Source organism: Pollicipes pollicipes, unplaced genomic scaffold (assembly GCF_011947565.3).
Source record: "Pollicipes pollicipes isolate AB1234 unplaced genomic scaffold, Ppol_2.1 Scaffold_4219;HRSCAF=4965_pilon_pilon_pilon, whole genome shotgun sequence".
NCBI lineage: Eukaryota > Metazoa > Arthropoda > Thecostraca > Pollicipedomorpha > Pollicipedidae > Pollicipes > Pollicipes pollicipes.
Window position 1 is genome coordinate 17,979,055 of NW_023596448.1, and position 71,492 is coordinate 18,050,546.

The 71,492-nt window shown below is 51.3% G+C and overlaps 2 protein-coding genes and 1 long non-coding RNA gene across 4 annotated transcripts in view; 2 read left to right on the plus strand and 1 right to left on the minus strand.

Annotated features, from left to right (window-relative positions):
* The first annotated feature begins 2,890 nt into the window (after positions 1-2,890).
* LOC119095791 (putative MFS-type transporter YhjX) lies at positions 2,891-36,470 on the plus strand. The gene is made up of 10 exons (XM_037218646.1): positions 2,891-3,077; positions 8,532-8,718; positions 11,005-11,131; positions 11,980-12,107; positions 14,914-15,079; positions 21,535-21,724; positions 32,237-32,337; positions 33,064-33,210; positions 33,904-34,066; positions 34,225-36,470. Exons 1-10 carry the CDS (start codon positions 2,960-2,962, stop codon positions 34,299-34,301), a joined length of 1,404 nt encoding a protein of 467 aa, XP_037074541.1. The 5' UTR covers positions 2,891-2,959; the 3' UTR covers positions 34,302-36,470.
* Positions 36,471-39,621: 3,151 nt separating this feature from the next.
* On the minus strand, positions 39,622-54,448 carry LOC119096055 (uncharacterized). 2 transcript variants are annotated; one of them, XR_005093988.1, is made up of 3 exons: positions 54,281-54,448; positions 41,502-41,529; positions 39,622-39,972 (listed from the first exon to the last, which is right to left on the minus strand). It is a non-coding gene; the product is annotated as an uncharacterized LOC119096055 (long non-coding RNA). The 2 variants fall into 2 exon arrangements; XR_005093989.1 differs by lacking the exons at positions 39,622-39,972; positions 41,502-41,529 and adding exons at positions 49,468-49,507; positions 50,084-50,217.
* A 15,029-nt stretch (positions 54,449-69,477) lies between these two features.
* Positions 69,478-71,492, plus strand: part of LOC119096039 (uncharacterized) — a 2,251-nt gene continuing 236 nt past the window's right edge. The window contains exons 1-3 of the mRNA XM_037218900.1: positions 69,478-69,601; positions 70,203-70,287; positions 71,207-71,492. The exon at positions 71,207-71,492 is cut by the window's right edge and continues 236 nt beyond it. Of these exons, the coding sequence (XP_037074795.1) occupies positions 69,515-69,601; positions 70,203-70,287; positions 71,207-71,492 (458 nt within the window). The 5' untranslated portion in view covers positions 69,478-69,514. The remainder of the gene's footprint in view (positions 69,602-70,202; positions 70,288-71,206) is intronic.

Below are 71,492 nucleotides of genomic sequence, written 5' to 3' on the forward strand. Positions count from 1 at the left end.
ATGATCAAATAAGCTCACTTGTAATAATCGGTTTGCTTCAAATGTAAAATACTGCTCTGGACAGCATAATTTCTTTAGTTCATAAATATGTTCCTCAATACGTCATCTTTGATTGCATCATGGAACGTCTAGAAGGCGTAGATTCTTTAGTTCATAAATATGTTCCTCAATACGTCATCTTTGATTACGCCATGGAACGTCTAGAAGGCGTAGATTTGCAGCCAACTGGCCAGGTCAGAATTGCCAGTGTGGTAGACGGGCTGACACACTTGTAGTACTTCAACTTGTCGAGAGGTGGGGGTGGCTGCCGGCGCCTGTTTACTGAATTCGAATACCGTAATGTGCCCTTGTTTTGGCTCTTTGTCGTGGTCTTGTGGCATATTTGTCCGTGACTTTTTATTGCTTCCCTGCATTCACAAACTTAGTAATTGTGCTATTCCCAAGTTATAAAATGTTTTGTCTTATTTCAGTTATAACTAGTGCCACTGCCTACATTTCTGTATCATGCAGCAGAAAAAGTAATTCGTGTTCAAAGCTTGCGTTCCACGCACATTGGCTTGACTGGTTCAAGGCCAGCTGGTGTCCGTCGATGACATCAAGTGGGCTGCCATAGCCAGACAAGAATAATTCGTCGGAGTTTTTTTCTTGCGCTACATGACCATTGAGGTGGCGGTATTTGCGTGACGTTTATATGGCATTATGGCTGTCTCGGCGGCTTTGAAATAGGCTGCACGAAATAGCCTGCGCAAGTTTTCGGGAGTGAAGCTCAGAAAGAAGAGGCCTTTGGTCTTAAAAAGGGCATGGCTCCGAGCTGCACTGAAAAACCTTCACAGTGTTTCCATCTGTTCAAAAACCCATGCAAATGTGAAACACACCGTTCAATGGCAACGTCTCAAACTGTAACGAATTTTGGTCCCTAATTTAGCTAGAGGTACGACGCAAATAACGGTCGTCTTCACGCATAAGAGGAAGCCAACGAAATCCTGCTGAAAGGTTTAATTCATTTTAACTCTTAAGCGCGATTTTGAACCACACCTGAGTGTAAAGTCATACTGTCCAAAACCTCCCCTCCCTCCGTTGTCACGCTGTCGTTAATCTCGGCAAAGACCCCTCTCCCCCTCCGTGCGTGACGTAATTTGTGGACGACCCCTCATCCAGTCCTACCGGAAAGCACCATGCAACATTACACAAGTCGTGAGAATGGTATTTAATAGTGTATGCGCCACCTGAACAGCCCTCCGGGTAATGTAGTGGTAATTGCAGATCAGCTAACTTCGGGCTGTGCATTTTTCAGTAGCTCACTAGCCACGGTTCCATTTTGAATGTTCAAAAAGCACTGCTCCTGCAATTAAGCTAACTGCTTTCATTTTGACTTCTGTGAGTGGCTCTAACATTTGTGCATTAAAAACGATGAAAACCCCATTTGAGTGAACGCGTATTTGCGATCCGTGGAAAGGGTCGCTCTAACCTCAGGGTTAGGATCACCTTCACGTTCCTGCATCGACACCCCTCATTTGCCACCACCTGGTAGCAAATGCGCCAGTTTCGTCCCCATCCGATGATTGTGAGACTTTTCTTTCATTGTTTTCACATAGCCGGTAGTATTAGAGACTGGGGCTTTTTAATTTATGCCGCCACGTGTAGAGCTCAGCCCCGCTTGACGAATGCATAGCGTGGCGATCTGATAAGGCAGCATGGCTGTTCTGGCAACACGAGTTTCATGAGAAGGTGTGATGTGATGATGAGATAAGGGCTGCAAGCCCATATAATTATAATATTAAGTTGTGATACCGTTCACAAAAGGGAGAACATGCAGCTAGCTCACCAGCTGACAAAAACCTAAGGGGACCTAACCAACTTTACACAACAGGGCTGTAGGCTCCTATTCAGTTGGAGAACCTCTGGTCCCTCATTCCAACTTTGGCTGGAGCCCCACACCCAGCTTTGAGAAAAAGTGGATGAAATCCGTGGGGAAATCTGTCGGCCAAATTTGAGGTAAATTTGTCATTGTTCAGGCCACCCTCCAAATCATTTTGTGAAACCACACACCTACTATCCAGACTTAATAATGCCCATAGCACTCCATGAAGCAATCGCTACTCAAAATAAAATAAACAGCAGGCTACTAAGTCATCAGAATTACGTATTAGTTTGTGTGTTGGATATACATGCGTTTTAGTTTGACGTACTGTTTTGTTCGATGTGCATGCGTTTATGTTTAATGTACATGTTCTTTGTTTGGGGCTCATATATATATATATATATATATATATATATATATATATATATATATATGCATTTTCATCACACTTGTACTATGCCTAATCATTATTATTTATTCATGTTTTATCCCTGATGACTTGATAACGCACAGACCTTGATGCACGACAAACGAATCAACCCCACAGATCAGTGTAATGGCTTAACAGACCTTGCTTAAATGTACTCCGAAACAGAGACGTCAGAAATGATAGCAGTGTCCGGCAGAGACGTCAGAAATGATAGCAGCGTCCGGCTCAGGCTCAGGCTCTCGCGGAACACTCAAAGTCGGGTCGTGGCTCGTCGTGAGTTGCTCATGGTGCAACTGTTGGCAGCTCACTGGTCTGACAACGCAACTCATGTAGCTCGTCACGAGTTGCCCTGTCAGACCCTTCGCAATGTCTCTCCGTTTCTGCCGTGCGCCAGCTTCGCCCGTCCTTCACACAGAGAGCGTCGCAGCATCTCGCTCTGATCAATACGGCCTCTCCGCGCCGCCGGAGCCCGCGCTGCCAGCCAGCTGCGCGCGCCGCCGCCGCGTACTCGCGTACTACGGCCGCGCCGAGCGCGCGGGCAGTGTCGCCCGGGGCCTGCGGCGGTGTGGGACCGCGGCACGCACCCGCGGAGCGTCAGTGTCTGTCGACCGCTGGCGGGGGAGGGCGGCGGGGAGAGCGCGGGGTAACGCGGGGCCGGCCAAGGCGACATGATGCTGGTTAAGTGGTTGAAGGAGGTGCGGGCCCACCCGCCGCCCTGGCAGGGTGTGGTGGTGTGCGTGTGCGGCTTCCTGCTTGAGCTCTCGCTCGGGGCCATCTTCTCTTACGGTGAGACCTGTTGGTGGGCGGGCGTGTGTTGTGTGTCGTGGCGAAGTCCCTGGTGCAAGGGGGGGGGGGGGCAGTCACGACAGCAGCCGCTCGGGTGGTGTTCAGCCGCGCACCCGGCCCTCCGGCCGCCCCAGGCCAGGTGCCACCTTGACGGCGAGCAAGGACGGCCGGGCCTGAACGGACCGGCTGGCTGTTGCCACTGCAGCTACAATGCACGGTTTGCAAGGCCACTGCAGCGTAGCTTGCAAAATGGGCTTGGAGTATCACACGGCGTCGGTTATTCCCAGTACGTTTTGATCGGCAGTCCCGGACGTTCTCATGTCCGAGGACGTTTTGATGCGCAGTTCGCTAGTGCGGTAACTGCATTGCGCGCAGTTTTGTCCCATATTGAGATCTTGGGCGTGTCGTTCGCGCTTAAGGTGCGACGCTTTCAAAGCGTTTTCATGGGTAATACTGTGCAGAACAGGTGTTAACGCAACTACACGCATTCATGATCGTATCGCACACCTCATAATCAGGAAGCCCTGTCAGAACCGAGCACCGTCTCAGTCGTGGATGCCTGCAGCATACGCTTGCATCGTTATGCCGCCACGTGGCACCTACAAACACGTGGATCCCGTGTGTCAATCGCGCCGGAGCACGCCAGCCGGCGGAGTAATCTTGTGACGACCTCCATCACGGAACGACTCCAAAACAAGCGCAACAAAGAAATGCTTCGTTCTCACTCAGCGACGGTGCTGACTTTGAACACAGCCCGAATGTGAGGTTACCGATATGTGGACGCCGTTTATCGGAGGCGATCGGGAAACGTAGCCAACACGACACGCCGGACATGACAGACGAGTGCTCAGCGGTTGCAAGCATGCATTTCGCCTGAAGGTTGGTCGAAAGTCTTTTTTATTGCTACGTCATCGTCCCAAGCTCGGACGTGTCTCACTCTTAGTCCCTCTCCCTCGTTGCATCGTTCTCATTGCTCATTTCATTCCCATGCTTGGTGACGCTAAACCGCTTAGAAAGCGCAGCGACACCATCTGGCATAAATATATTAAGACATAAAGATACTAGCCGGCAAAAACCCCCGAGGGACCAGGGAGGCTGGTCTACCTCAGGTTCCGCACACATCCTCAAAACTAGTCTTACGGCCTGACCGGTCTGAATTTAGCTAAAAATGATATCTTTAGACCGATAGAACCTGCCCAAAGATTTTTAAACGCTGCTAGGGAGGGACTTCCTGCAACTTCGTTTAACAATCAATTCCAAGGATTCGCTGTTTTTTGACTTAATAACATCTGCCTTTTTACAGTTTTACTCCTACTTTTTGCTTAATGAAACCGATTTCCCCAAAGTCTCGGCCGAATTTCCAGTGTTCCATGTAGATCCACCTTATCTATTCCTTTCATAATATTGAATACTTCTTTCAGAATCCCTCTAAATCTACGGTATTTCAGTGAATGCAAATCCAAGGCACTAAGCCTATCCATATATTCTAAATCGCCAATCCCATTTATCATCCTGGGTGTTCTTGTTATACTCTTTCTAGCCTACCTACATCTTTTTGGAATAATGGGGACCAAAACTGTTCACAATACTCTAGGTGCGGTCGGACATAAGTGAAGTACATCTTTTTGACGGCATTTCTACTCTTGTAATCGACATTCCTTCTGATAAGTACCAGCATCTGAAGTGCCTTGCTCCTTCCTAGCAGCCCCACATTTTTACAACCTTAAACTCCCTGGGAATGGTAACTACTAAGTCCTTTTCTTCCTCGATCTGGTCTAACTCCCGGCCTCCCATTCTAAGCCTGATGCCCTTGCTGCCAAAACTACCCAAATGCATCACCTTATACTTGTCATAATTGAATGACGTCTATCGCAGGGAAGTACAGCTCACTTGTTTCCCTTAGTCAGGTTGAATTTGGTCCACTTGGTCGGTATTTTTTATACCCATACCAATTTGGTATCTTCAGCAACTTTTTGCGCCTTAATCCCATCCCAAGATTATTCACAAAAGCAATAAAAAGTAATCGGTCCAGCACCGACCGCTGTGAAACCCCACTCTCTACTGGCTCCCACCGACATTTTGTTTCGTTGAGCACTGCTCTTTGTTTTCTGTCTAGCGGCCAAGCCCTTACCCTGCCAAGAATGTTTCCTTCAACGTCATACCATTGTAATTGATGTAGCAGATGTTTGCATGACACCTTATCAAATGCCTTACTAAAACTAGATAGACATTATGGAAATGTTCGCCTTCATCTGTCGAACTAGAAGCATGCTCTGTGAACTCCTGAAAATTTTTTAGATAGGACCTACGAAAAAGAAAACCATGCTGACTGCCATGCGTCAAGCGATGCCCATTTAAGTGGGACTGAATGTTGGCCTCAATTAATATATCTGAGATCATACATACTGGTGAGGTTAGACTGACAGGCCCGTAGGTGCTGACACTTTTTTGGTCCTCTTCTCAAAAAGCTGCACTACATTCACGCTGCGCCGGTACTCGGGTACTTCTGAGAAACGCAATGACCTATAAGATGTTAAAATAAGAGGACAAGCTTAAGTACTAGCGCCTTCATTCAGCACTCTACCTTATATCAGGTCAGGTCCGGCCGCCCTATAAACCTTGATTTATTTCGAGCCATCCCTTACCCCACCCTTACTCACCGTCAAATCTACAGGACCGCCTTCATCCAGATTTTTCCTATTACCAGGAAGATCAAACATAGTCTCCTTTGTAAAAGCCAAAGAAACTGCTCACTAAGGGTATCTGAAATCAAATCAGATCTCTGTCCTCCGCCAGTGACTTTCCATCTTCCTTCAGCGGGCCGACGGAGGATCCCTTAGATCTAAATTTGTAGTAGCCAAAAAATTATAAGCGTCGTCAGCACAAGTGTCTGCCAGCCTTATTTCTGGTAAGCTTCTGACTACCATGCCCTCCTTCTTAAAGCTTTTTTTGTAACAATCCTATACGCTTCCGTGTTTCTTGCTGCACCCCGCACTTTTTTACATATCATGTGGCTATATCATGTCGCATGGGGGCTTCATAGAACTAAATATGTTATTTGAAAATAGCGTGGTCATGTTGGAACAAGTGAAGTGAAGTGTGAACACATCTATTTCCAATTTTCCGTAACAATCACCTCAATTCGGGACTGCCGCCTCACTTGGCGGCGATAAGCTGCGGAGTCGGAATTCGCTGTCCTCTCTCGTGCTCGAGGGCAATGCATTTCCCGTATAGCTGCTGAGAGGCAAGCCGCCATCAATTGTCAGGAATCGTAGCCTGGTTTTAGAGGAGTACACCGCTATCCAAAGAGATTGTTTAGTATCCCGGAATGCACTTCTTTGACATCAGTTTCTGAGGCATTCGTGGTTGCGTGAATCGTCATTTCAGCCTTTGATCAGGGCTTATGAAAACATTATTTGGTGCGAGACTGTGCGTGACTTCACCAGTCGCAACCGGGCGTTTACACACGCTTGAGTCACGTGCGACTAAGGAATGCAGCCAGGTACATTCCTCGGTCGTTGCGCAAATCGATGAAAGCTTTCTAAGTGCAGTAAATGCTTCGAAAAACCAATGGCTTCTACTTATCCTGTCATGCCATGATCTTTCAGAGACTGAGTTTCTTCGTAAATGTATCGTCCCTGGATCTAAGAAGATGATACGCTCCGCTCCGATGTGGCGGTACGGCCGGGTGCGTTGATGCTAGGGATTCATTTATAATCTTACGGTAGGGCAGGATTAGCACGAATGATCTAAGCTTAACCTCGCTCTTTGCAACACGTACGGGCTACTTTTAAATAGCGTATGGTGCTGCACAAGATCTCAGACATTAACCGATATGAGATATGGCGATCAAAGACGCAACGCATCGCCGCAAAGATGGATCAAGCAAATCAAAGTTCAAGCAAACCAACGGAACGCCGGAGCTGTCCACGCAAACACGAAAGCTGAGAAAAAACACGACAGGTCTTCAAATGAAATGTCTATTTGGGATCACCGAGTGTTCAGCTTTTGCATGGTGTGTTTCGTAGTTTGTTTACATTCCGTCTAGTTCCGCCGAACCGTCTATGCCTGGCCGGCCAGTCTGCGCCAATGGCCGGAATTTCAGACGCCCATTTCCGGCAGGATCTGTCACTGAATGGGATGATTGGTCAGTGATTGGATTGGAGGGGAGGGGGGGGGGGGGAGGTCGGCTGATCCGTTAGCTGAGCCAACACTGTGCTTTTGGTGCGATTCTCTTCGCGCAGCGTATGTATTTTAACGATACGTGAATCTTCTTAGGGGTGATCTGTCTGCGGTTCATTGCAGCGATAGCGCAGCGGTTAAGCTGCGTGTCCAGGAAGCCAGAGGTTCGGAGTTCGATTCCACGCGGCGTCCGCCATTCCAAACGGGACGAGAGACAGGCGACGCCATGTGGCCTCACCTGCTGAGTGCGTCGTGAAGCCCCAGTGACGGCGACCATTTGGAAGTCTGTCCGTGTCTGCTCCTGTACTTCTTGTGCTGCCAACGCTGGACGACTTTTGAAAAATCTTAGATGCCGAAGACACGTTTTTTATCGAGACGACCCCTTCGGATGTATTCAAGCAGTTACACTGGGATGAATCTGGAGAATGCTGGCTTCGGCAAAACAAAGCTTTTGAAATGTGCTGTGTTGACCCAGGCTAAGCGCTACAGTGTGTTTTGAGCAACATTTTCTGAACGTGATTCCGAAGTCCGCACCGAATCGAGCAGTACTGCAATAAATTTAACGTGCCAGCAAGATCACACTGTGACTTTCCGTGGTGGTGGCCTCCATTCGCCTCTAAAGTGACACGCCACCGGCGGTGCTCGGGCCCGAGAGGTCCTTCGCTGCGAGCTGCGATGTCTGCCTCCCTCTGGTGAGGTTTGCATCTCCCGAACCGGGACCGGGACATTAGGATCTGGGGGACCGGGATGGCCGGCCTGACCGGCGATCGATGTCAACAGCCCTCTATTGTGTCCGTTTTCAGTATTCGCACCCTGTTATTACCCTCCTGGCCGGAGGTCACTGGCTGCCGTTAAAAGCAGTGCGTGTTTGGTCATTGATCGTGCCAAACAAATTATTGGAAGTCGGTTGTTGGCGTAATGACAGGTCCCGGATGCTGTTTCCACGGATTTTTTTTTTTTGTCGGCTGCATTTGCTGTTCCGAGCGCGCCCAATGGGTCACCCTGAAAACTTTGTGTTTCCGAAAGACTCTTCCAGCTCCAGTTGAAGAGACTTAGCAACTGATGACGCTCATGGGCGTCTCTCTCCGCTTCTCGCTCGGGTCGGTCCGGTAACCCTCTGCGTGCTAAAAACGGAATTTGCCACTAGACCAAGGATTCCTAACAGATCTGAAGCGCTGGCAAGATCAACAGCTATCGAGCCTCTTCGCGCCCCGCCTTCACCAGTCTGCCGTCTACCGCCAGTTGTGACCCAGTTGACGACTTCTTCCTCAGGCAACCTGACCACCTACATGACGTCTTACATGCGGGACCGGGTGGACCCGACCATCGACTACCCGCAGCTGATGTGGGTAGCGGCCAGTCTCTCCTTCTTCGAGGGGCTCACTCTCTCGCTCGGCAGCTGGATGACGAACAGAATCGGCGCTCGGTGGACGGCTTTCATCGGCTGCAGCCTGGTCACGTGAGTGCCAGTCTACTCCCTCTGTGAAGAGCTTCAGTGCTGTTGAGTCCTTCCGGCCAGGCCACCCAAACAACGTGCACACGCTCTCGCGATCCGAGCCGTTCCGAAGGCTGTATTTGTAAGATATGGCTGCGGCTTATCCCCGTAATTATTAAATTACTTTAGCTGGGAAAATATATTCAAGTAAAATAACAAGAAGTTAAAAATAAAACATTAAAAATAAAGAAAAATTATTTAAAGATTAAATTACTTTAGCTGAGAAATATTGAGGCTTTCTTCCCGGTATGTTTGAAAAAAACGGCATGTGAAATAGCTAGTCTTTAATAAGATATGATATAATTTGTGCAAGATGTGGCTAATGCAGCTGGTCATAGCTGCAAATGATGTTGAGCGTCTACAGGGTCGCCCTTGGCTCTGCTGGCCGCGGAAGATGCGGCTTATGCAGCTGGTCATAGCTGCAAATGATGTTGAGCGTCGACAAGGTCGCCCTTGGCTCTGCTAGCCGTGCGCGGTAGCAGGAACCGTGCACCTGACATGGCTGTACAAGTTATCTGTAAAAAGGCTCACGTGAACGGTGCAAACCGACGGAAACCACACACCCGTGACATACCATCTCGATGGCAAGAGCACGTGACAGAGCCTTGCAGTCAATTTTTTATAAAAGGCTGGTACTTTTGACCTAGGAGCACGGGCACAATCGCTGAGATAAATTTGGTCGGATTCGGCGCGAAGGACAAATCCTGTCATAGCAACTGCGCTGGTTACAGGCCACAAATACCTAGTCACGGGTTAGCTGTGATAAAACACTACATATACGTCTCTTGCTAGTCGGTTTCTCCTTTGACTTGCGGCCATCGGTGAAAAGGACGAGTCGTAAGAATTCATTGATTTATTTTACAATGGAATACTAGCATCAAATGCCAACACCAAACTGCGCCCCGAAATCCTGTCATTGTAGATGCGGCATTTCGGCGGCCTTAAACGTACCAATCACATGCTTACATCAGTGAGATACATTTTTGCGGGATGAAGTGCGTGATTAGATATGCACGAGAGACCAGATGTAAACAACCCAGTTCTTAACGTGAGTTCTTGTGTTGATCTACTTTTTCCTGCTTGCACTATCAAATATTTCACGATTAAGGCACCTCGAGCGGCGTGGGCAAATGAGATGGTAGCGGCTGTGATAGTTATGAGTTGTCACCATGAGGATAGTGCTAAAGCTAAAGCGAAGAGGCTTGCCACCGTTGGTAGCCGACGCCATTGGGCTCCATTAAAGCGTCGGAAAGTCCACTGATCAAAAAGTTAAAAAGGCGAAGACATGATAAAGATTCGCGCGCGGGACCTGACGAACCACGACCGGGAAACTAACTCGCGCCCTGGCCGGGTTTGGCAACTTCACCCGAAGAAATCAGTCAAGTTAAGAACATGTACATGGTCGGAAGCTGTAACCAAAGCATTGTGGAAAACGCACATGTCATGGCTGGATGTCGGTCGCAAGGGACAAAGCTATGCGACAATACAGCTATCATGGCCTAATCTCTCTCGGCTCAGCCCACAGAGTCTTATATCTAGGACTGGGAGAGGGAAGGTGTTGGTTTGGACTGACGACATTGGCGAATTTTTCAGTCGTTTGCTGCACACCTTGCGCTTGGACGGTTTTGACTCCTGTTCACAAACTGCTGTCAGTGCATTCATTTGCGCTGTGCGAACGATTTCAAGCCTCCGTCTGCTCTGGTGACCAATGTCCGACATCGGTCTTCAAAACATGCCAAAATGGGCGAAGTCGTGGTGTCCGCCCGAGAGCGGGCGGCCGTCTGTCCTCATCGACTCACGCTTTTGCCAATATGACTCCGTTTTCCTTTACATCGGAATCTGCTTTTTCCGTATCCTTGCGACTCGTGACTGTTGATATCTGCGTCGGGTTCCGGTTGATGTTGTTGAGCCTTTTCTGGCCATGTGAGCTTTTTACGCTTTTTCGAATGGGAGCGAGGAAATTGGGATCATTTCACAGTATTGAAGGAAAAATGTGCCTGACAGGCAAATGACTGGCAGTTGTGCCACACATGCCAGAAAACATACGTAATCATATATATATATATATATATATATATATATATATATATATATATATATATAAATGTATTCATATTAAACATTTGTTAGACCAGACTTTCCCCAACATTATTATTCGTTTTCTCCTCCGTCTGAATCTGCCTGTCTCATGGCCATGACCTGATCAATGTCCTGACCTGACCTTGAGCTGACCCTGGCTGTGACCCCCAGGTCGGGCGTCTCGCTCTGCTACTTCGGCGTGCAGCATTCTGTGTGGCTGGTGGCGCTCCTTTTCGGCGTCATCAACGGCCTGGGCGTCGGCATTGCCTACGTGGTTCCCCTCATCTGCGGCATGTCGGTACGTCCATGTGCTTTTCAGCGCAACAGTACACTCAACGGCAAGTTAGGATATCAGCGGACGGGGATGGACGTTGGCACCTCGTTTATAGAGATGCCTTGACTCATTCCCCCCATTTCTGTTGCCAGCCATCTCCGTATTTGACAAAATCGTCCCCAAAGTCTCACAAACCTCTAAAAACGGTACAAACCTGCCTGTTTTGGTGTAAATCTGGTCTTCATGATGTATGATCCTCGAAACTCGGTCATCATAGCTCTAGGAAAAAGTCCTACTGGTTTTTGTGCGCTTCAAAAGAATCATACGAAGATTGCAAACATCGATCAGATGTTCGCAAACAAAGAATGTCGATGCGAACAGCCCCGCATGCTCGACTGTTGCGCTAAACGCGGGTGTCGTGGCGACTTCTGGCAAACCCAGCAACATCCGGCGACCCGGCAACATCCGGTCAGGTCCCCTCTCAAGCTTGTCCGTGTGGCGCCTGTGTTTTGCACCCTGTCTCGTGCGTTATGGTGGGCCGCGCGGTTGTTTTTAACTAGCGTTAGGTATCTCGTGTTTATACACTGTCTCTCTTCGCTTGTGATGACTGAAGCTAGACAGGCGGAGCGTAAAAAACACGATGTGCTTGCTGTTGCAGTCATTTTGGCTTTAGGAGGATGCAAATATATCATTTGTGAATATTTATCACGTGGTCTAATGGAGCCTGACTGGGTGAGGTATTTCAGTGTAGTTTGTTTACATTTGGGGGAGCTTTTTGCTGTCCGATATAGCCGTGCCTGCCTTATACCCTGTATTTACGCTTGTCCGTGCCCCACTGGTGCGGTCACACGTGCTTCCGTGGCTGGTTTCAGTGGTTTCCCACCTCGAAGGGGACATCGAACGGGTTCATCGTGGGCGGGTTCGGGCTCGGTGCTCTGGTGTTCAACTCGATACAGACGGCCTTTCTGAACCCGGACAACGTATCACCGGGGAAAGATAAGTACGTGAGGCCCGGGAACACCGGAGCACGGTCTGCCGAGTGCAGAGCACGGGAACACGGGACGTGGGAACACGGGACGCCGGGGCATATGATGCGGGAGCACATGATATGGTGTCTCGGGACGGACATTGGCGCACAGACAGTGAGAGCGCAGACAACCGGATAACAGACCACGGGAGCACAGAATGCGGGATCACAGGCTATACGGGCTACGGGAATACGGGATCCCGAGAACTCAGGACAGGTTTTTTTGACGGGCGTCGTACAGTGTGTGCTGGCTGGGAACAGCTGTATGTGGTGGTGGACTAGATTGATGTGGACAAGCTATGCGCAAAGTTTCGAAAAACATGCAGGTTTATATGTAGATATAGATATATATATATATATATATATATATATATATATATATATATATGCTTGTTTATTTTTAGCCCTAACCTCTCATCTGTTTCTAAATTATTATTTATTTCTATTTATCATCTTTTGTATTTGGGGAAGCGTTCTGTTTGGAACCATTTTACTTATCGGCTGGAGTCGTGTGTGACCCCTTGTTGCATGATTTTTTAATCGCGATCGTAACGTCTTGGAAGCCAATGCGGGAAGCGAAATCCGTGGTGTAGCTGTCGTGACCTAAGAGAAGACTGAATGAGAGAATGAGGCAAAGCTGTCATGTTACATTGATATATTCCCCATGTAGGTCCCTATGGGGCCCACAGACAGCGACCTATCTCGGAAACTGGTGCCACCAGGTTCCACTTCACTGGAATCGCCCCGGAGCTTAGTGTTTGAAATAGTATTTAGAATCGTAACCGGCCCAAAGCCGTCACGTGTTCCTCGGATTCGAATTCGAAATAAACCCTGTGCGCTGGGTCCACCACATGCGAAACCTATTCGCGCTCGCATGGGGTAACTCACTGCAGTCAGCTGCGCTGGCGCGAAATGAGGCACACATCTGGCGCGTGACCTGCGCACTCACGCCCCACTTTGTGCACCATTGTGTGGCACCGACCATCTGCGTGGATGTTGCGTAACACAGGCTCAATGAGTATCAGCTATGTTTGTGCAGGCGCCGAGGGTGCATTGTTAGTCTCTGCGGAACGATAACGCAATGTTGCACGTGTTATGCCACCACACCAGACTCCCGCTGCGTGGCAAGTCCTCCGCATTGGGAGTACCTTAGGGTGCCCCTAGCACTGCGGCAGTAGATGTCTGAATCGAAAAGCCCAAAGCTCTTTTTCAAATTGATGAAAAGCTGCCCACTCGGCTGCGTCACTCAATGCGGCAGTCAGCCGAGACCGACATCTGTGTTGGGATTTCGAGCTGGCCTGCCGCGGCACCAGGGCACGCTGACAACGGAATGTGGGGAGGGGAAGTCACGCTGTTTGGCAGCGATCACCAAAGCAGCGGACTTCATCCGTCATTAGGTGTGCAATTCGTAGGTGATAAACAGAGAAAGCAGACTGAATCAAACCAAGCTGTAGGCACGCATCCGCACAGGGTGACGATCAAACAGAGATGGCAGAACGATCCAAAACCTGGATGAGGGACACTTAAGGTCAACTCTTTTCACGAATTACACAAGGGTTAAGGCCGTTAGTCATAAAAAGTGGCGACAACACCCCTTCACCTCCCCTCCTGCTTCCACGGCCACAAGAGCAGAGTGGCTCGCACCATCCCTACGTGCAGCGTAGCTCGCACCATCCCTATGTGCAGCGTAGCTCGCATCATCCCTACGTGCAGCATAGCTCGCACCATCCGTACGTGCAGCGTATCTCGCATCATCCCTACGTGCAGCGTAGCTCGCACCATCCCTACGTGCAGCGTAGTTCACATCATCCCCACGGGTAGCGTAGCTTGCATCATCCCCAAGGGTAGCGTAGCTCGCATCATCCCCACGGCAGCGTAGCTCGCATCATCCCCACGGCAGCGTAGCTCGCATCATCCCCGGGTAGCGTAGCTTGCATCATCCCCATGAGTAGCGTAGCTCGCATCATCCCCACGGCAGCGTAGCTCGCATCATCCCCGGGTAGCGTAGCTTGCATCATCCCCAAGAGTAGCGTAGCTCGCATCATCCCCGGGCAGCGTAGCTCGCATCATCCCCACGGCAGCGTAGCTCGCATCATCCCCGGGTAGCGTAGCTTGCATCATCCCCAAGAGTAGCGTAGCTCGCATCATCCCCACGGCAGCGTAGCTCGCATCATCCCCGGGTAGCGTAGCTTGCATCATCCCCAAGAGTAGCGTAGCTCGCATCATCCCCACGGCAGCGTAGCTCGCATCATCCCCGGGCAGCGGGTTGCCGTCGCGGGACCAGGGGTGACCGCCGTGAGGCGTCGTCACGCGCTATGCATGCAGTATGCATGCTCACGTCTCCAAGTCACCTAATTTACATCTATTGCGTCTCAACGCGGTCCGTCTGCAGCCCCATGAGCTAGCGTTTTCTTTTGAGCAGTCATCTTACCCGCATTTAGTTGGAGGCGTGCACAGCAGGTGCAAACGGCGTGTTGTAGTGGGTTGAAAGACTGTTGAGCAAAACGCTGTACCTGTCGCCACCTGGTCCTGCGCTCACGCACACTCTACCTATGCCTCCGGCAGCTGGCGCCTGCTTCCAGTACGGTCGCTGCTTGACAATGCGCAGTCCACGCCCCCGTCCCCCCCCCTCCCCCCGAGTTTTGTCGGTCGAGTTTTGCAGCGACGCCAAGGGCAATATGCCGTTAAAAGGGTGCTTTAAAAACGTAAAGGGTGCCCTGCGCGCCGCAAGATCTCGAACGCCGCGGCCCCATCTGACATCGGCCGCGCCGTGCCGCAGCTACTTCACGGACCAGGCGCTGCTGGACAAGGTGCCGTACGTGTTCCTGCTGACAGGCGGCATCTACGTCGGCCTGCAGACGGTGGCCATCGCTGGCATGCTCCGACGCCGGGTGACGCAGACGGACGCGGACGGCATCGACGTACCCGCGGCCGTGGAGATGCAGGTGGGCAGACACCGCCAGTGCGGCGGGCTGATCGAGTGACCTGCTCCCATAGTTCCCCGTGGGAGAACAGCGCACACCGTGAGCAGGGAAGGAAAGCGGAGGGAAGGGGAGAAGAGCATCAATCAGCCCGACGCGGTACTCTATTGGCTGGGCGTTGTCGGTGCCCGTTCGTCCGCCCATTCGCTCCCCTCCAGGCGCTCCCCTCCGCTCCCCCTTCTCCCGTTCTCTTCCCCGGTCCGTCCTCCTCCTCCCCCGTGACCGCTTGCCAGCAGAGCACGGCGCGCGGCCACGTTACGCTGGCGCGCCGTCGGTCGGGCGGATCCATCTCCGCTGTCCCGGGCGAGTCGGGGCCGCGCTCTGACCCGGATAGGCCACGCGCTGTCAGCAGTCACGTGATCAGACTCGCCCTCTCCGGAGGGACATATGGTCCAGACGCGCCCGCGCCTCCCTCGCACGAGCATGACCTTTATTAACAAACCATAGATTTTCAGAGAGAGCAGAGGATATTTGAATGACGTCAACTTTCTCTTTTGTTATATTTACGTTACCTGCGGCAGATTACCTGAACTTTCTAATCGCTCCTGATTGGCCAAGAGATAAGCGTGAGCGACCGGTCACGTGATCAGACCAACGCCGTAAGCCGTGTGTTCCGACACGCACACGCATGACACGCCACGTGTAGCTGCTTTCCTCTGACATCGAGGAGTGCCTCCTTGATTTCACTCACCAACACTTCGCTGCCAGGAGGAACCAATACTGCGCTGTCATGAGGGCTAACATGCTTTTGCTATAAGATCCAACGCTCGTTTGTCACAAGGAGCCAATACGCCTTTGTCATAAGGGCCAACACTCATTTGTCGTAAGAGCCAACACTCCATGAGAAGCCAACGCTCCGCCGTCATAAGATCCGACGCTCATTTGTCGTAAGGAGCCAACACTCCTTTTTCTTAAGAGCCAACACTCCTTTATTGTAAGAGCTGACACTCTTTGCGATAAGGAGCCAACACTCCTTTGTCACAAGGAGTGCTGTTACCCTTTTGTCTAATAGGGAGCCAACAGTCCATCTTCCTAGGAAGCGAACACTCCGTTGTCATACTGCGCCAACACTCCTTTTCCACAATGGTCCAACACTCTGCTATCGTAAGGAGCCAACATTCCACCGCCATAGGGAGCCGGCGCTCCGTGGTTATGCCGCACTGAACGCAAGCAATCGCCTCCTGGTTTTACATCGATCTGTGGTGCCTTTTCTTTTTCTTGGAAATCGCTGAGCACGGACAAAGTCGAAACTTCAGCTGGCGCCTTGTGTCATGCTATGATCATTGGGCGCGCATGAGGGCATGGGTGAAACAAAAACCAGGCGTCCGCGTATCGTCTGCATCTTCCGTCCGTCACACATCCGTAGGGTAGATATGTACACTGGCTTTTGTTTTGTTGCTCTATGATACTTGTGAGAACGTCCAGGGGTGGTAAAACTTGCGGACTTGGTAGGTGACATTAGCGACAAAAATATCTGTTTTACGCGACGCTTGGTGCCAAAAATGCTTTTGACCAACAGTCTTAATGCCGGCCATGACAAAGAATACGCACGAACCTTACATGGGGCTTGAATGGGAATACATCTCATCCCAAAATATCAGCAAGTCTTTCCGCAAAGACCTTTTACCGTACTCTACGGCACAAATATATTTTTAGACTCCACGCCAACCCGGCGACGAAAATATCCCATCGTTCTTAGTTCGTCTTTCGCTTTGATGACTGGTCGGTGACAAATCCATGTATTTCCTGCGGCCCGAACGTTCGGCTAATGCGGTGTTTTTACCACCCAACTTTCAGTGTCCCAAACTAGGCAGCGGAACATACTGAAAAGGGGCGATATGGCGTTTCATCTGGTCGCAAGGAGACATTTCAATCATCGCGAAGCAGCTGATATATGTGAGATTGGCGGTCAGGGGGCAAGATACCGATTTTCTGACTTTTTGTGGTGTAAAATGTTGTGTAATTTGCTCACCAAGAAGTAAAAAAACGTCAAGTGCGTAGGCGAAATATATGCTAATGACTGTTTATGAACATATATATTTCCCTTTGATAATTATTGCACAAGTACTGCAATAACTATTTACTTGTATTCCGTCCACCAGCTGCTTCACTACGTCATCGATGGCGAACAGCTCCATTCCACACGATTTCCCGAGTCGAAGTTCGTTTCAGACTGGGCGGTCACATGGTGCAGGCCAAGAATCTCGCCGCTCGCATTGCGGAGGCCACTTCGCAGGCTATTTCTGTAGCTGGTCCTGTTCCACGCCAATTACACCTCCAATCAGAGCAGGGATCGTTGGCCAGCACTCACGCTCTGCGAAGTGCTGGCTGGTTGCGCTGGAAGTCGTGTCGTACGGAATCGCACTTGGCAAATAACGCAGATTATGAACGTGGGAGTGTGGGCTTACTGTCGAATCTTCAGCGTTTTAGTTGCTTTTTAGTCGGACGTTCAAGTAGCTGAGGCGCAACGTTTGGACGAGCGCTGACATTGATGTGTACTCACGATGTTTTGCATTCAAGCGATGTGGTGACCTCTATCTTATCGAGCCCTTCAGGTGCTGCCAAATCTTTCCTTTCAGCTTGCATTTTGATGAGACTGTGTTGACAACACGATGAACCATGCTGGAAAGTTCGACGCGCAGTGCACCCCAATAATGGTATTTTAAAATGAACAGGGCTTCAGCTATCCATCAGAGCTTTTAAAGAACGGAGACAAACTTCTTTGTCAAATGCTATGGACATTGAATGCCTCAATAACGTTTTTGTTCGTAAAAACTTGGTGGAAAACGTACACTTAAGCATACCTTAATTAGGTTGTAAAACTTTCATGCCATCTGAAGTTCTAGAATCTAAAAATTTTACTGTCAATTCACGTTAGGACGTGTTTTATTACTCCAACCATGGGATACTACTGATCTATTTTACACCCATCAAGCCATAGATGACGAATGAGGATCACGGAGAAAAACGGAGCTGATGGAGGTTGCATTAGAACCAAAGGCGTGCTTGATCGGAGCCACGCACTGATCATGTGGCTTGCAGCGTGATGGTCTACCAGAAAAGCTTCGTGTGGTAACCGAATAGCCCAAGGCAAACACTGCCTTGCGTCTGGCAGTTCTCTGGCCCAGTCAGTGGCCGGCACAATCTGGTGTTAAATTTCAGGTCGCGGATAGTCGCATCAAGACCCCATGCCGGGAGTCCTGCCTCCTCCCGCAGGCCCCCTCGCTCCAGGCCCCGTCGCCCTACTCTCCCCCATCCCCACCCGCAGCCCCTGTCCTGTACAGCTCGAGATGCCGACGGAGATTCGTTTTTTTCCGTTTTGGCGATGGCTTCTTCCGAGCCCATGCCCGTCGGTCGCGTTGTAGGGCACACGTCTGGATCCGCGTCTGGCGGCTCCGCTCGCGACCGCTCGCATCACTACAAGAGGAGCGCATGACGCACGGCAGGCACGCTTCTCCCGCGTCGCTGGATAGCGGTCAAGATCCGCGGACTATGACGTCATAGCGGAGCGCGCTGCCAGGCTGCCACGGGTGTTTTTTTTCTGTCACCCGAAGCTCCGGAAAACCACGCGCACCGGACAGGACAGCGTCCAAACAGGCTTTGTCAACACCCGTACGGCCCCGCGCAGCTCTCGGCGGTGGGAAGTCCGCTCCGCCCGGCCGTGCCCGGTGGCGCGCCTCAGATGCGGTGTCAGCGCCTGCCTCGCGCGGTTCGTCAGCGAAGAGCTGGGCGCCGCCGCCTCCGGCGCTGCGCTGATGGATGAGGTGATCGATGGTCAGCTCCCAACGGCGGGGAATCCCGGCGGGTGCCGCCCCGGCGCCGAAAGCACTGGATTTCCGGCGTGCGGGGCGGCCTCGCGTGATCAGTCCACCAGGCGGCATGATTGTGCCGACCGGCAGCGTGACAGAGCTGGCGCCGGTCGGACTCAGTCGGCACCCGGCCGGGGTGTGGCATCGCATGCCCGATAGGGTGCGACATTGCACGCAGAGGTGTGAAATGCGAGGGTCATGGGGCATGTGATGCGATATTTGGCGTTGGTAACTGTAATACCCGAGGCTTTGTGATGTTACCTATCCCGATAGCTCAGATGGTCTTGGTGCCTGCATGCCGATTCACACACCTGTAGTGGGATGGGTTCGAATCGCGTTTTGCCCTGCCAGGCATGGCCTGTGGTCGTCGGCGGCGGCCGCGCTAGAGGGTCAGGCGACGGCAGGGTGCAGGACGGACGGTGTCGCCAGGCTTCGCAGCACGATAAACTACCGCCAACAATACTGTCGTTGACCTGGAATTTTACGATCGAATAATAGCGGTTAGGGCTCCCACAACAAGCACTGTTTAGCGTGAGCTCTAATCGTGGAAATCCACCCATTCCAAATGTCCGGATTGAACCTTTAAACAATTATACGCAGAGACTGTGCGATATACACCCGAGGTTTTGCAGCGCGTAAACTGTATGCCCGCGGTAGCATCGGACTCGGACGACGGCCACTCGGGCATCGGACCAAGGGCACGCTCAATTGCTGCGTTATTGCAGTTCCATGCAAGCGATGAATAAATAGTGATGCCCCGGAACTCCAATTAAGCACGCGTCATTCCATCCATGTTTACGTTAGGTTGTGCCGCGGCTGTGATCTGAGAGAAGGGAGCATGTTTAATTTACGCGGCAGATTGGTGAAGAGCCTCGGCTGGCCAGTTCACGCGCCATGATATGATAAATATCTGGAGATCCCGGTCTGTCGGATGCTCCTGTTTCTCTGCCGGCCTGCTTCATATTACCTCTCGTACCGCACTGTAAATATTAATGGTTGAGCGAACATGTTCGACCGCGCAAGCCCAGACGGATTTGGGCTCGCAACGAAAACACGACATGGCTTTCTCACATAACGCGTCCGAAGGCTCGTGCGAGATAAGCGAAATGAAATGCCGCACTTTACATGACATGTCGAAATGCGTAAAAGTATAGAAGAGAGGCTGTCTTTCCCAGTCGGCATGTGGCAGTTTCTCTTTAACTTCGCCACAACGAAGAATCCACATCCGCGCAGAATATTCTTAATCGACACCGCGCAGCGAATGACGATGAGCAGTACCATGGCTGGTGGAGGCGACTAACACGATGAACAACTGTCAACCAATGAGACTGAACGAGACGTCTAATGCAGTGTTATCGCTGCCTGATCGAAACATCATCCCATGGCTGCGACCGAGAATTTTCCCCTCAGAACAAGGGGATCAGTGCACTTTTGGGTAAATGTCTTTGGTGTGTGTCACAAGGTAATCTTTTTAGCTCCCGAGGGAGGGGGAGGGGGCTTGGAGCCAAGACCTCATTCCTACAGGATCTCCATGCGTGCCGGGGTGCTAATGTTTTTTGGAGATGGTTCACCTGGGTGTCTTCATATGCGAGAAATAGGATAAACGTGCGCAATGAATTTGCCGCCACATAACAGAAAGTGGTATTGCCACTGGCGGCAAATGCTGCTGCAACATTGTTGTGGCGAGGCCGCCAGAGCGGCAATCTTTCCATGGTTAAATTATCAAATTGTAGTTTTTTCAATGGCAATTAGTGTCATCACTGTCATACATGTGTCACCGCGCAAGCCGCCCACGGGCGGGGCCGGTGCGCCGCGGCACACTTCTGGCGTCTGCACGGGACAAGGCTGCCGTCGCCGAGAGGCGGCCCAGGTCGTGAGCTGGTTCTGACGGGGCGAAGAGGGTAGTCCGGATCTGATGATCCGGTTCACCCGAGATCCGGATATTGTGCTTTGGTTGGGATGACCCGGGTGTAATGACCCGGATCGAATGGCTCGTGCGGGATGACCGGATCTGATGGGTCGTGACCTTGCCCCGGATCTGATGATCCGATCTCTTGTCCCGAAGCAATGCCCCGGATGTAATGACCGGTACCAGGTGATCCGAACCATTGATCCGGATCTGGTGACCAGGGAAATTGCCCAGGATCTGATGAGCAGGACCTGATGACCTGGATCTGATGACACAGATCCGATGACCCGAATGCGATGACATGTATTTGGTGGCATGGATCTGAAGATCCGGATCTGGGACCCAGATCTGACGTTCTGGATCTGATGACCCGGATCTCGATAGCCATGCGCGGCGCGCCTCTCCTCCCCCTCCTATTCGCAGAGTCCTGCGTGGGAACTGATCGACACGGACGCCTGTGCTACCGCTCCGTGTTGTTGGCGCGGATCCTGTATATGGGATATCCTTAGTAGGGCGTGAATTAAACCGCTACCTTGCGGATCTCACGTGGCATTGAAAGCGGCGCCGACCTAAATCAGCAGGTGGTTTGTCAGTGGAACCTGTCTTTGGTAGCCGTGCTGATCAACACCCCAGGCGTTGTTTCGTTTGAGGCTCCGTGGGCATTGCGTTCTCCTCGTCATTTCTTACACGTTGATCTGCAGAGCGCGGTCGCGGAGACGCTGGACGACAGCGTTGAGGAGGGCGGCGCCGCCGACTACAACAGCAGCCTGACGCTGCGACAGGCGGTGCGCACGCTGCCCTTCTGGATGCTGTTTCTCACCTACCTCTGCAACAACCTCTGCATTGGCTTCATCAACCCGCTGTGGAAGACTTTCGGACAGAAGTTTATCCGTGAGTGTTGGCAGCCCGTGGCTTTGTCTGCTTAGCTTCGTAACCCGTGCTGAGATGTACATAATGTACATACGCTAGGACTGTAGCGGTAGGCGCGAAAGGAAAACATCATGGCCGAGCTTACTCCTTACGTGTTGCTTTGTTTGCATGGAAAGACTCGATTTTATCGGTCGTTGCGTTGTTTCCACTATACCTTGGAGTATCGAAGGCGAGGTGGCATTGTTGATTTAATCATGCTCCACTGCCAACGAACATTGCGAAGTGCCTAATTTTTCCTCTTTAGTTTACTACACATTTCAGTTTCATACACACGGACGAACAGCGAGCTTTTAAATAAGTTGCATGTTCTTACAATTTCTTTTTTGCATTTTCTTAGGTTTTTTTTACTCCTAATACTTTCTACTCTAATACATAATCGAAACGATGTAGCGCGAGCACCGTACTTTAACGGGGACATTTGGTCATGAATCGTGGCCACGGCACATTTCCTATACACGATCTGTCGACACAACACGCCACATCCGGGCCAAGTGTGTAGCTGGCGTGTCCAGCAGTGCAGCGGGTTGTTATCAGAGACAGCGGATTAGGCGATCCGGATTGTAGAAAAGTTTATTGGCCCCGTTTCGAAAGCAGCCTGGCTGTTTGTAACATATGTGAAGACAGTTACCCTAGTCAGTTAGCTAAGGTACCGTACACTGAAGCTCTTCATAGTCAGCTCAGCTATTTTCTTCAGGTGCATAGCTTTACGCATGCATTAATCCATGCACAAAAGCTCTGAACTGATATATTCTCCGGACCCGTCTGGACCTGTAGCGAGTATATCTGCTCGTCGGCATCAGCCTGTTACGTCTGCGTTATCGTCACGTGACTAACGCACACACAGACGCACACGCACACGCACACTCACCTACGCACGCACACCACGCACACGCCGCACGCGCACGCGCACACGCACGTGGCGTGGTACCACGCCGCCCGACAGCTGGCAACGCAAGTGGCCGCCGCTGTTCACAGTTGCAGCGAGACCCACTGCCCAGTGGCGTAGCCAGGATTTCAGCCACGAGGGGTCCACGTTGGGACGTAGGTGTGGGTCTTTCAGCCAAGTTTGCCCACTTCGTCGTTGTAGTGGCGCTGTTCTTTTTTAATTATGGGTGGCTTTCGAGGTTGAGCTCTCATTTTAATGCCTCGAGAGCCCGTTTCGCGATGTTTTAGAAGCCATTCGGACTCTTAAATTGTCGAAAAATACTGGGTATTTTGGCCGCAAGGGGTCCTTGCTATCTCAAGGGGGAGTGTGGGGATGGAGGTTATCAAAGGCTTTCTCGTGCAAGATGTCCCTTACCCCTCCCTCCCGCCCCCGCTACTCATCAGTCCGTGCCCGGACCGCGCCCCACTTATTTATTATTAGTGGTATTCACCCCTTACACACCCACGTTTGCATTTCACAGCATTTTCTCTGAACTTAAAATATGAAAGCGTTTGAGGAAAATGTACGCCCCAATTTACTCTTTTGCGTTTATAAGTGCAAGACTGGTGTGAATAGAACTAATTTTGACTAAAGAAGCGCAAACAGTGGCATTGTGCAACATGTCCGTAACCACGTGCACAACATTTTGTAACATTCTACTCGCGCCGTTACCCATATACGTAGTTTTCCCAAATATGTACCCTAACCGACCCGGTACCCACCCCTTGTGGGTGCCAATGGGCTTACCCATTCCGTGAAGTCCTCGAGGGGTCACAGACGTATTCCGCGTGCTCACCGTGATTTGGGGCACAAATACGGTCGGCAGCCAATTTCCAACTCGTGACCAACGATGAATTACGTGGCCTGAGCACCTGACCCGGGCTCACCCGGCAAGGGCGGCACGTGGGTGCCGCCACCCGGAGTACACGAGATGACCACGCTGGCTCACCTGCGAGGGCGGCACGGGGGTGCCGTCACCCGGAGTTCACGAGATGACCACGCTGGCTCACCTGCGAGGGCGGCACGTGGGTACTGCCACCCGGAGCACACGAGATGACCACGCTGGCTCACCTGCGAGGGCGGCACGTGGGTACTGCCACCCGGAGCACACGAGATGACCACGCTGGCTCACCTGCGAGGGCGGCACGTGGGTACCGCCACCCGGAGCACACGAGATGACCACGCTGGCTCACCTGCGGGGGCCGCGGCCCTAAGCTAATTTGGGAATCGGCGGCGTAGATGTCGTAACCTCTCGCACCGACTGCCGTGGTGTTGCAAATGAAGTATCTTGAAATGTGTGCAACTGGGGCTCGGTCTTCATGGCTTAAAATTCATCATAATCGGCACAGTCCTTGCGATTATCAACAGGGATTTGTGATGCCGGTTAGCAGTAACCACTGGTAGAATAAAACTGCGCATTAAGATGCAGTGGTGATGTTGGACGGCAGCAGATCGCTCTCATCTCTCATTACGGTTTGCTTCATTTGAAATACTTCGTCCACGTTCGCTGAAAACAACGGTCACGCGGTAGCTTATCGCTGAGCTGTTTAAAGCGTTTCACATGCCATAATGGTGCTTTTGAGTGCCACAAATCAGCTGATGAAGAAAAGCACACCCGTAGGCACGTGCGGCTGTCGACGACACACCGTGTTTTGGATCACGGAGTTTATTGATCGGGGGCTCCGAATCCTGCGAAACGTGCCACCATTTTACTAGTTCCATCGTGGCAACAAGCGCGATTGGCTGCGATGCTGCTAACCAAGTGACGACGCGTCCATAAATAATCAAACGATTATCGCGCCCTCATCAGGGTGCGTCGTCGGCTCGTGCGTACTTGGCCCAGTTCGTCCTCGCTTGGACAATCAGAAGCTGTCGCCCCCCCCCCCCCCCCCCCACACACACACGCCCGTGCTTCGAGGGAGCGGTATGACGCCGGGCGCGGCGCCGGGCGAAGGGATTCGAGACGAGAGTTGAATCAACCAGGTGCAGACCTGAACGACCGACCTCCTGCGCATGCGCGACAGCTGAAATAATGACTACGCCGCACATGCGGAGTCGCTCGCGGCGCGTTCGACCACGCGCTTCGACGGACCCTGTCGGCCCGCCGCGCCGTTACGTAAGGCGTGCGCAAAGGGTGCCATTGCCAGTGGTCCCCGGTGCCAGGCGCTCCTCTGCCGGCTTACATAACAGCCAGACCCGGTGCCATGAGAAACACGGCCGCGCCGCTGCAGACGGCGGCCGTGAATCAGCAGCGAGATAATCGTTTTACGTGTAGCCGACGCGGGCCCGGCCTCCGCTGCCAAAGAAAAGAGGGCACGTGGACCGTGGCCTCATGCCCCGCCTGCCCTGCATTCTCCTCCGGCGCCTTGGCTAGGTCTACCTGGGAGGCGATGAGTGTGGGCCGTGCCCCCCCCCCCCCCCCCGACAGCTCCCCTCGCAAGAGCAGGAAGAGGGCGCTTGCGGTAGCCGCTGTTTTGTAGAGGACGTGCTGTAGATGCTGAGTTTGGGGAGTGCTGGCAGATGCCATTCTCTCTGGTATCCCACGCATCCCCGCAAAGGCCAGGATCTAGACGCATTCTAACGGAAGATCAGAGGTAGAGCTTGGAAGTTTCTACGACGAATTTTCCTTTGGGCCGACACTCAGCATGCCTGACCTTGGACACACTGGTTTTGGACCCAGTCACATACCCCCTCCGGCAGGTGCCTTACGCCAGTTCCCAGCCGGTGAATACGGGATGGTATACAGTACCCACTCCATTCCGCCGGTCTAGACAGGACACCACGGCGTTTCAGAACCGAGCTGCTGGCCAGGTACTCCTCCGCCGAAGTCTGCATCTAGACATTGAGACGTGCATCGGCTTGGCCCCACTTCAGTGTATATTACCGACCCGTTCGACAGCACGTGCAGAGAAAATAAATAATGATGGAAAGTTCCAGCAGTGTACACATCGCAGAGTTTAAGTTTCAGTGGGAAGGATTACATAACGCCGGAAGGTATGTATAGCGGTGTCGTCTCTGGCTTAGTGCTGCGGCTTCCATGACCCCGCCCCCATTACGTAACATGCGCATCTCGCTTGCGTAAAATACTTAAATCACCAACAAACCTACTCTAGCTCTCCCCCCCCCCCCTTGCGCCGAACCTTCATCGCGCCGGCTGCAGGAAGAAGCGTGCTCCCATCTGGAAGCGAACACCCGAGCCCGCCGCCAAGCCCGTCACGCCACCGGCGGGGCGCGCCGGCGACGACCGTGGACCGCCCGGGCCGGTGGGGGTGCCACCCCGGCCCGAACGCAGACATCGACCGCCGCACTATTGCACGGTGCGCAGTAGTGCGTGGCGCGAGTCTCGAGGGGCGACAGGGGGGGGGGGGGGGGGGTGCTGCGTAACGCGGACGACGGCGTCTCCACCGGTGCCGGTACCGGGGGCTGCGCGGCGTCCGCGAACGCGCTGGGGAGAGGGCCCACGCGGCACTCGAGACACCTGGCGGGGTGGAGGGTAATGGCGCTGCGAGGAAATCGCTGCTTGCGTGTGCGCAGTGTTCGTTGTGGCTGTGAAAGCTGGGTAAGAAGCTTTACCTTTTCCACCGATTAATTGCAGATTTTTGTTATGGCAATAATGCAGTTATCGGAACGAAAAGTATTGCCTTATCTTTTATTTCGATATTTGAGGAAGGGCTAGATGGAGTAGTAGTGTCAAGGACGAATACATTGCTCGATCTAGTGCGTTAGCACATGCACAGCGTTATGCCACGTTGTCCTTCTCGGTGAGCGGTGCCGATAGGGTAGTGGCCAGCCGCGCGTCTGGGAAACCACACAGGGGTACGGGGTTCGATTCCGCGCAATGCCCGCTCTTCCTGCTAGGGTGACAGGCAGACGACGTCATGGAGCCTCAGTATCTCAGTGGGTCGTAATGCTTAATAGAGCTAACTGACTCTCAGTTAGCTTATTTGGTGGAGCGCTGGAATCGCAATTATGGGCGCAAAATGACCTCAGAAGTTGGCGCGCGCTTCATTGCCCGCCCGACACCATTTATAAGTGTGTTCGTGAACTGGGAATTAGAAGCAGTGACTGCGCAGGAATTAATAAGCGCTGAGAATTAAAGTGATCGCGCACCGTCGGAGATTCTTTTTATAAAACGAAATAATAACTTCTTTGCAACCTGAGCAAGGACGCTGCAGCGAGTGCCGCGATTCCCAATACCAGTTCAGACGAGCTCATTGTGAGTTAGGCATGCGTACTTTGTCCCCACACCTTGATGGGGCTGTGAACTTCCCCCAGACGCAGCCCATCTATGCACGTGACTTAACACACACGCTCACAACAAGACATATTCTGGTAGCTGGGAAAATCGCCTGCGGGCGAGCCAGGCGGGTTCCCACGGGCCGTGTCATTAATGCAAGCCTTCAGCTGACTCTTAAACGGCTCATGAACAGGCTAAGACCACCGGGTGGTCGTTGCAACGGATGTGAACTCCGGCTATTTGGACCGCAAGACAGTGATTGATAGCCAGCTATATGTGTGGCGTGCTCACTGTCGACATCCTTTAAGTCCATCACCTGCTACATCACCGGACACACATCACTCATGCTGCCAAATGAATCGGTCTCTGCAGCGTCCCGGCTGACTCTCCCATTTAGTTGTCCCGGCCATTTTGTGATGTGCTTGGAGTGTTTGAAGTGTGAAGTGATTGCACCGGGTCCAATATAAGTGGCTGGAATGTCTGGGGTTACGTAGTGGTGTGGACCGATGCCAATGCCTGGCAGTTCGGAGCGAATTGTGCTCATGATGCTGAGTCACAATTATCAAGATGTCTCAGTGAGAATGGTAAATCACTGATTGCAACTCGGGCTATGACATACACGGTTACGTGCAGACACAGTTACTTGGGTGTATGACGTCACCGCTGCGTGATTGCTTGCAATCTCGGCCCGCTGTGTCGAATATTACTGTCAGGGTTTGCCTTGGTGTCTCCCATCCTACAGCTGCTCAACATCGTATGATGCAGCTGCTCTAAGAACTCAGTTACGCATTTTACATTTTCAGCAATATTGGGCGTAAGGAACATTGCTTCATTCGTTGCTTGCTCTTAAGACCTTCGGTTTTTTTCTTAAAAGTCGGAACACCGTGCTACGTGTCCTGCACATGACTTGTCAGTATTTAAAGTTAAAGTCTGTGCGTTTACCAGGTTCCAAGGCAATGAATGTACGAGTAATGTTTCCGTCCGATCACATGCTGACAGCCGCGATGCCATGAGACCATATTTCGCCGCCACAGCTGTCTCACATTAGGCAATACAGTCTTGGTGCCCCGTCGTTTATCAGACAGGGAAACATTCAGAACCAGCCAGAGACGTGCCAAGACCTCCAGGAGGACGTAGCCCAGCACGGTGGACTTCCCAGGCTCCGAATGACGCGCCGGGACTGGCTCAACCCGCTCTAATCGAGATACCCCGTTCGAAAATGCCTTCGATGTTACCGCCGTCGACAGCTGTTTGTTTTTCCCGGATGAGGTGGCCGAGGAGCCGCCAAGCCATCACGGTGTTGGCGCGCGTTCACAGCTCGCGATCAAAGCATATCTCGGACCGGCGTAGACGCGCAGCTGGCTTGCCAACACGCGCTGACGGGCGCCGTGCACGCACTCTTTGACCCGCGCCTCCGTCTGAACTCGTGTGTTCGAGCGTGGACGTTTCAGCTACGTCTTGTCTGCTCTCAGGCGCGTGTTGTCTTGTGATCGCTTATGCTATCTGCAGTTTTTTCTGGTGAACTTCCTCGCTGCTACGTCAGGAAAGAATGCTTGGTTGGATGTTTTAACGCCGGTTGGTGTGCCAATACTCGCTAATTGTTTGCCAACCCGGCAGTGAATTCCCAGACACCAGAGTTTGGCCTTGGTTTGTGGCGTCTGTTGCATAGGAATTTTCTTGGCCAGGATAAGCCAACAAAGCCTGAAGCATGCTGAGTTCGTGAGATAGTACATCTGATAGTAGATCTGACTTTCCTGTTTCAGGTCTATCGCACGTTGATACATAGGTTTGTGTGCGCAAAACCACAGGCAGTTGAATGTCAAGTTTATCCTTACTTTTTGTCGTACTTGTGAGCTTACTGTCGCGGAGTCTGTATTCAGTTCTTTGCAGCATAGTCTTTTGCTCTTTTTGCTCCTCTGTCACCATTTTGTTGAACACTGAAGAAAAAGCGCGATTTCATGATATTCCGTGATACTGAAGCGAAAACACAGGCTTCCGCCGCTTAACAGAACTATGATGAAAACATATTTCTGAATTATGCTGGGAACGTACTACCAACCGAGGAGTTAAAAACAGTTTCTCGGAAAACTTCAGGTCGAGTGCGTACTTTTTTGACGCCGATATCGGCAGTCATGTCTCAGCCGAGTTGATAAGACCCGGCGCGCCCTGTCGCCGGCATTCCTTGAGCACTGTTCACACATTCGCATTTGTCAGGGCGTCGGACGCGCGTACATATAGGCCGGGGTCATAAGCCATGTGTTTGTCTACACCATGCTTCGGCTCAACACGTCATTCTTTTGTCATTTATGTGGACGATTGGCTGTGGCTTGTTGATTACGACTTTCTTGCATGCCTGAATGTTGAAGATGATGGGAACGGACTTGTGCAACTCAGGTATGACCTACGCTGCAACAAGAAAGCCGTTTTGGATCTCGATCCTTGGGTTATGTTATGTTGCTCACTTTTCGCCATGACGTCCCATGCTTTTGACGCATCCGACGAGCTGAAAAAAATGTGTGTGCGAACAAATTAGCATATTTAAGATAGTACGGAATAACAGTATACATGTGACCGACGATATCCGCCTGAAACATGCAATTCCAAACATCAGACACCGCGACTCATTATTGTCAATGATTTTATGATGGATGAAGATGGCAATGGCAAAGCAGATGACTGGAAAGAAGCACGGGAAAACGAAAAACGTCACCGATTACATCAAAAGCCAACGCGGAATACGTCATACGGTATCATGGCTCGTTCATCGTCGTGCAGAAACGACAAATCTGGATTTAAGCGATGGTAACTGGGAGGTTGACAAAAGAGTTCTGAGCGTCGTAAAATCCAACACGATCATCAACGTCACCGATCACATGTGGCGTATTACAGATATTCGATAAGTGTATGGTGGATGGGCGATAGATAAATTGTGCATCTACCGTGTATGTACTGGCTTAAAAAGCCACGGTAGCACAGTCGCCGTCCGCCGACACGAAAACACGGACTGGCGGTCCGGTCCGTGTTCACCAGGAGAAGATCGTGGCGAACACGAGCCGACATCCATCCGCTGCGGCTTAAGTCTGACCATACCTGACTAGACCAGCTTAGCCTGATCGGATCTGACCCAACCGCCTTAAACCATAACACAGTCTGTCCGCCGCCTCCGTGTGTGTGGCGCGGAGGGCGGCAGCGGTGGCCGACCGTGCGCTGTGGTCATGTCGCTGGCAGGCGGGTGGTTGGACTGCTCGTCAAGGGCTCCTCGGCTGGCCAGGCATGACAATCAGTTCCACTGCGCGCACGCCGTGTGGGTTATGGGCAGCTACTTGGCAGTGAGCCATCCAGGCTGTCAAGCAGCGCCGGACGTGGGCCGTCACGCCTCTCTTTTGTTGAGCACGTACGTAAAAAACTGGCCGTTTTTGCACAGAGTGAGTGAAAACTGCGGCGGTGACTGAAAACGGACAGAGCACGCGCCAGAACCATGCCCGTCGACGCCGTCTTCTGCATTACCTACACATGCCGCGCATGGTTTAAAGCTATGCAATTAGTAAAGCATGCCTGTATGCGTGCGTGCTATGCTATCAGCGTGCATCTGGAAGGTCAGATGGCAATCCATCGCTGTTCCTAGACTTTTAACCACCCTAGAGTGAGGAACGACAGTGCCGCAGAAACTAAGCTTGACCGGCGTTAGGTCACGGCACATCACCAGTGTTCCTAGGACCAACGGCTGCGTCCGCCTGGTGTTCGGTTTCATGCCGTTATGGCAGAACCGCTGATAAACAGCGCGCAGTGCGTCCTGCATGCCGAGCATGGGGCGCTGTATATCACGGATCTTGCAATTAACGGTATCTGGGCATCGTCAGCAAATTGGACGACGATAACGTCATCCGACACGCGACGGCTGAGGTCGCTGGCGCGCAACGTGTGCAAGATGCAGCAGATTGAGCCGTCTTGAAAAGGCTCCCATCTCGTTGTTTCAGGGGTCGGGGGCTTAACAGCGCCGTCTTTCCTGCGCGTGGCCAACCATTTACACCGTAAAGAGTCAGCTTTTTCAGCGATTTAAATGAACACCACTTCAAAGCATTTCGAAGCATTCTTCAAGCCCACAATGCAGATGTTTCCGTCGTACATGGCGTGAAGCGTCGGTTCAATTACGACGCGAAGCATCGATTTTGCGAGGCGTTGTATTGGTAACCGTACTGAGCTTCCAAGGTAATCTGTTTTTCACTATGCGTCCGGTAAGTTGTTTGCGCGTTATACGCCCCTCCAGCGCAATAATAACGGTCCAGATCGATATGGGACGCACGTTCGACGCCTCTGCGGAGACGTTGCCTTTGGGAACACGTGTCGCTTGAGCGTGTTGCCACGCTCGTGGGACCGCTGCGGTGGTCAAACGTCTCGAAAAGTGCATAACCTTACCCAGTGACCAAAGAGGGACAAATGTTCAGCATGCTCACGCTAACGCGGTCGGTTCCTGTCGAGGTTGGAGGTGTCACGACACTGGTGCTGCATAAACCATGTCCGCGTCGATCGGCTGCACTCGGTACGACACGTCAATACGAGAGGAGCGCTGGTGAACACAGGCCCAGCTTGCAGCTGGCACACAGGCGGCTGTAGGCAAATCTATCGATGTCTTTTAGGCGCGCAGGGATCCGGCGCGAGATCTACAGTCCCTCGCACCGATGCTGTCCCGTCACGGGCGACAGTGCCCCGACACGGTCCGCGGCGATCCTCGTGTCCGATCTTCCCGTCGTGCTGCTCCCGACAGTCCCTATGCGGATAGAGCAGCGCGACATGCTGATTCGATTGCGCTCGGTGCGATCAGTTCGAGTGACGGTCGCACGGCGGGCCCGTAGGCTACAATTCAGAGCTCGAAATGCTACGATTCGACGGATGCGGCTTTACGGGGATGCGGCCATATAGTATACTCGTGAATGCGTTTGAGCGGCGCTGTGGAGTGGTGCCGGTCGATGAACGCTGGTGGGAATAAACACCACTTACATTCAAGTGTGTTGGGTCAAGCACGGGTGTACAGTCGTCTCCAACAGGCACTACTGAAAGAAGAAGCGTCAATGTTGCAAATCACACGTCCACACACGTCAAACCCGCCAGCGGGTAAAGTACACCTTCCATGGGACAGCGAGTAAAACTGCCAGCAAAGAAGCAAAAGAGAGCCACCGCGCAGGTGATGCCGTGCAGCTAACCATCCCATGGGTTTCGCAGGGAGCCCCACCAGGCCTCAGTATGACCGTCACTCACCCACGCTGCACCCCGCCTCCGCCGCGGTCTGTGATTGGCTGCCTGTGTGCCGCAGATGACGACCAGTTCCTGTCGCTCGTCGGCTCGGCGGCGTCGGTGTTCAACCTGTTGGGACGCATCATCTGGGGCTTCGTCAACGACAGGGCCAACTACAAGGTGACTGTCATGCCCCGCTAGGGGCTGTGCTCCCGCCTGGGGCCGATGCTCCCGCTTGGGGACGATGCTCCCGCTGGGGGCTGATGCTTCTGCTGGGGCCGATGCTCCCGCTGGGGGCTGATGCTCCTGCTGGGACCGATGATCCTACTGAGGGCCGATGCTCCCAGCCGATGTTGTTGCATCGTTATGTAGGCCCGCACACACACACGCACGCAGTCACGAACGCACTCGCACACGCACGCGCACTCGCACACGCGCACACACGCACACATGCACACAAGTACGCACACACGCACGCACGCACGCACACACACGCGCACGCAGGAACAGAAACGCTATACACACCATGAAGGTGCCGTCATTGAACCGCCAACCGGGAGTTCAGTTACAATGAATGCGTAGTGTCAGCTTTCTGTCCTGTGTTGCTTGAGCAATGGACACCGAAATGGAAAAAAATGGGTATCTACATTTAGGATATATATATATATATATATATATATATATATATATATGTATGTATATATATGTATATTATATGTTGAAGCGCTCTGTGAGTCACGGATTTCATAAACACCATCCTGAGTTGTTTTACTTTTGTTCGTGACATTTAACAAGCAGTGGGAATAACACCGTGCTGGTCATAAGTCAGAGAGAAGCTTTTTCGAAGAGATGTAATGGTCATGTCGTCTGCCGAGTGCTGACCATGCAAACCTCTTCGGTCGCCAGGTGGCCATGGTGGGCGTGGCCGGGCTGCTCATGACGACCTTCGCCACGCTCTACCTCACCTCATACGGCGGCAAGGCGATGTTCTTCATCTGGGTGTGCCTCATCTACATGTCGTTCCCGGGAACGTTCTCGGTCATTCCGGCGGAGGTGAGCGCCAGGCTGGTGCTGGTACAATACGCTGTCGACGATGACACGTTGCCTTTGGATTTCGTTTTTCCTGTTTCTTAAAGCATTCGATCGATCCCTAGCCTGTCTCTCTGCGGTCGCCCCTGAGCTGCCGCTGTTGTACCGCCTCTGCTCGGCCACCTTTGTCGCAGCTTTGCTACCGGAGTAGGCCACGAAGCCTCGACATCAGTTTTGGTATCGCTCACGGACGCAGACAAGGACAGTGTCAGACGTAAAGCTTCACACATCATCAACGTCTCCGTCAGTTGGGTTCCTCCCGTTGGGGCTTGCAGGCCTTCCGGGCACTGTTAGATCTTTGTACGGCTGGTTACTTCTGTGACGCGCTCCACCCTAGCTGAGTTGAACAGTCAGAAGAAGAGGCAAAAGTGACGGCGTGATGTGGACGAATGTAATGTGTGCGAGCGCAGGCAGCGCATTCATATGTAAAGCAGAGGCATGTTTTAGCTGCGTAGTTAATGTAAATGTAGGAACTCTGGTCCTCCCATCAAGTTTTTGTTTATTTCGACGCTGACGGGTGACAACAGATGGCCACAATTTCTAAAAATAAATTAACAATGATAAGTTCGGATTGTAGAGCCACCCGCCCTATGACGGACTGGCCGAAGCTGTATTTAATCCGTACCGCGATGGATGGCGCTACTGTCCCGCTGGCAGGTGGCGCACACGTTCGGTCTGCAGCACACTGGCGTCATCTACGGCATGATCTGGCTGAGTGGCGGCCTGGTGGCGCCGATCCCTGTGTTCTTCACCAGCCTGCTGCTGGAGAAATACGGCTATCTCGCCCTCTTCCTCACGTCGGCAATCTTCCCGACCATTAGTAAGTGTCGACATAGGTGACGTCACGGGGGTTCGGCGACACCCTCTTCTCCCAATGCAGCCTACTAAATCCTGAGCCTTTTCCGAAATCTGCAGACAGCAGGGTATGGCTGTTCCGCCGGGTTGATAGGCCCCTTCTGACCACGGGACTCTTCACAGGTACGATCTGTACGGTCGCGTTCAACGGGGAGCGTGTGCGACAACAGCGGCTCGAAGACAAGCCAGCTTGCATCTAGCGCCGGCCGCTCGCCCCGCCCCTTCGGATCACGTGCCGTGCTGAGGCGTGCCCTGAGGGCACTTGGCGCGTTCACATGACCTGGCTGAGCTGCCGCTCGCCGCGGGCATGTCCCGGAGCAATCGCCATGATCACGTGACCGACGTCGCTCGGTCACTTCACGGCGTGAGCGCTCGGAGCGCGGGGAGGAACTCGGCGACAGTGGCGCCATCACTGCGAGAGTGCGACAGAGCGTGAGGCGGTGTGTTTCATACGCTCGGAGCGGTGTTTAAAGCGGGTGGGTCGGCCAGTGCTGCGCCAGGGGAGGGGTGGGCAGCGCCAGCGGCCGGTGGACGCAGCTGGCGTGAGCGCCGGGAGACTCCGCCCTGACCTGTCTAGCCCCCCCCCCCCCTCTCCCTGCATCACCGTGATGTCTGCGGCAGGACGGTGCGCTTTAAGCACGTCGGCGTCGCTGGCGTGCTGCTGTGTGGCCAGAGAGGACCTTGCGCTCAGTGGACTGATACTTCGGAGATACGGGGCTACTAGGGGTCGCTGCTGCGTGATGCTGGACATGCTTGGCAGTGGACTGCTGTCGCTGTCAGGAGGCGGAGCGGTTGAACGATCGCGAGGCAGTGTCGCTCTGAAGCGGTCTCCTGGGTCGTCTTTTAGGCGCTCGCTCCCCCTGACCAAGTTGCTGGCGAGGATCGGGGTTCGTAGACTGCAAACTTGTTAATTTTTTACGAAGCGTGTTTGCGTGTTGTGCTGCGCTGCTGGCAACATGCGGCATGCTCAAATAACGGGAGGGGCAGGCAGAAACCCACGATCCAGACTGTCAGGAATTCTGCAATAGTTCACAGCGATTGTGTTTGACACCCGTAGGATATTGGCTAACTCGATGCAACCATGACAGTGACGCTTTGCCCGTCCTGTCCTTCACTGAAATGATGTAGTATAACGAGCGCTGGAGACAACCGACCTTGTCCCTCTCCCCCCGGCACCGCCCCACTCCTTCTATGGCCTTACCCGTGTTCATTTATGCTAGCGTTGTGTTGTGTCTGGTACTCATGCAGCACCCGGGTTTCCCTGGTAAACACTTAATATATAGATTGTTTATTGCGGTTCAGAGGGTCAGAAGTAAAAGGCTTGAAGTAAGCCTGACATGGTATGATGTGGAGTTAGCGGGTGACCAAGGGGAGGCAAACGTAACGTATGGTTAAGAGTGCGCGCTATTGTTTTATGCTAGCTGTTCCCATGTGCTGCACTTACACGGCACTGGCCGAACTTTTTCACTTGCGGTTCATGCGAATAATGTGGCACGAACCGTAGAAAAGAAGAGCTTGGCGTGCAAAGTCGGGAGAGGCCTAGCTTTACAAAAGTTGCGGCACGCCTTCGTGCTTCCCGGAAAGTTATGCCCTGCGGCGATCATCTCGAGTTTGTGCTTGTTACTGTTCTTGCTGAGGCCCGATGTGCACCGTGGTGAATATTTCATGCCTGTGCAATGACCAGAGATGCCTTCATATCACGCGCTTGCTTTCGAGTTTTTTTCTGGGTGATCCTACTAGTGTCAGCTGTACCGCAGTCTTGCAAATTATTTTCAAATCCCTCTGTGATTTAACGCCAGCATTCTTATAACCATAGGCTGGATCGTACTTTGCTGGCCCATGAACTGTTCCACGTCTCGCTTAGTGGGATTGGCTGCCTCCCCCATGTACCACATGTACCCATGTGCCGTAATGATCTTTCGCATTTAGGAAACGTCACTACATTAAGCCAAACCGTAGCTTTAGACACGCCTCATGAAAACCCAGACTGACTTGTTAACCATATGTCTTTTCTTCAGCGTTTTGTACTTAATGGTGTGCCACCATGCAGTGCAAGCTGTGACAACGATGCAAACTGTAGCAACGCGAAGCCGTGTCAGCGTTCGTGGCCGACTGCAGTGTTGGGTCAGAAGCTCAATACATTGTAACACCCGGACAGCGACTTGCCTTTTTAGAAAATAAGTTCCCAAATCTTTATTTTATACATTTCTGGAATCAGAGCCCGCGCCCAGCAGGCGCGTTGCGTGGTCTCTGGCACCACCATCCGCTCGTCAAACTTCACTTCAAAGACAGACATTTGTGGCGAGTGTTTACCATGTAACAATGTTTAGCATGAATGTTTAACATGTTTAACATGCCTAGCGCTGACGACCCCCGCCGCGGTAGGATGGGGGCAGGCGCCCTGACAGAATGAGCTTTGGGGATGGGGGGGGGGGGGGGAGGGGACGAACATATCTCAGCTGTCTTCCTGTAGGCAGCACGAGATCAAGAACATGGTGATAAGGACATGAACATGACAGGAACCTGGAGGGACATCGCCGAGCATGGCCTTCGTAACTGGCCTTAGGTGTACACTTCGTGGCAGGAAGTGGCCCAATCTCTATGCGGGGTTGCTCTGGGCGGAATCTGGGCGGAATCCGATGCATTGACACTTGTGGAACTTTGAAACGTTGACACTTGTGAAACAGCTTCAGGCCATGGGCTGGGCGGTGTCTCTCCTGCTGCTGTCCTTCCCCTGTCCTGCCCCTTCCTGAACCTGGCTGCCCGCTGAAGCGAGGCTGGGGTTACTTGTTTCCTGCCCTCTTTCTAGTGCCCTAAACGACACTTCTGGAGTGCAAAACCAGGAGCAACAAAGAGAGCGGCACTACTTTTATGTCCAAATCGCTTTATCGAACGACGTGTTGTGGTTAGGCATTTTGGTTGCAGGTAGCCGTTGACCATATTCACAAGTACTTGTTAGCACTGAACCTTCATGTACCCAACGGCGAAGAAGTGTGGAGAAAGGCCTTGACCTGTTGGTTTTTCGGCATTAAGATTTTGAAGTTCTTAAGCTGACAACACCCGACCAATGATACCAGATGGAGTGCGCATTAATGTTACGTAAATGAAATGCAAGATCTAAGGAGTACCACAATACATCAAGCCAAAAGGTCAGGGTGTACTTTCCTACCTAACGTTAGAAAAAATCATTGTACACCATTCGTCGTGTTTAAGGCAGGACATATCGTAAACAATTTCAAAACAGGTAGAATCATGCTCCTACCTTCGAATTTCAATAACTTCGATGACGGGCTCCCGAGCGCCGCGCGCACCGCACCGCCTGGACTCCCCAGCGTCGTTTCTGCGTTGCCGTTGCGTAAATACAATATTTCTGCTTACCAAGAACTCTACAAATTGTACGGGACCAAGGTAAACCATTCGTCGTGTTTAAGGCAGGACATATCGTAAATAATCACAAAACAGGTAGACTCATGATCTTACCTTCAATTTTTTATAATTACGATGGCGAGCTCCCGAGCGCCGCACACACACAGCACCCGCGACACCGGCGCCATTACTGCGCGGGTCACAACATTACTGCGCATCAAGCAGCATCAAGAACCATAAAAATGTACCGGGCCAAGGTAGCGATTTTTTCTAACGCTAGGTAGGAAAGTACACCTACACCTCTCAAAGGCGCTTTCCTAGTGAGCATGGCGATATATCTGGCGCTCACGTGAGGCGTACCGTACAGCTGATCAAAGCCTGATGGCAAGGAAACATTCTACGTGTTGTCGAATATGGCTAATTAACACGCGCTCGGGTGACCGGTCGGATACTCTTCGCTCGGGTGGGGGGTTAATTTAACCCCTCTGAGATCTCAGGAACAAAGAGAGCTAGATACACCATATTGACAGGGTGTGTTGACCTATACGTGAACTCACTTTGGTCAATGTTTGAGGCTCCTAGGTTATGACCTTCGGGTCGAATAAGGTCAAAAAAGCCCAGTTCCAGGTTGGTCCTCAGAGGGCCCCTAGAACTTAGATACCTGTTCTAACCAGAAAGGTTTCATGCCCACTTCTTCACTGATCTTGCTTGACCTTTTGAAGGTCATGGTGACCAAAATGATGCAAGACTGCTTTGAGTTTTACATTTGAATAAGCGACAAAATTTACGCTATACAGTATGTCTCTAAAACAAAATGTTGATCTGCATTTTAGGTCAGTGACCTATCCTGACCTTTAAGAAGTCCATGGAAGGTGTACAATCCGGTTCTTGTTATCAACAAGTTTGAAATGAGCACCAGAAACTATCCCATGCAGCAAGCTCTAGAGTAATAAAGCAGGTAGGTTTTAACCTTGGACTGACCTTCATACCTGACCCTAGGTCAACGTACCTTTTCATTAAATTGTTATGCTGCCTAAGAAAGTATCTCAGAGGTGTATGGCTTCGTCTTACACCCCGTTGTTGGATCAGATTGAACGATTCCCGAGAACTTGCCTGTGCTGAAACCATGGCCTGACTTTGACATTCCATAGGCCAGCGACCTTACAAAGTATATCTAAAATTTTGGTATTAGGCGATCCGCTATTTAATTGTCTACAGGCATGCGAACTTAGCGTGACTTCATGGTGCCGTTCGGAAAACATTCCGGAACAACCTTCGGAGGGGTCAATTTGAACCCCACACGAGCGCGAGTTAAGTTACGTCTGCATGCGCTGGGAGTCGTAACCATCAGCATGTTTCAGGGAGGGTATTGCACGCCGGTTTCCGCGGGCCATCGTTCAACTTCTGCATTCGGGACAGTCTGTGAACACTGAAGCTCGGGATAGTAGGCGGTGATGAAATTTTACCATGGCAGCAGAAAGCTCTACGCCGGTCCAGATGTGTACCATGGCAGCAGAAAGCTCTACGTCGGTCCAGATGTGTACCATGGCAGCAGAAAGCTCTACGCCGGTCCAGATGCGTGCCGTGGTAGAAGAAAGCTTTACGCCGATCCAGATGTGTGCCGTCAAGAGGCATCTGAAGCGTGCCGCGAGACTCTCAACCGATCAGCGCCTCGAGAGCAGAAGACTAGACCGATGCTGCAGTGACGAGGACTTAGTGATTCTTTAAAGGGTTTGAGATGTGTCAAAACGTCAGGAAAGGGATTGGTTTGATTGGTGAGAAGCATGGTAAGGTTGGGACATAGCGCATGTCGTCGAAACCCCACTACTGTATCTTAAAACCAACTTGTACCACAAATTTTAAGGGTAATCGAAAAACGCGCCCACCTTTATCACGCAACTGGCTCCAGTTCAACATCGCGCATTCGTAACAGCGATTGATGAGCACTAGGATTTTCCATTTCCGGGATCCTGCCGGGCCTGGCGATCCGGTGCGCCAGTAGCGTGTAGGTTAGTCAGACCGTCCAGTCTGACAGCAGCGTGGTGTCCAGTTTGAAATTCACCACGATGCGACGTCATCAAGATTAAGTGCGAACCCGGTTCAATGTATTTACATTTCCACGAATGTGACGCCCCATTTCAGACGCTCTTAAGATTCACAAAAAAAATTCACGCCTCGATGTCTGAGCAGTCTGATTGCAGCTAAATCCGACCTCTGTAACGCTGCAGAGAAGCTGATGCACATTCGTGGCGGACGTGTAGAAGACCTCTGAAAGCTCGTGGTACGTTTGGTAAGTATCCTCCGCGCTGTCGAAGCCTACCGCACACTTGATATGCTGCGGTACTGGGCGCCACTTTCCCCGTGGCCGCTGTTGAGTCCGGAGCCGACCTTCATCACCAGCGGCCTGAACGTGCCGTAACCCAAGCCGGCGCCCAGGCAGACGGCAGTCAGCACCCACGCGTTCTGCGTCATCACGGCCAGCATCAACAGGTAGCTGATGGTGACCTGCCGAGCACGGTCACGCGAGCGGTAACAAAAAAAAAAACAAAAACAAAAAAAAACAGACCGAAGTGTTACGAGGGCAGACATACACCTGGAGGCCTGGCAAGAACGGACGGCAGCGGCTCAAGAACAAACAGAAGCGCCATAAGGATGGGCCAAACGCCAGCGTCGCGAGAACAGACGACAGCGTCACAATGACAGACGACAGCGACACAAGGGCAGACAACAGCGCCTTAAGTATAGATGGGAGCGCCACAGTGGCAGCCTACGGCGTCCCGAGGACTGACGACAGCGTCAGACAAGGACAGAGGGTGCGGCACACAGGCACGAATGACAGCATCACGGGGACTCACGGCAGCGTTACCCTTCGCAGCCCAAGCACGAATGCGACCGAGGGGTTACATCTGGCACGCATTTCTGCTGCGTTTGTCCGCCAGGCGGAGGTAGCCATCCTGTAGGAGGTCACGTGAGGTCACGCACCACCTCCTCTGCAGTGCACAGCTGGATAGGGGTGGCAGTCGAAGTCGGGGTAATACATGTCAGCCAAAGCCACTTTGAAACGGGTGTTCTGGCGCAAAGCGTAAGCTGAGAGGCGGTGATCAGCATGGCTGATGCCAAGCTGTTACGTAAATCTGCAACAGCTGCATGGTCAGATGGTTGTCGTATGGTTGTGATGGTTGTCGTATGGGGTTCGGAAACAACTGCACGACGCTTCTGTGAGCTATACCCCTTTAACATAGGTTATCGACGGCAGTTGGTGAACGCTGCACTCGCTGGTACGTGTTGCACTTTTTGCCTGGCGGCTGCTGGTAGGTTGAATTTTGCATACAATGTCGGATTGAAATATCTACGCCGTTAAGGAGCTGGCACAGCTCTAAGTTTTGTTTTATGTATTTCCGAAGCCGGCAATAGGTAACTGTCGACATAGATGCTTTGACAAATCTTATTAATAATTTTACGGGTGGATTGAGAAGTTGACTTGCACCACGGATGGAATAATCATTCAGATTATCGTCCCCGCCTGGTGTGTCAGCATGTATACCATAGTATAGTGTTAGTATAATTCGGCCAGCTCATTCTCTGGCCGTCACCAGTTGTCATTGCGTCCTACGGAGGACTGCATAGTGGTTGGCTTTCAGACATACGTGCGTCACAGCTCACAGTTAAAATAGTAGAGCGCCGGAATCGAAGAGAAAACGCCGGTTCGAATCCCGGCGATTCAAGGAGGAATATTCGAGTCGTGATGCACACACAGCGGAAAGCCAGCGCCATCTAGTCCTTTCCTCAGGACCCAATAGCAGCTGACGACGGCCGGAGGATTAACTGGCCGAAACGTTGTGTATATACTAACTCACCAAAGGAGGACGATACTCCGAGCAATGATTCAATCCGCTAACCTTAACAAGCTACGCCCGCTCATTGTCCGTGGCTTACATTCGTGACAATCTCCCAGCTGGCGTACAAGTACGTGTAATTCAACGAGTCTCAACGTAACTCACGAAATAGCGCTTTGAGAAGGACGACTTTCTTACCTGTACCGTGTGGAGCAGGACCTGGAGCCTGAAAAAACATGCAAACAGTTATTCGTCTCAGTCGCGGAACGCACTTCAGTGATGAGCGTGAGGCCAAACCGCCAACTATCATCTGGCGATCTAAACACGTCAGAGAACTCGACGTCGGCAACAAGTGGTCAAGCAGCACGGCCCTCAGCTGCTATTTCTCACATCTGCTGCGCGGTGGCGGATACGGAAAAGCTCCCCGGCAAGTGTTGCGTCACGTACCGCTCTGATGCTAACATTGGCTGCTTACAAACATTGTTAAACGGAAATAAGTGCGTAGCAAAGAACGAAAATTATTTAGTATCTTAGGCTGCACATTTGCAAAGAGAGAAAGGCATCGTCACGCCAAACCGGTGTCCTAGAATTGCCGACTTTGGGTGCAAAGCAACACCCTATGAGGAGGAATCTTTGACTCATTTTCCCCATATTTTATATGAATTTTTCACTCCTGCCTGACATTGCCTGATCGCACATGCCAAACCCCTCTTTCTCTTTCTTAGGTTTTAGATGTCATCCAAAACCGAGCTTACTTGAAGCCACCAAGCATAAACGAGGCTCCACAGAACCTGGGCACCAATGGCTATGTCCTGCCTCACCCTACATCTGAATCATGTCTATGTATGCACAGAGCAAGGGCACCAGGTACCTCCAAGCACAAGAACCCCAGCGACTCCAGCCGCTTGCACGCATTAAGTTTGGTTTGTTCACAAAATGCATCACAATCGGCAGCTGTGTGCCAAATGCAACATTTTCACGCATCCCCTATTTTTTGGTCTGACCATGACATCACGAAAGCAGAGCGTGGTGCAAATACCAGCAAGGATTGGTAGATAATTTTACTCCACGTATTTTTTTTTTCCCGAGGAAACTTGACCACTAAATTGCGTCACTCTGGAAATGCAAGGGTGAAAAACTCAAGAAATGTCTTCTAGATAAGATTTACAAGATTAATTTCACCATTTGAACACTCATGTTAATAGATTTTAAGTCAACTCAGCTGATGCCAAAATTTATCAGTCTTTATATTTATTTAACTACTCATGCCTTTCTTGGTACCATACGAGTGTGATACCACTTTGTTCTTCCTTCCTTTCCGATTGCCTTTAGAGGTACCATCTGTTGCTTAAAATGTTGACCAATTGTTCTGCAAGATGCTCCAACTGCAAACTTGTACGTCATTTATGCCTAAATCGGAATATTTCGCCAGCTGCCCGAACACGTTTAATATGCACCCAACAGTGAACAATTCACAGGGAATGAAGGAGACAATTTGAAGCACGGAACTTATTTTTACCGCCTTTTTTACATGTTAAACACTCGGCTAACCATTTTCTTGGTTCATGGTGGTGCTCAATAATGATAGATCCAAACCTTTCGAGTGTCTAACTCACCAGGCTACCTGATAAGGCCATCCTAATGCTGCCATACACAGCTTTTGGACAGACCTGACGCAGCTAATACAAAAGTGTTTTATGGCGAAATTTTGTCCTATGGAGATGTTTATCATGTACACCTCTTACTCGTTTCGTATTTTAATCTCGTAGGTTGGTGGACATGATTGATATTTATATTTGGGTGAGGGGGGGGGGGGGAGGGGAGTGGGATGACTGTCTGCCAGCAGACCATGCGAAAGGTACTGGCTTTTTGTTTTGAGGGAGCAGGAAGAAGCCAGTAAGACCCCTGTGGACCAATTAATTGCTTACCTTATCTGCTTTCAACACATGATTGGTAATCAGAGTTAGCCATTTTCTGTCTTAATCCATAGAGTTTCGTCATAAGACAAATTTGATGCCACAGTGCATGCACTGGGCTTATTTTGTTTCATATTACTGATTATTTGCCCCAAATTTCTTAAAGTGCTCTCTCATGGCTGCTTCAACCAAATATTTTCTATCGTTGTCATGGTTTGCTGACTGACAAATGACTGCAAAATAGATAAATAAAAATATTGTGGCCGTACTGTATCTATGCACTGTATTTTTAACACAGGAGTACTATAAGCTGCATAGCAATTATATTTTGAGTTAAATATTAGTATGTAACAAATAGTCAGAGCATTCCACTTAAAATGTGAAGCCAACATCCCAAACTGTGTCATTAAATGTGAATAAACAAGCCTAAATTGATGCATTTGCTGCAGCCCAAAAGGCAGACGGCAATACTAGCATGGTTGTCTAAAGATTAGGTCACTTTTGGAGACGGGTGATTGTTTTGTGCAGCACACTCATTTTTGCCCTTGACATATGTTAACCATGGCAATCAAAATAAGTTGTTCAAAGTGATTTAAGTTGTTTTCGTTTATGTGTTGTCAACTTTGTCTGATGTCAACAAGCATACACAAATGAACTGAATGCAAGTGCAAGTTGAAAGCAGCCACAAATTAGCTTTATCATGTTTTATCACAAGTGCTACTGCCAACAGATAGGTGAGCTGAGAAGACCTCCAACATATGGGCTACTCCAAGTCGGGTTAACTTGGTTAAGTGCATGCAAGTGGCAATAGGAGTTGTGCAAGAATCAGTAACGCACAACTGCTGCTGTGATACAGACAGGTTAGACAGGATGAGAAGAAATAAGGCCTCTTTAGGTTAGGCATAGCTAGGCTACTTTCATGGAAATAAGCTTTGGTATTTTATAAGAAACAGTGACAAAATGTTTGTTTTCCCTGAACCCATCTTAGCAGAAGCCAGAGGTATGTCTATTGTGTTTGACTTGGTGATGGGCTGATGTGTAGGAGTCCAATGTTGCTTTTTGTCTAAGTGTTTCATGTTTGTTGAATTTTCTTTTGTTATCTTGCTATTGAATTCCTTTCCTTTGTTTTGTGGTAAACGTGCTGTGGAAGGGAAGTGCAAAGTGCAGTATCAAATTATTGGTGTTAACAATTTTTATTTTTTGTTTTGTTTTGTTTTTGTTTTGTCAGGTTTCTGATATCACATCTATGCCAACTTGAAATAGATGCCTTTGTTTGCTGAAGCATCAGTCACGAGATCATTAGTTCCATCTTTTGTAGATGGATTTTTTCACTCCTGCACGGTCTTTTTACGACCTAGTTCAAAGCGATTCTAGCTCCCTGCGCCAAACAGCACGCAAACGCGAGCACAGAATCGACTGAGTCTCGTCATGTTTCGGAGTAGGCTGCTATTCCCATGGCAATACCTCGTCCCCTCGAACCAAACGCGTCATCGCTTGCGCCGGCCGCCATCGCCGAGGTCAACTGCCCTGATCAGCGGCAGTGGCTCGGACCGGACCGGGCACCACGCGCGGAAGACCCACAGCGGGCTTTCGGCCCGCAGCCGACGGTCCATTCCACCACCGCTCACAGGTTTGACAGGTGTTGTGATCTCCTGGTTATTGGATCCTATCTCCTGGTTGCGTATTGTATTATCGCCGCAGTTATCGGCAATTCAGCACTCTTTTTCTTGATTTCATTTCAATTATTTCGTGCAGGTTCAATGTGTAGATATGTCTTGTGGGAAACTCAAGCATCATAAGTCTTACCTGGTGCATCATTATGCCCTGATTTCAAACATCGCCAAGTATTTTTGAAGTTGTCTAAGAAACTCACCACTACCGGCGTTCTAATTTTTTTCATTTGACATATCTGATTACCCCTGTTCATGACCTCGAGTCGCTAGTTGTCGGGGGGCCACCATCTGAGGCGTCTGTGCCGAACTCCTGGCGCCGCCGCCGAGAGCTGTTTGTGAAAAAGGCCAAGGCCAATCGGAATAATCCGCAGGCGGACGAAAGGCAATTTCCGCAGAATTAGCGGCGATTGGCATTTCTCTTAGGAGGATAGGATTCTCATACCGATAACGAGGGATGATGTCGAAGGATGACGTAAAACGGAAAAGCGGATAGTTGAATGCTTGTTTGGCTTTTCGACCCTATTTCATCACGTCGGTTGTCTGTTGCTTCTATTGTTTACATTCCCTCTGATAGCCTGGGTGCGTTCGCGTTTGGCGTGTTTGGGTGGAAATTGCGTGCATTCTCTCCCTTCGCAGTAATGTTAGCTGTGGAGGGAACTCGGTTGGAAGCGAAATGCGGTTGCGTTACCCTGTGTTTGCCGTACAACTATGTGGCCTATCGTCTAAAAGCTTATCACGTGGGTCAGGTAGTGCAGAAAAGTTGCGAAGTTAGAGGCTAAAGGATATGAAAGGACGAAATATTGACAAAAAACATGCCCCTACAAACTGCGGCATTAGCAAGATAGCTGATAAGGTTATCCAAATTTCAGCCATTACATACCCCCCCCCCCCCGCCCCAGTAAACAAGACTGCGTGAAAGGCGCAAAAAAGTGAGCTGAAAAACACCAACAAGGGATGCGAATAACCGTGTGAACTACACATAACTATCAAAACTAAGCATTGCGATCGCACACGACATCAACCAGTTCCAGCGTTGTCAGCTGAATAACCAGTGTTGCCGCCGCCAGCTACTCAACCAGCACCGCCGCTGCCAGCTCCTCGACCAGAGCCGCTGACGCTGCCAACTCCTCTGCTGCTTAGCCATCATGTGAGGCAGACAGCTGTGGCGATAATGTAAATGACTCCGATTATGTTGTGACACCGTCAGCTTTACTGAACAGTGACTTTGGCTTAAGTGACTGAGACTGCTGATGCAGCCGATATTGGTGCACAAAAGTACTGTCTTGTTTAGGGGCTGCTGAGAGTGTCAGAGGAAAGTCACGAGAAAACGTGGAATGCAGTGCACGGAGCGCTTAAAAGAGTGGACAACAGAAGATCGAGGGAGTACAGACAAGGGTCATCAGTGCTATGCCACATTTTCTGATGCTCGAGATATTTAAGCGAAAAAGGCGGTGCTGCTTGGGGATGGTTCACTGAAAATACGTTGCCAGCAAAGCGCAGGACATCAGTGCAAACATGCACACAGGCTCTTTCCACGTTGTTCGCTTTACCTGTAGTGTGGACAACCGGTGCACCAGTGGCCTGGATCTGTACTAATTCCTTCGAACACGTGGCATTGCCGCGGTGAAGGTTACGTTTTTGGTGGCGATGCCACCAACCACGCGTTGTTGCAGAGATGTTATCACAGCCTCTGTCACGTAAACCGAAGCGACTTTTGGTTTGAGCGAGCGGTGAGCCAGCCACAAAGTTACATCATCGTCGCAGCTGACGCACCCATGCGGTAACTCGGCGGCCGAGGAGCTGGCGGAGACAGCGCTGGCTGAGGAGCTGGTGGCGGCTCTGATCCAGCAGCTGGTGGCGGCTCTGATCTAGCAGCTGGTGGCGGCTCTGATCCAGCAGCTGGTGGCGGCTCTGATCCAGCAGCCGGTGGCGGCTCTGATCCAGCAGCTGGTGGCGGCTCTGATCCAGCAGCTGGTGGCGGCTCTGATCCAGCAGCTGGTGGCGGCTCTTCTTCAGGACCTGACCGCGGTGGCCGCTCTGGCAGAGGCGCTGTCAGCGGTGACTAGTTCAGGAGATAGCGGCGGCGGCCACTCTGGTTCAGAAGCCAGAGGCTCTGGCAGAGGCGCTGGCAGCGGTGACTAGTTCAGGAGATAGCGGCGGCGGCCACTCTGGTTCAGAAGCCAGAGGCTCTGACTGAGGAGCTGTGGCAGCGGCTCTATTTGAACGGCTGGTGGCGGCAGCGCTGGTTGAGGCGTTGGCGGCAGCGACAGGATCTGAGACAGCACGCTCCCATCTCACCTCTCGCTCCCTCCAGAGCTCTGAAATTAGCTGATCTACTCTGCCGGTATCAAGGCGTCGGTACTTTCGCTTGTCAGTAAGAAACGCTCCGTTGTCGGATGTTGAGGACTACAGTACACTTTAAGATGTTGAAAAGTAAAGCCAAACGCCAGGTGAGTTGTGCACGGTCACGCTGTTTCTCATCATGATTTTTTCTCACGCAAAGTATTTTTCTTTTGATTGGATTCATTCCCCGGCCAAAGTTTTGGTACCCTTATCACCTACGGCACATAATGGAGGTATGTTTTTCATGAATATTTTATTCTTCCATCCTCTCTCGCCTCAAGCTCATTGCTTTTCCTAGAACTGGATCGCACAATGAAGATAGTCGGAATTATAGGGCAATTGGTTTTACGGCAAATGCGGGATGAGGCAGATTAATTTTTTTCTTCAAAAGAAGCATCCTCCATGACGAAAATTGCGACTAAAGGAGCGTACCGGATGCACTTTATTTCCACGCCAGCATGCCCCAGCGGGGGTATACCGATGCTACCAGAAGCAAAAGTAAACAGTAAAACACCAGACGACCAGCGTGACGGGACGGGATCAGAAACCCACCACGTTAATAAATTGTCCTTGCTTTCTCTTCGCGTTATCTTTCGGCATGATCTCTCGTTGTTGGTGCGAACAATCCTCTTAAATTAAACGGGAATGTCAATCGACGTAAGGCGTGGAAACTAGACTCTCATCTTCTCGCAGACTTTTCCGACTGACCCTTTCCACGCCGATCTCTCGGCATCAGGCCGCACTGTTGGCGGTCGCCCACCACACAGAACAACTAGTGACAGCTACTGGGAGCATTTGAACCGCAAAACACGGAAGCATACCACACAGTATTGACTTTTAAGTTACTTTTTATCTCGTACACTGTTGGCTCGTGACTTGCTTATTGTATTTCTTGGAGTTTGAGACTGCATTCAACAGCATACGGTAATATCGACGAAGAGGAACAGTCTCAGAGACTGTCTGTTATCGATACAAGGCGCAATGTTCAGAAGAACCTTACGATGTCACGAAAAAATAATACGCTCGAGTTGATACTAGCACCATGGCAATGAGTCACAGTTTCTAAAAAAAGTATTCATTCGTTCACTAGCCCAATTTTCTTGGTTCTCAGTTGGCATTGCATACAACAAATACAATCATATAACAATTAGAGGCGGTCTTATGCTTAGGGAAAATTAAAGATATGAGACTTTATGAAAAAGAACATGAGACGATTGAACTTGTACCATTGCACTCGTCCTGATGATGATACGTAACTGATGATGATACGATATGATGATGTCCTGATGATGATACGTAATGTATCGAAACGTTGTCAACTACCTAAGTGATAGCGAATGCTGTCCTGGCCATGAAGTTTTAAGTACTTTTGCCACCCGATGATGTTTCATGTTTAAGATTTTATATATATATATATATATATATATATATATGTATCAGTATAGTTGTGTGTTCGTACACACACACTGGATTCGCCACCATTCAAAAGTCAGGCAGCATCATGGCTTTCTTTGATGCTTTCTTCATGCGACGTCATAACCATAATGTTAAATTCCGGGAAAAGTTGAGACCAGTCTCTTTTTGAGACGGAGCCCACTGTAGACATCCTTCTCATTTGGGACCCTCAAGTGCGTGACCCCAAATGCAGCCCGAAGAGAGTGCTCAGAGGTCGAGCCCTGCGTAGCAGACCTGGCACGGGACTGCTGGTCGGCTTCTGGCGGTGACAGACAGAAGCGTGCGCCTCCGTCCCATGACTGAGACAGAAGCGTGCGCCTCTGTCCCATGGCTGAGACAGAAGCGTGCGCCTCTGTCCCATGACTGAGATAGAAGTGTGCGCCTCTGTCCCATGACTGAGATAGAAGCGTGTGCCTCTGTCCCATGACTGAGACAGAAGCGTGCGCTTCTGTCTCGGTCGCGCGCCTGCGCATACTACATGGCCGCTGGCATCTCTGTCACAGCACAGTGGCGAGGATCGGAGTCGACCCCTGCTGCGTAACCACCATGGCTATTTATTGTCGCCTCGGTCACTGACGCCAGCCATCGCGATCCGATCAGTGAAATTTCACCGACCGGGTGAGATTCGAACCCGCGTCTCACGCCTGATAGTGAAGCGAGTTCAATACAGGTACGCGGTCGACTGGGTCGCGCGACTACAGACCTTGTCCTCGGCCATGGCTAGCGACAGCTAAACATGAGAAGAGCATTGCGGAAGGCTCACCAGTGATGGCGGCTCCGCCATCTGCCCACGTCGTGGTCGCTCGCCGTCACCGTTCTGCAGCACGAGGGGGAACGGTCTGACAGCGGTCACGGCCGACCCGGATCGAAACAGCAGCACAGCGGGCTGCTGACCGGCTCTGCTGGGCGAGGTCGGACGCTCCTGATCTGGTGCGTGAACACCACGTAGGCGTCAGCCGAACACGAGTCATACTGGAGCTTCGTTTTACGGAAGGACTGAGGAAGCGCGCTGGTGTTGCGGATGGAATTATGGTCCGGATTATCGCTCTCGTCTGGTGGGGGTCGGCCAGGCTTGCTCTCCAGTTGACGTCAGATGTTATGGACTCCTGAGAAGGACTGGGCGAATGATTGATGCTCGGCTGTCAATGACGTGTGCTACGCAATGGGAATAATCTCCATGAAGTTGAAGGGATTAGAGCCAGGATCCTCTTCATGGCGAGTCCACTGTTTTACTAACTGAGGTTCCCGGCAAGGACACACGATGTCCTTATTCAGGGGTTGTTCAGAAAAAGTTCATGTCACATGCTTGCTACTACTAGCCAAACACGTTTGAGCTAGAAAGAAAGAAAAAACTTAGCAATACCGCACTAAGCGTTGTTTTGACGTGGCTGACCTGGCTGCCAGAAGTCCCTCGTGCAGAACAGACATCAGCGCGAGGCCGCAGCAGGCTACCACTAGCTTCCAGCTGCGGTCCACCGCCAGGGTTGACAGCCACAGATGGAAGGTGCCGTTCCCGGTGATCATGTCCTGAGGCAGCGAGGCCAGGGACAGGTCGGACCAACAGAGTTTTGCGCTGGCAAAAGATATCAGAGGTACTGCCCGCTGCCTGTCCAACATGTTCGGTAATGTTGCACGGCATGTTTCATGTCCTTGTTTCCAGGAGGCGGTGGAATCTTCCGTAAAATACCTTTTACCATATCGTATACCAACGCACATTTTCCACGAAAACCCATGTGGACACTTAAAAGTCCCTCACCCAATCTTTTCAGATCGTGGAAACCACGTCCCACCACGTCAGTGTTCGTGCCAGCTCGGCCGACGGCTGATACCATCGGATTAACCAGTTTGCTACGCCTTTCACGGCGTTCTGCCGTGCATTCCGTAGACACAGGGCTGAATGGTTTGCTGCCCGTCAAAATGCAGCGTTGTTATTGCTCGGTGCCAAGTGCTTTGGAGCGCTTTCCCCGTGCTCGCAATTAAGTCTCTGAAGGCGAAGAGACGCATGATCTCTTTTCTCGGGGTGTTGGAATACCTGTGACGGAGTAAGCCTCCCGCGACTGAAGACAGGCATCCAGAGTCCGGCATCAACTAACCTGCCGGCAGTCGGCGATTTTGGTGGCCAAGTTCTGGTCGTCTACCCATGGCAGCTAGTCTTCTGTAAACGATTAGCAACAACGGCTCCCGCCCAGATATGCAGTATTCCAGGTGTAGGGAGAACACCATGTAATGACGGCCCCAGCAACATGGTTGATATCAGTCATGTGGATGTCACATGCGCGACCTCTGCCATGCCAGAACTTTGATCTGAGACAGTCCAACCTAAGATAGTTGGAAACTCAAGGAAATACCCCGAGAACGGAAGAGCAAAAAGTCCGAGTTCTCTCCCTTCCTTTGTGCGCCACGTCCGCGGCCTACAACATCTTTTCTTAGCCACCTGGTCACGCTCGCCCGCCCGTTCCAGACAAGCGGCCTCAGCTGCGCCGGGCAGCACCAAGTAGAGGCGGGTAGACCGTGGAATTCCCGTCCAACACCAAGGCTACCTGACGCGACGTTCTTAGCGCCCCGTTATGATGACCATCCAGAACACCTTCTTTGAGACCTCTTCTCGCGCCCACCGTAATTAGGAAATGCCGATGGGACGCGATGCGTTCGTTCTTTCGCCGCAGATGGCGGTGGCCGATAATCGCTGCGTCAACTAAGACGATAGTAATCGACTAGCGATTTACTGAAATTCACCAGGGCTTTATGAGGGCAACATTGATGTTTCGTGTGAGCTAGCTTGCATTAATTGCATTAAGATATGCATACTACTTCTGTGGTCGATTTGCTTTGGTTACTTTTCTCAATCCGGCCACATGTGGTCTACTATGTGCTGCTGACATTCCAAAGCATCTATTATGGAGAGAAGCAAAGCTTATCGGTGATTGGAATTTCTTCTGCTGATGAATTCTGGCGGAATGACTTCCCGTAGCTGAAGCTTTCTCGTGCTACATGGTATTTCGAAGCCAGTGCAGCAGAGTCACGCCATCCGGGAAGAGCTATACTATTTCCAATTGATATAACACAGCATCCTTGAACCACGATACCCTATGCATGCCAAGAAAACAGCTTGCAAATGTCATCCCGTGGCAAGCAGAAGCTATCAATTTTTCGTGGCGTCATGTCGTTGATTTGCATTTTCCGCCTCAGTGTAAGGGCAGGCTGACATCAGGAACCGACCGGGCCGTGGTGCAGGCAACATACAACACGATTACAACGTTTGGTTATGGGAACTGTACATGCCGCAAGAGAGCACACTGTACATGATGTCAAACATATAACACGCAAGAGCATTTTGTTATGGGAATTGCGCATGTCGCAAGAGAGCACACTGTTCATGATGTCGTCATGTTGTTTAGTATACAAATCAAGCTCTTTGTAAAGCGGTCACACATGCGTGGGCGTCGCACAGCTAGGCTACAGTGCAGGTGCAGTTCGTAACTATTTTATGGAATGGTTCCTATCACATAGATCCTAGGCGCACGTAATGTCAAGTCATACAGCACCAAAATAAGCGCAAATTTACTGCATCAAATGAGTGTACCAAACAACAGGGTGTGCATTCGTTCACCAACAACAAACAGGCGTTTCCCAGTGTGCGCCACGTTTTGTCTCGGTGAGATGAACTCGTATAGCGTGCACTCATCTGACTTAGTTTAATGTGCGAACGGTAAAGTTCACAACCGGCTCTCGTTTGTATGGAACAACGTGATAGAGTAGTGATGGCGACGGCGACATGCGACGGCGCCATGGTCCGCCTGACCCGGGCGAGAATGATCTCTGATTATAGAACTCCATGTTTAGCGTCAACTTCTGGGTGCGTCGAGTTCTAGGTGCAGAAATGTATGAAACACCCGATTCAAAACCACGCCGAGGTATGTCAACAACGGTCAATCAAGGTGGCAAGAAATAGATGCACGCTGTTACAAAAGTCAGAACGTAACGGCACTCAGGCTAAACAACAACTGTGACTGCATCCGTTGTCGGCAACTTGGACCTGGTAAAACGTATTGCCGCAGGTTTTCTAAAGTCTGTTTATCTTTAGCGTCATGCAGTCGCGTTGGAAACCTAAACAGATACCAAACCAAGCAGAAGCAGTGGACCGTTTGGGGAGGGGGGGAGGGGAAGAGATTAAATGCGAACCATGTGACGCTTCTTTCCATGCAATGCCACAGACTCAAATTTATTGCATGCAGGGATAGAGACTGACTGACTCCCCATTTGCCCCTCCCCCTCCCCAGCCCCTCCCCCTCCCCCTGCATTTCCTTCGACAGTTTTCTAGTACACATCTAGTCGAAACGCGGAAAATACTGTCATTCCAATGCCGCTCGGTATCTTAGCCGCGGCAAGTCAAACCAAGCGGCATTTCTTGAAGCACAAATATGTTGAGATTAATCTGTTCATGTGCCATAGGACCAGACTCGCGTTTCTAGGCAGGTTTTCCCGGTAGCCCAGCTCATGCTGCTTTAGCTTGGTATGCGATGAATTCATGCCGAACTTTGAATGCCTCTTTTGCATTACCTTGCATACAATCTAGTGATGCAGGTGGGGTTTGCTTAATCTTCAGACACATGTATATATGGATGGAAAATGCTGCGTTGCAGGAACTGCAGCGATTATACTTTGTTGCATTCGAATTAACGCGATTTTGGTATTTCGTCATGAATTTTGTCGTTTTGCCGGCATGTTGTGAAAATTTTGTCGTTTGTCGGCATTTTGTCGAAGCGTTTTGATCCAGCTGCTCTGCCACACCAGCTTTTTCAGCATTTCCCACTTGCGAACAGAACAATATCTGCAAAGCCCAAATCAAAGCAAAGTTGAGTAATAGGCACAAGACTTAGCAGGCTGGATGACATGGGTGACGGGGTGGGTTGGGAACATATTTGGTAAATTTACGGACATGAGGACGGGTACGGGTAGGTAAGACCTCTATGAAATGTCCAGGCAAATACTCCCAGAAATATTACCCAGTTTTGCGTTTGCGCTCCCATCGGTCATTATTACCTACATCCACACTTGTTTTGCAATTACGAACGTAAAATAATAACTTTGGATGCAAACTTTCCTGGAACTTGTTCATAACCAATGCACTTGTAGCGCCGCCAAAATGCGCAGGCGTGGGTAGCGAATGGATGCAATTAATCGTGAAACGACAACGCGTGGATTTGAGCACAGTCCCACACGTAAAAGGAGGGCAAGATAAAAGAGACCTTAGCCGTGGAGACGTTTAGTAATAGGAAGTCAGCAGCAGTATCCATTTAAAGCACAGGACAGTTGGGATGCTCCTAAGATCTCGTTGTGCTTGTCTGGGAGATAAAGGGGACAGGATCTGATTCCGTGCAGTGTTCACCTTTCCCACCAGGTTGAGGGGCAAGCGACGCCAACAACATCAGCTCCTGACGCGCCATTGACGCGCATGCCAGACGCACCGGTTTTGTGTTCCCTGAATCGAGCCCAGAAAGAGGTGGGGGTGGGGGATGGGGGGGGGGGCGTCTCCAGACCCTGACTCAACTAATGGCATCGCCCGCATCACACTGAAAACCAACCTTACCAGCTATTCAAAGTTGCGCCGAGTCAACTGACGTCGGGCGAGCTCACAGCAAACGCGTTCGGTGTCCCTGGATCGTCCCGCTGGCATTCACCACCTCGCATTGATCCTCCGCCCCGCAGATCGGCCAGCGGAGACCCCTGACGAGCGTCGTCATCCGACCTCCGACGCCACAGCCTGTCGCCGGCACACTGCCGCCGGCCCCGCCTGCGGGGCACCGCGCCGTCCCCGCGGCATCTGTGGCCGCCACACGTGTGGATCGATCGTTCCAACTGTCGTTGATTCGTGGCTGATGGCGGTCAACGGTGGGTGTCCCCCAGCGGAGGGTACTACCCACTGACGCGGCCGACTGCTGCCGTGATCTTAAATGGCAGTTAGAGAGCCTCTTGCACCGGCTGGAGACCCCTGAAGCAGAGTGGTCCTCTATTCCGGCCAGAGATCACCAACACCGAACAGCCGGCTCTGTGTCGGTGTGAGCTCTGGGGCCCATGTCCCAAGCAGGGACGAGGCCGGGCCCGCGATCTTTATTGGTCGGGGCCCCTGCAACACTGCGGGGCTTCTGTATCGCTCAGGGGCCCTGCGTCAACAAGTGGTCTAAAGTCGGTCAGGAGAAGATCTGCTCAACAGGGACGGGGACGGGACCTCGAATGACAGAGGACCCTTCGCGTTGGTGGGTGCTCTCTGACAATGAAAGTAAACAATATAACTTATGATGAGTGTTCACATTGAGGTAATGGAAGGGTCCTATGTTAGTCAGGGCCCCCCATTACCGAACTGTGGGCCCTCCAACCAAATTCCAGCATGGGCACGTTAAGCCGAACTAGAGTCTATGTGTCAATTATTAGACCACCTGCGGCTATCAGGGATGCTGTTGCGGCATGGGGGTTCCTGCGTCAATATTGGCTCCACTGCGCCAGTCAAAAGACCACCCGCGCCACCGAAGGGACGAATGTGATGTGATATATTCCTTTTAGTGCCTCCGGATGGGCCAAGAGACACCGCTCCCGTGTCGGCAGAATGGCAGCCGGAAGACACCCCGTGGTGGGACAGAATGGCCCTTCAGCTCTTGATCAAGAACAATAATGTGCCCTGTTGTGCTCTTCTCAAGGGAACCGTTTCCCGAAAAGAAATAAGAGGTATCACCAGTGTTGAACAAAATTGGTTGAAGTCAGCTCAAACGAACAAAGCCATTCCATGCTTGCCTGAGGAGTTCATCCTTTTCCAGAGTCGATTAGTGAAATAAATTTCATCAAGATGCTGAGCCTACGCGTCCGCAATTTTGGGAGCAAGAACAGTGATGGCCCGCGTTGCAGCCTCCGCAGAACCGAACGGCGTTGGCACTGCAAGTAACACCAGACGGCGTTCGCCGCGTGCCAGAGAACGGCCGTCGTGAAATAATAGCCCCGAATATCTCAAAAGTAATTCGTACCGTTCAAAGGGGAGACTGGGCGTATCTTTTTACATTTTTGAGACTTCCCTCCGGACAAATTAACAGCTACAGCGAAACGAAAAAGAAAAATTCGACCTTTGCTCGTTCAGTTCCACCGCCAGATTCCAGCACCGCTTCGCTGTGCAGTAAAAGCCAATTTGTTTATATCATCAATCTAAAAATCGCCCAGGTGGAATATACGCCCAGAGAACCTTCGAATACACGAAGCGCACAGCGATGCGTCTTTAAGGTGCGTTATCACGTTCGTCTACCCGTTAACCACGGCTTAGTATTAGCCGTGGGACGAACGCTGTGTGGCCAACGAAAGCTGCAATGCCTGGCTTCGAGGTTTTTTGTTGCTTGGATTTGCTTTCGAGCGCGCATGCTCACGACCACGCTACACAGTCTATAGCAGTTATCGGTTCTGTGTCAATGTTGAACATTTTTAGACAGACATGGCTTCACCATGCTAATACAAACTGTTGACCCATTTCCATCTACAATCTACATTCGTGTGATCCCTAATATCTCTGTGCAACCCAAATAAAAAGGTGACAAAGGTTCTGAGCTCTATTGGTTGAGTTCTTAGAAGAGTCCGTTGGACTATTGTAGGATAAAGAACGCCGGAGATTTATTTCATGCAGTCGTTTAAAAATGATTTTGCCAGTTTATTGACTTTAAGGCATTAGGCAAAATTCGTCTCACAGTAGCTTTCGGCATCTCTTCTAGTACAAAAGGTAAAAATGCAAAATATGGAGCAAAACCATGCCCTCATTGCCAAAGGGACTATATCCGGCGATTTTTTTTTGGAGGGGGACCCTTTTACTGTCAGGGGCCCCTCGTTAACCCTGTGTCCCTCCTCCCTCCTTGCCAAGGTTCTGGGCTGCATGCCTGCGGGGGACCCAGCCTCTTGTCGCCAGAATGGCAGCTGGCTGGCATTCCGCGCTAGGACGAAATGGCCCTGAATGCTTTTGATCGGAAATGATAAAATGATCCCCTCCCTCCACTGTTCTACCCACGCAGCCCCTTGCCCGCGATAAGGTAAGGAGTATCTCAGTGTTGAAAAGAGTGGATTAAAATGGGCTCAGTAACGAAAAAGGCCAATCCAGGTTCGAATGAGTACGTCTATCATTTTGCAGAATGGAATTGTGAAACAAATTGCATGACACAGTTTTCAGCTCCACGCTCACAATCGATTAATACTGCATCACGATTAGTATTAAAGATCGGGGTTGCAGCGTCCGCCAAACCGAGCGGAATTGCCCGCAGCTAACACCAGGCGGCGGGCGCCAGGCGCGCGGAATGATCGTCGTGAAATAGCGATTGTGAAATAGTTTCAAAATAAGTTCTTGTCTTTTAAGCATAACACTTGGCGCTTATTTCGCATCTATAATTTAGTTGTCCTGCGAATAGGGTGACAGAAACGAAACCATAAAAATCAAGACTTTATCTTCATTTCTCCAGTTCCACCACCAGATGCCAGTACCAGTTCGCGATGCCGTTTCTGTCACCAATCTAAAGATCTCAAAGATCACGCTCGGACTTCGCTCTAGACGTTCTTGATGGTGATGGTTTGGGGTTTTAGGGCGCATCGACTGCTGTAGGTTATGCAGCGCCCATATCTATCAATTTGTGCAGAGCCGTCAATCAGAAAAGTGCATCAATTAGGTCACCCTATAAAGCCTTGATGAATGGTCCATGATAAAAAGCCATCATGATGAAAAGACTATTGGGAAATCCATAGCGCGAAGAAACTGGAGCAAGTTACCAAACTCGACGGCGTGCGAAGAATCCCCTAAAAAGTCACATAGCGTGCGACTCTGGGCGTGGTGTCCGAAAAACTGCGCTCTCGTCGCTGTAAGGTGACGGCAAGCGACCAGTACGTGATGCACGGTCAGCGGGTCAGAGCATCGACTGCGGCATGGTCTGTTGGCAGCCAATAGCAGGTGACGGTGCGTAGCATATGTGTGACCTACGCATAACCAGCAAAGGGCATTTTCTTCCACCCGATTGTCCCGAAAGCACGACTGCCATAGTCCAATACGGGGTTTCACGGACTGCAGTTTATTGTCGCCCAGCGAGTTCCAGTGAAACTGCCATCGCCTCTGCATAAACAACGACACTGGTAGTGGTGTTATAGGAGTTCTAGTCCCTGCCGTAGCGCGGTTTGCTTCCGCGTCAGCAAGATCATTTCCGCATATCCCCACGTGACTTGGGATCCAGCACAGAACAGCCGTTTTTCCTGCTCGATCCAGTGAGCCAAGACGCGACTGAATGTCCTGGACCGGTGGATTGGACGGGAAGAGACCGCCAACAGCCAGGAGGCTGCTGAAGGAGTCGGAAAGAATCACATGCAACTTGCTATCGTCCACTTCAATAAAACAGAGAGCTTTGTTGATGGCTCTAAGCTCGGAGGTGAAGACCAACGCGTGTGAAGGCAGTGTGAATGACCGTGTTGTGGGTCCACACACAAAAGCGCACCCTACACCTGCATCCGTCTTCGAACCATCCGTATAAGTCATCATGTACCCGTCAAAAGAGACTATATGTTCTAAGGCTGCCTATTTAAGTTTTGTCATTAGAACGCGTTGCTTTTGCATGTTTGATAACGAAACATCCGCTCTTGGCGGTGCTAGCTTCCAAGGAGCAGTCATCGTGGGTTTAGGTCTGATGACACGTCGTAGTTTGAGGCCGCTCGCGTCTAAAGCTTCTCTCATTCGTACACAAAAGGGGAAAGTTTGTGGAGACCGTTGACGTAGAAAAAGCCTTCGTAAGCTACGCGAAAACACTGCTTTGTAGGTGGGATAATCTGGGAACCGCGCTAGCTTGCATGTGTAGCGCAATCCCAGCATCTTCCTTCGCAAAGCTAGTGGGGGCTTGTGAGTCTCCACCAGAAGACTACCTATGGGCGATGTCCGAAAAGCTCCCGTGGCGATGCGTAGTGCAGCGTGATGTACCGTGTTCAAAGTATGTTCATCAGGACTGATGAACTGTCTTAGATAAAACAGCCGTAGTCAAGTTTTGAACGAATCAGGGAGCGGTATAGGAGTAAGAGTGTCCTCCTATCAGCACCGTATGACGCACGTCCCACGCACCTTAGGATGTTGAGAGATTTTAAACATTTGTCGCGGAGATTTCTTATGTGCTCACGGTATGTTAGGCGTCGGTCAAATCGTATACCGAGAAATTTCACGGTACTGTCATTGGCGACGCGTTGCCCATACAGCCTGATTTCCATATCAGGACAGTGACGGCGACGACAGAAATAGACTGCAGTTGTCTTCGATGTGGGAAACCGGAAACCGTTGAGCACACTCCACTTCTCCAGACGTGTGACAGCCCAGCTGTAGCTGTCGCTCCATCGTGCGAGCGGTCGATGCGCTACACCAAATAGCGAAGTCGTCTACGAACAGAGTACTTCTGATCCCACGTGGAAGTCCAAGAGAGCCGCACATTCACCATTTTTTCCATGAGCTTACAAAGCGAAGATGTGAGGGCGATCGGGCGTTTGTCCCACTTTTCCTGGGTTTTAAAATAGGCACTACTATGGCCTCTCGCCGTTGGCGGGAAGTTACTTGACTCCCATATACGAATGAAAAGTGCCAGCAACGCTCGTAGCACACGGGGAGGAAAATGCCGTACCATATCATTGTGGATGAGGTCGGGCCCCTCCGCTACACTACGCAGCGAGCGAATGGCCGCTTGAAGTTCCATCGTAGTGAAATGTTTGTTGTACGTCAGGATGTCACCTGTATGAAAATTAACCTGCGAAATTTCACATCGCGCCCTGCGTCGCAAAAGCCGTGGATCGCAGGTGCTATTTCGGGAACGGTCTGACAGGGCTTCCCCAATGGCTTCCGCCACATCACTTGGGTGAGTGATGTCTTGACTTCCCACTCGCAGTACGGGAAGGGAAACTGGTGGATGGAGTCCAGCGATTCTTTTGTAGTCGGTGTACCGCTTGCATTTCTAGTTTGATCTAGTGCTCGCTTCTCGTTTGTTGAGTCACTTAGTTTGCTATTATTTTGAGGTCTAATTTAGTGTTAGTCAATCCATGCTATTTCCTATTCATTTTGTTTTGCTAATTTTAGTCTCTGTTCTGTCTGTTTCCGCTCTGTTTAGTTCTAGGTCTAGTCTGTCCATTTCCGTGGTTTCGTTGTTTCCCTGTCAGCGTCCACGAGGGGTTGAGGCGCCGTGTTGGCGATGGGCGGCGATGAAATATAGCGCACCTGAAACTTTGGTGTCTTCGACATGACGGCCGCATACAACTGATGGCAGCGGTGGCATGGAGGGCCCACGCCGCGACTACTGCCGCGTCGACGAGGTTTTCGCGCTCATTCGCCTGCCTGGTGACGCCTGCCTTATCTGGGGTCGCTGAGCGCGCCTCTGCGACCGCCCGCCGCCACCCGCCCGCCGGCCGGCCGAGTGACCTCCGGCCGGGTCGGGCTGGTGCGTGCCTCCTGCGCGAGACGCCGCGCTGCGTCTGAGCGGACGGCCGGTCCGGCTGTGCCGTGCGCAGCAGCGGGAGTAGCTGTGGCTGATGGCTGCCAGGTGATACTGGGCTGCTGGCGGTACCGTATGGGTGCCAGCTGTGTCTGGGTGCATGCGCTGCTGCAATGGTCTGTCGTGTACCTAGTCTTGCTTCGTTGTTTTTTTGGACTGAATTGCTTTCCTGGTAGCATGAACTCTAAGCCTTCCGTTTCGGCTGATGTGGCTCCTGCTGCACATTTGAGATCCGAGATGGCTGGTCTGACGATGCCGAGTTTTGATGGACGTGGTTCGCTGAGACGTTTTCTCGATGGTTTTCAGCGGTATACCATTCTCCGAGAATGGACCGGGGAGCAAATGTCAAATGTCTTCCCGCTGTCACTCACCGGCATTGCTGGTGACGCATTGCATTCGATAGCTTGCCCACTCAACAGGCTGCCACCTTCGAGACGGCTGCTGCAGGGTTGAGAGGTGCTTACGGTGCTAAGACCGTGACAGAGCATCACCCCACCCTGCGTGAGTCGACATTTAGTGTGGGCGAGAGTCTCGATGCGTTTGTCATCAGATTTAGAAAGCTGATGGCTATGCCTTTCCCCACCCTCACCGATACGAGTTCACTGATGTTCAGCCATTTTCTGGCCACTTACCCGCTGACTTACATGCCGCTGTTATTGCGGACGGTATTTCGTCCTTTGACGGCGCCATCACTAAAGTGCGTGAGCTGATTGCTTCACAGGCATATCTAAAGCAGTCTCGCCCAGTGTCCGCCGTCTCGACTGTGACGGTGAACTGGCTGTGTTGACGGGGAGGGTGATGAGCTTAGATGCCGCAGTTCAGGCAGCCTCTCGTCCCGGTGGCACTTCTGCCGGTCAGAGAAACCGCGGCTCGCGGTTATGTCTGTGCTGCGGTGGGCAGAATCATGTACGCGATCGCTGCAGAATGTGGAACCGGGAGTGGTTCAAATCCCACTCAGTTGGCCACTTGGCCGTGATGTGCCCCCAGACATGTCCTGAGCAGTCTTTTCCGCATGGAAACGAGTTGGGGTCCGGCCGCCGTGAGAGCAGTCTCCAGCAAAGCGTTCCACCACCGAGCGACCGGACCGCTCAAACTCCGATGACGTTCAGTCTGAGTCACCACCAGAATTGGGGTCCGGCCGCCGAGAGAGCAGTCTCCAGCGAAGCGTTCCACCACCGAGCGACCGGACCGCTCAAACTCCGATGGCGCTCAGTCTGAGTCACCATCGAATGTGATATCACTGACCGATGACATGCGTCTGACGGCGCGCCTCGCTGGTGTGGATTGTCAGTGCCTTCTTGACACAGGTAGTTCGACCTGCGTGTTGCATAAGTCCGTGTTTGATGCAATGCCGAACCTGACACTGAAAAAGACATCTGCACAGGCCCGTACTGCGTCACATTCTGAGCTCCCACTTCTTGGTCGAACTGTGGTGCCTTTCGACATTGCTGGCGTTAAGTGCACCGTACCATGTTTCGTTTCTGATGTCACTGATGTGCCTTGTTTGCTCGGTGTTGATTTTTTGCAGCATTGTCCCTGTGCTATTGATTTGAGTGCCAAACAGGTTTTTGTTACCCCCGTCGAGGCCGTTCGTTCAGTATCCGCTCACGCTGTGACGATCGACGACGTTTCTTTGAGTGCTGACCGAGTCGTCTTTCCTTGCACTGAGGTTATTTTAAAAGGTTTTTTGCAGAATGGTTTTTACAATGGCCCTGCTCTAGTCGAGCCCGTTGATGAACTGAATGGTTTGCTGGTCGTCAGTGCACTCGTGACTGTCGCTGGCTCCAGAGTGCCATTTGTTGTGCGAAATGTGGCGACTGAGCCCATTACTATTCCCAAAAAGCGTGCCCTGGCCAGGTTGGAGGTTGGTTTTTCCGAGTAGGCACACGGTTCCGAGGATGAGCTGAGGACTGAGCAGGCTATCAAACTGCGTCTGACCAGTTTGGTTCCGACCTGTCGCCTGAACAGAGAAGTAAGTTAGAGTCGCTACTCGAACGATAGGCTGGCATGTTTGACGGACATATCGGGTTTACGGATCTGGTCACCCATGAGATTAATACCGGTGACCATTTTCCCATTCGTCAGCCCCCCCCCCCCCGGGCGAGTTCCACCTCACCTGGCGGAAGAACTGCATTTTCAGCTCCGTGAGCTAGTCAGTCAAGGTGTTTTGGAGGAGTCTGATGGTGCATGGTCGTCCCCAACCTGTCTGGTGAAGAAGAAATCTGGTGCATACAGACTGGTGGCTGATTTGAGGTCTAATTTAGTTATAGGCAATCCATGCTATTTTCCTATTCACTTTGTATCGCTGATTTTAGCCTCTGTTCTGTCTGTTTCCGCTCTGTTTAGATCTAGGTCCAGTCCGTCCATTTCCGGGGTTTCGTTGTTTCCCTGTCAGCGTCCACGAGGGGGTGAGGCGCCGTGTTGGCGATGGGCGGTCATTAAATATAGTGAACCTGAAACTTCGGTGTCTTCGACGTGGCGGCCGTCTACACTTTTAATGCGGCCCCATACATGTGACGTCAGCGTGTGGCGATTCAGCGAGTTGACGTAGCTGCGCCATGATGCACGTTTCGCGTCTCGTATAGTGCGGCGCGCGGCCGCGCGTGCTTGCCTGAAAGCCATGAGGTTTAATGTACTGCTGTGCCGGTCAAAAGCCCTAAAAGCTCTCCGACGTGCACGAATAGCGTCGCGACAGTCGTCGTTCCACCAAGGTACAGGAGTGCGACGAGGGCATCCGAAGGTGCGCGGAATGCATTCTTTCGCCGCGTCCAAAGCGAGAGACGTAAATTCCTCCGTAGTCAGAGTCGCAGAGTCGGAATCGTTGGAAAAGGTTTCCTCCAGGCGGGTCTCAAATCCACTCCAGTCCGCCTTCTTAAAATTCCAACGCTGAGGTCGAGTACCAAGAACAGTACCACCTCTAGACGTTCTTATTGATGTTCCACATTGTACAGAACAAACATTTTCATACACACCTTGTTTTCGTCCGCTCGGTGGCCACCACCCAATGTTGGAAAAAAGGCCGACGACGCGCAGCCTAAGCAGACTGCAATGCCGGACACTGGACGTCGAAGACCTGCGCTCGCATGTTGGCAACTATCTTACATAACTTGTGCTCCCTACTGAGCTCAGAATGCAGATCCAAAAGAGCATCACCAGAAGATCACAAAACATCACCAGACTAACATGAACTGGCCATGTCAATGCAAAATGTTGACCCCTTTGATTTACAACATGCGTTAAGGGCTCGCTCAGTACCTATGTATATCTGTGAAATCCAAAATTACGTAAGTTGTTCATTGCATTGGCGAGGAGCATTAGTCACATAGATAAGACAGTAGCATTAGCCTTATTTCTCGGAAAACCCTAACTTTATCTCCATTCTAGTTATTTCCGAGGAATAAGGCTAATGCTGCTGTCTTATCTATGTGGAATCCAACAAAAAGTCCATCAAAGCCCTCGAGTGTCATCGGTTTAGAAATGGTCTATAGAACGATTGCTACATGATTAGCACCAACGGCTTATTCCACGCCGTCAATTTACGCCTGGTTCCTTTAGTTAATTGAGCTCAAAATGCGAACAGCGTTGCATTTTCCGATGACGTCAGCTTTCATTTTAGATAATACAGGTAAAAAATGATGAAACGAAAAAAGTATTACCTTCTCGAACCGAAGTGGACAATATCCGGTGATTTTTTGGATGGCCTTTCACCATCAGGGGTCCCTTGTCGATCCTGTTCCCTCCCCCCCCCGCCCTTAGCAAGACTCTGACTGTGCCCCTTATCAGTCGCATGACTGTTCATTGTTCACCAAAATGCCTTGGTGAAAATCCACGGACAAGGAAGGGAAATACCAGTGACCAACAATATGAAACCTTCTGCTGTGCTGTAAATCAAATATTGGCTATCATACACACAAACATACACACACACGCACACACACACACACACACACCCACACACACACACCCACACCCACCCACACACACACACACACACACATATATATATATATATATATATATATATATATGTATATATATATATGTATATATATACATATATATATATATATATATATATATATATATATATATATATATATTTCTATATATCTCATCAACGTGACATAAGTTGATGATAAAATAAATCGCTCTGTCTGCCGTCTCGCTTGTAATAAGTCAACGCATAATGCGAGCATATTGGATGAACTAATAAGAGCCTAAAACAAAGGTACGAATGATTCATCGAAGTGAATTTATAGCCCTACCTTTTAACCGCCACCCAGATCCAATGAGACGAACCGACACCGTACTGTAAACGCTTGGTCATGCGTGGTTCGGGTAACTCATGAGGCACGCTGCAGCCTCATGCCCTCCCGTGCAGGCACCAGTCAAAAATGTCAGCTTTCTAGGCCTAAGTCAAATTCAAAATTGTTGTATGTGATGGGGAATGCCCGAGTGCCAGGAACTTCCTCGCACGGGTAAATAATCCTTTTGTCGTCACTCAGCCGGACTGTGCGCCTTGCTTCTTGTTCCTTCTGTTATACGTTCAATGTTCATTCTATTATAGCTCTGTTTCCCCTTCAGATGCGACCCCTCGGGGCCTCCCGTCGGCGCAGTCTTCTATGCTCTTCACCAGCTACCCCGGGCAAACCGGAAGACCGCGACGAGGTGGGCTATTGGTGGCGATAGTAGGGACAGAGTGACACAGGCGGCGTTCGAGAAACCCCAGACTGGGGGCGTAACCGCGGACGTGCCACTGGCGGTGGTCAAATAACCATGGCGCCTGCTGCTGAGATACCGCTGGGGGCGTCCCCGCCGGCTTCACACAACGGCCTCGACCGGCATGCTGCGTCTCCCCTCCCTCTCCTTGGCATGACGGTGTTTTATCGTCTGTTGACACCACTGGAACCACCGGAAAGAAAACAGCATACCACGCACACCACTGCATTTCTGAACGACACCCTCTCCACATGCAGCTCTTGCGCCGACAGCACCGCAGCCTATAATGTACCTTTCACACGTTATTATCTAAATTTCGCTATCAGCGTAGTTGGAAATGCTCCCCTGGGCCCTGATAAATTTTCATGTCCTTTCTTCAAAAACTTGTCCGGGACTGGGCTTACAAATATTTCAGCTTATAACGATACTTGGGTGAACGATACTTTTCCTATTCCTTGGAGCTCTAGGACTACTGTACCTGTTCCTCAGCTCACAAGCTTCTTTTTGATTCTCCTAGTTTTCGGCCTATTCCTTTGATCACTTGTGCATCTAAATTATTTGAGCATATGATGAATGGTCGCATCAGGGTCTGTCTTGAATCCAATCACCGTCTCTCGCATCACCAGAACGGCTCCCGGCCAAGACGGCGCACTGCGGAAAACGGATGACTTATATGGATGCAACTTATAGACGGCATTCAGCGCGGTTTTTCAAAAGAAACATGCCACCATTGCACTCTTTTTAGGCTTAAAAGCAGCCTGTGACGAGGCGCGCATATCGACTCCCTTTATTAAGCTGCATCAAATCGGCGTTCTGGATCGCCATGGCAATTTTATTTTTTGAAATATTACAAATCACTCATTCTCAGTGCTCATTCCCAGATGTGATCACACTTATTCTGAGTTGACTGCCCAAGACTACGGGCTGCCCCAATGTAGTTTGATCTCACCTACTCGTTTCTTAGAATGGTCACTGATATGCTCACAAATATTTACAAAGTGTCTTTTGGCATTTAGCATTCTTCGCGCGTCGACGATCTGGCAACATGGTTCTGACACCCTAGCGCCAATCGTGCAACCCTTCTTTTACAACGTTCACTAGACCACTTCAACGTGTGGCGCGACCGTTGAAGTCTGGAGATATCCCCACCAAATCAGCTTCAGTAATATTTTTACGTCAACGATGCCCTCAAACTCTGCAGTTCTGTTGAATGTTGATAGCGAAACAACCCCTGTAGTCTCAGAATTTATATGGCCCAGACTTACTTTAGATCACCACCTTGCATTCAACGCACACTTCAAAGACATTTTTCAGCGATGCATCCACCGGCCAAACGGAATGAAATGCGTCAGCGGGCGTAAGATCACCGAAGCCTGCTTCGCCCGTACATAACCCTGATATTACCAACCTTGGAATATAATGCGTCTGTTTTTGATGCTTTTTGATCTTTCAAAAAGTCCCCTCTCTCGAGAACATCCAGAACAACCCCCTCAGAATCACTCGGGAGAGGGGCACCTTTGCGACCTTCCCATACCAAGTCTTCTTGAAGAGGCACATATCCCAAATCTCGTCCAGCGCCGCGAATGTCAGCTGCTCAGTTGTAGTGTACGTATAAGTGCCTACCACCTTCAACCCTTCAACCCTACCTCTTCAACAGCCACACCTGCCGATGTGACATCTCACAGACATCTTTCACCATCACAGTAGCGAAAACCCCACGAGAGCTCTGCGAGTCCAGCGCATCCGGGATCTATTTGGCATCCCTGGTACCCGCACCATGCGAAATCCAGGCTACAGTTTATGTAAACTCCAGGTTGCAGAGCGTACTGGCATGAACCGCCGACTGACGTCTCCTATCTTGTCCTTTCCAACCAAAAACAAGATAACCTCCGCTGAAACGTTGCGTTGCTTTTTGGAATTCAAACACGCCCACAGAGTGTCGTATTTACTATACGGATGGCTCCAGACCGGGCGACAAAACTGGAGCCGCCTTCCATACGCACCAACAGCAACTGATCATTTCGCATTCCCGACTCCCACTCCGTTTACACTGCTGAACTGATGGCCATTCTCACAGCAATCAGACACTGTCAGACATCACTCGCAGCAATCACCTCCCCAGTACCAAGCAACCCATCATCTGCACGGACCCTTTCCGCTCTGCGTGCCTTCATCACTCCACAGCATATCACACCCGCTCATTGCCGAAATCTGAAGCATCATTGCATCACTTACGCCCCGAAAGGCATCTAAAAAAACTTTGGATACCTTGCCAAGCAAACATTTCCGGCAATGAGACCTCTGATCGGCTTGTCAAGAGTTGTCTGATCGGCTTGTCTTGTCGGCTGCGGTTATCCCGACGAAATACAGTTCCTGTTCCTAGCAGGACGATATCATTATGCTCTGTGCCACACAATCATACCGGCAAACATCTCATCAAGACTCACCCTTAAAAAGGAATAGTGCTAGTTTGTCTTCGCGTTGGAATTGCCGGACTCACACATTATGTCATAGTGGAGTAGACCTACAATTGGACCTACATCGTACATGCTATTACATGGCAGTGGAACTACAATTAGCCATCGGTGTGCGGTCCCGTATACGATTTCACACCCCCTTTTTGACTACGCAGTCTATCGCCAATCTCGTCAGCCTCAGCTAGACAATAACGCATCGCATTGCCTTTTCTCTCAAAACACTTCTTGATGACCCGCATCCCAATCTCACCTCGCCCCATTATAATCTTTACACAATGCAGGATTGTCTAATTTTTTGCATGGGGAGCGTTGACAAACCACATCATTCGGCAAAAACATATGACCCCTTATCCCCTTGCATCGGATCCCGGTTTTTTGTTAGTTGATACTTTTCCAGGATATTACAAGATACATAAACAAGGTCGCGTTGAATTTATATCCAACGTTGCAGTTCTGCCCTCTAAGCTTCAATATAAATGAAACTCAACGCTTAAACCTATCACATACACTGATGAGCAAGGACGTATTGAATTCAGACTAAGATGCGGAAATGTTCTCTCAAATTTCAACTCGAATCCAATTTTATCCGTCTTTCAGGTCGCGACCAACCAGTCGAGCCAAGGCACCTGTTGTGACAGTGTCGGGGCATTCCCTACTGGCGCGATGAACGCTGGCTGTTTGTCCTTTTCGTGTCTTGGGTACACTGCTGCGTTTACCTGCGTGCCGTGCAAATACCCGACTATGTGCATGCATGTTTCCTTAAATTCATTTTACTTGCATTGCGCCGGACAGCATAAGCAAGCAGAAGTGAATATTTTGTGCCGGAATCCCACGTAACCGGCTTAACGTCCCATCCTCCCTGCAGTTTTGGAAGATCGTCTGGGGATAGAAAAAAAAACAGTCTTCGCATTAGCCACAAAAAGACATTGCCTCCTACTACTTCTAGCATTTATCAACATGATTTGGGCCGTGTTAATCGTGTTGTGGAGTACCTCCTATGCATGGCATTTTTGCGGCTGACACTGGCAAGTCCACCTCTACTTTTTTCTCTTTTTCACCCTGTTATTTTGCCGCTGGCGGTTTTTCGTCTAAGGACGCGCATTTTTAATTTCATTTGCTTGACACCCCGGTTTGCTAGTTCTGTAAGGCCGACGCGGCACTCTATATGCACACTGGCTTTCGAAGTTAAACGGTGCATGTTGATGGAATCTCATAAGCCGCTGGCGGAATCCGGCTTGGGGATAACGATTCCAGAACACGACATACTCGCGCAGGCGCTTTACATGTTAGTTACGCCCGGTCGACTTCCCTGTTGCAGTCTGGCTATTCGAGTGACCGTTTTTGGTTAGGTTTAGCTGGGACCACAGCCCTTTCTACCTTGAATGGCACGGGGGGGCGGATCGTGGGAAACCCCCGCTATGAAGCATTCCCCCTCACGAGAGCCTTTCCTTGGGGCATGTGCTCGGGCTTGGGCTGGGCTCCGCCAGGGGGTCACTTTAACCAGCCCAAGGCTAACGGGCGCAGCTTACCCCGCAGTGGCGTGACGTCATGAGGAGTCATAAGGAAGCAGTGGAGATAAGCAGGCGGATATCGGCGACTACTAAGGAATTCTTTACGTGAACCAACAGGGAACAGCACACTGCGCTTGGTCTGGAGGAATCTCTTATCTGGACGGATACCCTGCAGTGGCTGCGCGCTATCGTGGCCATTCGGGAAAGCGGATGCCATTGATGACGCAAATGATCAAACGAAACAGCAGGATTTTTTATCGGGCTGGAACATATTGACAAGAAGAACTGATGGGGTCTCTCAATGGTGACACCAAAATCCCACGGATGAGATAAAAACCCGTTTCTGGTCCTGCCCACCCGCTTGGCAAGTCGACGAGCGATCCCCCCCCCCCCCCCCCACCTCGCCGGCGTGCCGTGTAGCGACTCCAAGGTCAGGCCTCGCCGTGTTGCGGAGGCCCTGCGGTGACGCCGGACACGCCTCCCGAAGGTGACGCCCGCGCCGCCCCTTATAAGCGGCCAGCCGACGCGGCTACGGCAGTCGGCCCGTGCAGCGGAGCGGAGTCTGTGGGGTGAGCCGCGAAAACACCGCAATTCAGTCATGAAGCCGGTCGCGCTGCTGGTGACCCTGCTGCTCCTGCTGGAGGCGACGGCGCTGGTCCAGCCGGAGCCTATCTTCGCCAAGTCGGTGAGATTTGCTGCGCTGGGCATCGCCACGCTGGGGCTGGGCACTGCGGTTAGTTCCCAGCGTTTGGGTGCCATCAGGACTCGGCAGTGCTTCGTGAACAGCTGTCGATCAGCTGCTCTCAGCGCCGTGGCTTGTGCACATGTTGACTGGAGAGCTCGGTGGCAACAGGTTCAGGGATTTTGTGACCTGAGCCGACCTTCGTATGCGTGCTGTAACGTCGACTGGTTTGAGCACAGCCATTTATGCGAGTTTTTAACGCGACGGTGGGTGTTTGGCTCATCAGGTTTCCAGGATATCAGGCACGATTGGCTCATGGAAAACGGATAAAATCGTCATTAGGTCAACAATTTCGATGTATCAGCATTCATGGCTCCCGAACCGCTTGTGGATTAATGCCAAGTGACCCAATGTGCCCCTTTTAGAAGGACGCCTCGCTAGACAGACACTGAACCCACCTCTCACCACGTCAGTATCACCTATCGTCAGCGTGTTGTCTCCTCGGAAACCAGCTCAGCAGGCCGACCTCAGACGATCCGCAGACTAAAGGGGTCCCCGGCTGCCGACCCGACCTGACCTGACCTGACCTGACCTGTGTCGGCAGGTGCTCGGCTCCAGCCTCAGGTCTTTCGGACACCGCCGAGGCCAACGCCGCTTTAGCCGCGCCGCCCAGTTCGACTCGGCTCCTGGTGAGCGAGCGACGAACCGGGCTCAGAGGGGTAACTCGCCTGTCGCACCATGAGGGGGAACGTGCCAACCGGGCTCAGAGGGGTAGACTGCCTGTCACGCTATGAGGGGTAACCTGCCAGCCGGGCTCAGAAGGGCCTGTCACACTATGAGAGGTAACCTGCCAACCGGGCCCAGAGGGGTAGACTGCCTGACACACTATGAGGGGTAACCTGGCAACCGGGCTCCGAGGGGTAACCCGCCTGTCACACTATGAGGGGTAACCTGGCAACCGGGTTCCGAGGGGTAACCTGTCTGTCGCACTATGTGGGTTAACTTCCAACCAGGCTCAAACGGGTAGACTGACTGCCACACTATGGGGGGCAACCTGCCAACCGGTATCAGAGGGGTAACCTGCCTGTCACACTATAAGGGGTAACCTGCCAACCGAGCTCGGAGGGATAACCAGCCTGTCACACCATGAGGGGTGGTTCGCCGTCAGTCGGCCTCTTAACGGCCGCCGTCAGGCTACTGGTCTTATGGAGAGGTGCAGACGCCGGGGTGCTTCAGCGAGTGTTCAGCGAAGATGTAACTTCACATGCATGTTGCTGGAGTCGTTATGGTTGCCTGTGGCCGAGACTGCAACTCGCCGGACAGCAAGGTCAAGTGGTCTCTGCCCGAACCCTTTGCACTTGAAGTCTCCGCGGTTGTGGATGATAGACGGCGCCACCAATGGTAGGTCAACTTGCCGCTAGCGACGGCCGGCTCGCGCTGTGAGATGCGATGCGAGGGCTGGACGGTTTCGCTACCAACCCGCTCGTTGCAAGCTTCGGAGCCGGGTAAGAAGCGGTGAAGGTTTGCCTCAAACCCGCTCGTCCTCGACCTTGAAGCTCCCAGCAGCCCTGCGCCCCTGCCCGCCTAACACCGCCCGTGCCGCCGCAGGTCTCATCGACGCCTCGGCTCTGCAGGATCGTGCCGGCTGCGCCCAGCGCCTGCTCTGCCTGCTGGCCGCGGACCCCTCGACCCTGTCGGCCACCGAGGCCGGTATACTGAAGCTGGCGCGCCCCCAGAGCAACGGCACGCCGCCACCGCCGGCGTTCACCGCCGCCGTCAGCGTCGGGCAGCAGAGCGGCGCCGCCGCCTGTGCTGCCACCTACAGCGGCTGCGCGGCGACGCGAGCCCAGCTGACGCAGTACGCGGCGGCCGCCACAGCGGCGCTGCGGGCGCG

Bases quoted from the DNA above. Each gene is read 5' to 3' on its own strand.
- LOC119095791 (XM_037218646.1), top strand. From the start codon at position 2,960: ATGATGCTGGTTAAGTGGTTGAAGGAGGTGCGGGCCCACCCGCCGCCC. The intron at 11,132-11,979 runs GTACGTCCATGT...GGCTGGTTTCAG, and splicing joins CCCTCATCTGCGGCATGTCG to TGGTTTCCCACCTCGAAGGG. The intron at 21,725-32,236 runs GTGAGTGTTGGC...TGTGTGCCGCAG, and splicing joins TTTCGGACAGAAGTTTATCC to ATGACGACCAGTTCCTGTCG.